Source organism: Benincasa hispida, chromosome 9 (assembly GCF_027475165.1).
Source record: "Benincasa hispida cultivar pf3 chromosome 9, pf3_genome.v1.1, whole genome shotgun sequence".
Classification (NCBI taxonomy): Eukaryota; Viridiplantae; Streptophyta; class Magnoliopsida; order Cucurbitales; family Cucurbitaceae; genus Benincasa; species Benincasa hispida.
This window is the reverse complement of record NC_143486.1, coordinates 72,441,048-72,513,136: the sequence shown is the minus strand read 5'-3', so window position 1 is coordinate 72,513,136 and position 72,089 is coordinate 72,441,048. Positions and strand designations below refer to the sequence as shown.

The window sequence follows — 72,089 nt, the reverse complement described above, 5'->3', positions numbered from 1 at the left end:
TACCAGACATTCCACTAAAGACCAACACCTGAACTCTTCTTACCATAGATATATTTCTGTATCCATCGGATATAATCAATCATGAGTACGATAACCCTTCACGGACACTCATAAGTACAGTTGGGCCAATTTACCATTTTCCCCCTATAGTTACATCTCACTCCTTAAGTACCACTGATTCTTCTAATGAACAATACAACATAGTCTAACTATGTGTGAATACCTCTTAGGCCAAGAGAAAGTGTGTGGCGCCACATCTTCAAGCCCTGGAATCAGCCTTTAAGGGAGCTATCTTTCTACTTGCCCCTACATCGGGGAAGGAGTGAATTCCATCTTGTGTAGCTGAATTTTCAGCTCCCAAATTAGACGAATCCCCAAAGTGGTAGGTTTGAGTCGGCGACCCTGGCCACTTGCACCCATGCAAATAAAAGGACCACCCTCAATGGCAAGAGTTCACAACTCACTCAGGATTGAGATCATGTTACCTATGGTCATCCTAGTGAAGTGAAGTCTCTGTCATGAACGGTGTTATATAAAGAGACGTTAACACTTCGTGTTCCGGTCTTATACAAACTCTTTGTATAGGACGCCCATGCTTGCATGTCCCCTACACGAATGATCAAGATCAGACCATCTATAACAAGTCACAACACTTGTGATCATTCCATAAAGTGGGCCGCATCCGTAGCGTTGCCAGGATAAGGTTTCCCTCCTATATCCATATACTATAGACCATTTTGGTTATCCCTTAAGACATGATCCACTTGTATGTCATCACATACATGCTTAAGTTAAATAAAGATAACCAGGGATTTTAGGTTTATTGGTTTGTGGTAAAGCAAATAAAACATTCAATTGAGAAAAAACAAGAAGTGAAGTGATATTATACATCATAAGCGTTCGTACACACTTTTTACAAACTACAGGACACGAGACTTTAATGCATCAACCCCAACAATATCCCACTTGTCCTAAAGTGAAGAGAGGTGTACAAAAACTAGTACAAAACAATAAACTAGGGCATAAAAGCCTAGTACAAGAAAATCTCCCACTTACTCTAGTCCAGCCGCGGGTGATCCTGTAGACTCATGCTCTAAAGGTGACCCTCAAACACTGTAGCCTTGAGAGCCTTTGTAAACGGGTCAGCAACATTGTGCTCCGAGGCGATCTTCGTGACGATCACGTCCCCTTGATGCACTATCTCGCGGATTAGGTGATACTTTCGCTCTATGTGTTTGTCGTGCCTGTGACTCTTAGGCTTCTTGGAGTTCGTCACTGCCCCATTATTATCACAATAGAGGGTAATGGGCTTAGACATATCTGGAACAACTTCAAGTTCTGTCAAGAACTTCCTGAGCCAAACGACCTCCTTAGCAGCTTCGCAAGCCGCTACGTACTCTGCCTCCATAGTGTAGTCCGTGATGCACCCCTGTTTAGTGCTTCACCACACTACAACTCCTCCATTTAAGAGTAAAGACTGACCCTTAAGTTGACTTGCGAGAGTCCCTATCAGTCTGAAAGTAAAAATCTGTGTATCCAGTAAGGATCAAATCCCTAGATCCATACACGAGCATGTAGTCCCTCGTTCTTTGAAGATGCTTGAGGATGTTTATCACTGTTGTCCAGTGACCGTGGCCTAGATTAGACTGATACCTAGTTGCCTACAGCATAGCACATGTCTAGTCGAGTACATGGCATCGCACATCAAACTGCCAACGGCAGACGCATATGGGACTCGTCTCATCTCCTCACCTCTTGTGGTGTCTTAGGACACATGTCCTTAGACAAAGTGACTTAATGCCTGAACGGCAGTAGGCCCCTCTTGGAGTCCTACATCGAGTATTTGAGTTGCATCTTGTCAATGTACGATGCTTAAGACAGTGTTATGACTTTGTTCTTACGATCCTGAACCCAAAACAAACTGAGCCTCTCCCAAATCTTAACTGTAGTCAGTAGACCTACATCATTCCGAATCAGTAGTATATCGTCCACATACAACACTAAGAAAACTACTAAAGGGTTGACGATCTTCTTATAGACACAAGGTTTATCAATGTTCTGGTCAAAGCCATATGACTTGATCACATTATCAAACCCTATGTTCCAAGATCTAGACGCTTATTTCAGCCCATAAATGGACCGTTTAAGCTTGTAAGATTTCCATTCAGAAAGGCCGTCTTGATGTCCATTTACGAGATCTCATAATTATAATAAGTTGCAATGGACATGAGGATGCAAATCGACTTTAACATGGCAACAGGCAAGAAAGTCTCCTCATAGCCGACTCTTTCTACCTGGGTATAACTCTTTGCCATAAGTCAAGCCTTGAAGGTCTACACCTTCCCATCAGCACCCCATTTGTGCTTGTAGATCCATTTACAACCTATAGGTCCTACCCCATCAGGCTGATCTACAAGATCCCATACGGAGTTGAACTACATCGACTCCATCTCGAGATCCACGGCCTTGACCCATAATTCCGATCTACATCCTCCATTGCTTTCTGATAAGAGAACGAATACTCAACGTCACCATCTGCTACCACAGTTAGGACTTTCATGAAACCCAGATAGAGAACGGGCGGGTTCGCAACCCCCCACTACGTCGAGGTTCCCTCAACTCTTAAGGTGAAACCGACCTACTAGATGAACTACCATCGACAACTCTTGTTGATGAAGCATGCTCTTCAATTGAAGTTTCAGTAGTTTCATTTGAAAGCTCACGCAACACGACTTTACTACGTGGGCTGTGCTCCCTAATATGATCCTCCTCCAGGAAAGTAGCATTCGTGGAAACAAACACTCTATTTTTCGATAGATCATAAAAATAACGCCCTCGTCTACCTTTGGCGTAGCCTACGAAGAGGCATAACCTCGATCGTGGTTTCAAATTTTTGGGATTTTCCTCAAGCAAATGTGCTGGACAACCGCAAATTCGGAAGTGACATAAACTAGCTTTATGCCCGTTCCACAACTCCACAGGTGTTCTCGCAACAATCTTGGAAGGGGACTGTGTTCCAAGAAGGCATTCAGCACTGTGTTCCTTCCACAGTTATGCTTTCTTACGGGACTCGTTTTGATTGTAGTGGAAACATTTTCCCTTTTCAACCGGTGGCGAATGCCTTCTTGGGACGACAAGTTGCGGTTTAACAGGCACCTTCCCTTTCCCCTTACCACCATTGTTCTTCTTCCCCTTTTCAGAGTTAGAAGTAGAAGGTGCAGCCTTCGTTCTTGTGGTCGAACCTCTATGGAGCATCCTTGAATATGAAGTAACATTTGCCTCAGCCTTCATGCTCTCTTTACTTTTCAATAAAGATTCGTAGGTCTGCAACTCGTTGAGGAGAGTTGTAAAGGTGTATTTCACTTTGTTAAGAATCACATTGCTAACAAAGTGCAGGAAGCTTTCCGGCAATGAATGCAAGATTATGCTAACCTGGCTGCCCTCATCGATAGTAGACACATTCAACTCCGCCACAATGAGGTGTGGACCATCATGTTAAGCACATGTTTATGAACAGAGGTGCCTTTTTTCCATGTTGGAATTGAATATGTACTTAAGAGCCTCGTGCTTAAGCTGTTTAAACAGTTGTCCAAACATTCCCTGCAGGGACTTCATGATCTCATGCGCTGAGACTATGGGCTCATGCTTCTTGGCCAAGACGTGATTAAGACTTGCCAAGATATAGGCTCGGGCCTTCTAATTTTCCCATGTCCATCACTCGTATGTCTCCCAAACATTTCGAGCGGCATGCTGAGCTAGAATAGGAGGACAGGCCTCCGTAAGAGCAAACATAAGATCCTCGATGATTAAAATTGTTGTGATCATGTGATTCCATGTTGAAAAATTATCGCCAGTTAGTTTCTCGACGCTAAGCAATGCTAAAGTGGTTGTGGCCATTTTCAAACTTGTTGCTGAAAAACGAACAAAACTTTTATTAGATTTAGCTAAACCACATTTTAACCAATTAATTGTGCAAAATAGTTTCAAGTACCTTAAGTGTAAGACTTTTATTTTTCATGCCCTAGCGAGGCAGGAAAAACGTCACCAGTGGGATGATCATATGCCCTTTCACTTGGGATGAGACTTGCTCAACCATTAGGTAAAACCAACTCTTGGAACTGAGCCGAACAACCACCATCTATTTGGTCTAGAACTGTTAGCCTTTAACAATTTCGCATAAGTGTGATCTCTCGCTTTCGGCATCAGAGTCCTGCCCTAAGATTAAGTAACCTTATCCTCTTACAGGAGATCAAAGAAATGAAATGCGCAAAACTGTCATCCTATAGGGGGACACTCCCAGGATGCCTCGAGGCGATGCACAGAAACTTTATTCAATCTAACGAGGGAGATTGTGGGATATGCTGTCACACTTCCCACTCTCACTTACTATGAACACTATCTCCATCCACTTTGATATTGACCTACCCAAACACCATCCTTTAGGGGGATATTCCTAGGGTGCCACGAGGCCGAGGGTAGATCTCACGGTGTGGACTATATAGGAGAAACGTGAAAGGTTTAAATGAAGCATCATATGCTACAAGTACTTCCCACTAAATGTTCTACCTAGAGGTGCATTAACCTAGATAATCCAGCTACTGATTTTAGTCTAAGTTATCTTTTTAAGTCCACTCATAAACAAATTTTGTCTATGAAATAAACAAGTTCAAGTAGTCACATTTAAACACTTTAATAGACTGACCTTAACTTGCATCCATGCATCAAATCTATCTGATTCACCTTTCCAGGTAGGTTCCATGGTAGGGGTGTTACGTTTCCGTCAACTTCAATACCCCAGCCTAGCCAGAACCCACCTTAGACAAAAGGTCCCTTATAGATAGATTTGCTACACTTTAACCTTTTATTAGTCAATTTAATCCTATTAAACTGATTAGAAGATTAAAGCCTAAGGGTTGCTGATCATATTAGAACCGTGATCTTAGGTCTATGTCATCCAAGTTTTAAACATTTTAAAACCATGAATTAAACATGAGTGAGCATGCATGTCTTTCTTATTGCCTTTAGTTCTAATTTCTTTTTAACCTTTAAAAAGAAACAACTAAAATACATTGCGTATAACTAGGTGTTTATAATGCTTATAGAGAAACCTATGTGTCAAGCTTCATGCAATGTCCGGTCATTACTATACATAACTTTTATATACACGTAATAACCAAGCAAACATGCTTTCCATACACCTTTGTACTATAACAATTATAATAGAAAGATGATGCATGTCAATGCTTTTTATGCATGCATAAATATAACTTTTATATTATATGATGCATGAGCATGCTCTTACATAATTAAATCATGCTTCTCTAAATTATAACATTTACAATAAAGAGATGATGCATGACCAATGCATAACCTAAGATGGGATTTACTATATGTGCATACCATATGACATATAAATAACCATACATCTCATGTAATAAACCAAATATTAATGGACCGGGATGAACCTTTACAAAATCAGAATGAAATAGTTCTATCTATTACATTTTTAATCGAGCAAATCGGTTCACAAGCGAACCGGGTCTTGAACTGCCGGGTGAAGCTCCATCATTTAGTAGACACCGCAGGTAGACGATCGTTTAGCACACACTAGATGATAGCACGAAAAGATAAATGATCGCTTAGACGACAACGAGGCTATGAAGCCTGATTGTCTAGGTGATCGCTTAACGCGACAAAAGGTAAACAATTTACCATGTGATTTGCTTCGCGGTCGTTTAGTCAGGTACTAAGCGATGAAGCTTGCTGAGCTAAACGATCGTCTAGTGCGCGCGCACGTTAAATGATACTCGAGTATCCGATACTCAGTGATCGCCTACCCCATCGTTTACATGACCTGATCAACTCTTGATCGTCTTCTCCCTCAAAGAACAACAATCCTTGCTCCGAACTTCTTCACGAATGACTCAAGACTCCAACTAACTTTGAATTACAGACTCGATAACAATTAATTATGCCAAAAAACGCAGAGGCCTTAAAAATTAACCGAAAATGTAAACGAATTAATCAAACCAAGGTTACATCCCAGAAAACTTCATTAATCTGAACATCCACAAACAATTTAACAATTAACCAGAGAGTTGATATAATGCACCCACCGCGAATGTATATTCAATTATTTGCATCAATGAAATTGGAATATCAGTAACCTGGCTCTAATATCAATTGAAGGAACTCTTAAACAAGAGAATCATTGAGTGGGAGCGGATCTTTCCGATTTTATTGTGACAAAATTACCACAAATACATTTGAACAAACAGATATGCATTGTAACACTAATTACTGGCATGCTTTAATAATTAAATATAAAAGACTGAAAGAAACGTACCAATTGAAGACTTTCTTCAATTAAACTCAATCCAGCGGAAGTGAACTCCTCTACACTTCTTATCACCCAACAAACAGTCGTCTAACACCACCATGGTCGTCTACACCTTTCGGACCAAGAGAAGGTGTGTGGCACCACATCGTTCAAGCCCTGGAATCAGCCCTTATGAGAGTTATCTATCTACTTGCCCTTGCATCGTGGAAGGAGTGAATTCCATCTTTTGTAGCTAAGTTCCCAGGTCCCAAATCAAACGAATCCCTAAAGTGGTAAGTTTGAGTCAGCGACCCTGGCCACTCGCACCCATTCAAATCAAAGGACCGCCCTCAATGGCAGGAGTTCTCAACTCACTCAGGATTGAGGACATGTTACCTATGGTCATCCTAGTGAAGTGAAGTCTCTGTCATGAACGGTATTATATAACGAGACGTTAACACTTCGTGGTCAGGTCTTATACAAACTCTTTGTATAGGATGCCGCCGCTCACATATCCCCTACACGAATGATTAGGATCAGACCATCTATGACGAGTCACAGCACTTGTAACCATTCCACAAAGCGGGCTGCATTTGTAGCATTTCGAGGATAAGGTTTCCCTCCTATATCAATATACTACAGACCATTTTGGTTATCCTTTAAGTCATGATCCACTTGTATGTCACCATATACATGCTTAAGTTACATAAAGATAACTAGGGATTTTAGGTTTATTGGTTTGTGGTAAAGCAAATAAAACATTCAACTGAGCAAAAACAAGAAGTGAAGTAAAATATAATATATTATACATCACAAGCGTTCGTACAAACTATTTACAAATTACAGAACACGAGACTTTAGGGCATCAACCCCAACATTAATAAGATTAGAAACATAAGTTTAATCTTTTAATCGGTTTAATAGGATTAAATTGACTAATAAAAGATTAAATATGTACCAAATCTATCTATAAGGGACCTTTTGTCTAAGGCGGGTTCTGTCTAGACTGGGGTATTTAAGGTGACAGAAACGGAGCACCCCTACCTGGGAACCTACCTAGAAAGGTGAATTTGAATAATTTGATACATGCATGCAAATTCAATGATAGTCTGTTAAAGTGTTTAATGGGACTTGATTCGAACATGTTTAATTATCAAAAGCAAGAGTTGTCTTTTAGCCAATTAAACTCTCACTTAGATAAAATTAGTAGCCGGATTGTCTAAGTTAATGAATCCATAGGTAGAACATTTAGTGAGAGGTACTTGGGGTATATGATACTTCATTTAAACCTCTATACGTTTCTCCCTAATGTTCACACCGTGAGATCTATCCTTAGTCTTGAGGCACCTTGGGAGTGTCCCCTTAAAGAATGGTGTTTAGGTAGGTCAATATCAAGGTGAACGGAGAGAATGTTCATAGTAAGTGGGAGCGGGACGTGTGACAACATATCCCACAGTCTTTCTCATTAGGTTGGATAACGTTTTATGCATCGCCTCGAGGCACCCTAGGAGTGTCCTCCCAAAGGATGGAAGTTTTGCACAACTCTTTATCTGATCTCCTGAAAGGGATAAGGTTGCTTTAGTCTTTTATCCTAATCTGCTTTTTTCCTACGTTGAGCGCATTAGGGCGGGACTCTAGGGCCTAAAATGAGGGGTTACACTTACCAAAATTGTTAAAGGTTAACATATTCTAGACCCAAAAATGGTGACTGTTAGAGTCAGTTACAATAGTTGTTTCTGTCTAATGATTAAGAATGTCTCATCCCAGTGAAGGGGCATTTGATCACCCCACTGACTTTTGTCCTTCCTCACTAGGGCATCATTGCAAATAGATGTCTTTTCACTTAGGGTACAATAAAACTAATTTGCTAAAACCTAAAATTGGTGTTAAAAGTTGTAGTGCAAATAGACTTATTAAGTTTGTTCATATATTTCAATAACTTTAAATTATGGCAACCGCGACGTTAGCTTTATTAGCCGCTAACAAACTAACTAGTGACAACTATGCTAGTTGAAAAAAAAACAATACTTACTATATTAATCATCGATGATCTTTGGTTCGTCCTTACAGAGGAGTGTCCTCTTATTCCAGCTCCTACTACTGCTCGAAACATTCGAGATGCATATGGGCAATTGATGACGGGAAATTAGATGTCAATTACTCGACAACTAAAATTCGGTGGATGCAATATGCGATGCATGTTCTTAAAGTATGCGTGTATTATCATGCGTCGGTGGTCATGCGTTGGAATGACTATGCGTTAACAAATGTATGCGATGACCGTGCGTTCCTGTCACAATTTTTCTTGCGCTCACGCCAAATATAACGTGAATGCAAGTTTCTCGGGTGATCCAAGGTCAAACTCAGGGACTTGTAGCTAGATGAATGCGGCAATGTGCATGCGGCTGTTGAATAAAAGAATGGTGGAGGGGTTTCTATGCTAACACTACTCCTACTCCTAATTAACAGACAACGCAATGAGAATATGCATGAAAGGTAGAGACACGAAAACTATTTACAAGAAGTAAATGGATGGAAAAATAGATAAAATGTGGAAAGGTCTTCACTGTAACACTGAGCTTGACTGCAAGGACAACCTCAGCCGACGCAAGCTATACGATCATGCTACATACACTAAAAGCCTAAATCTAGGACGTATGCGGTTTATATGCATAAGGGTCAAGATGACCACATACAGCCACCATATCCTACTTCCAGGACGCAGCCATTGTCCTCTCCATAGGGTGCATACGCTGTGTAATAACAAACGGAGTTTATTCCTAAGTCTCCATTCTTGCTTATGCAAACCTAATCTAGCCCTCTCGAGCATCGATTCTAACCTAGCTCTCTCGAGTCTTAGGTTCTTTCTTTAGACTCTCTCTCGAGTAGCTCTAAAGGTGTGATGGGCGCATACATAAGACAAGGTAACCACACAAACTTGGCTGACACAAGATCATTCCTATCTCTAGTGAACAATAGCTTACATTGCCTAATGTGACAAACCATTTACCCTCCCAGGCAGTTAGTTGTTGCTGACTTTACTCATAGACAAGCGTTGCGTCCGCCTATAGACAGGCGTTGCTACAGCTTCACACTAAAAAAATAAGGTTTTCTCACACACTCACATAACACACAGCTCTTGGTGGTTTGCTACATGCTTCATATCTCTAATCCACATGACTAAGTATGCGATACTCTAGCAATCTGACTAAGTGATGCAATGAAAGTTGAGGATGCTAAGTAAAGAAGATGGAGATGGAATTGGAGGAAACATAGAAATGCATTGAACACATAATGTATTAATTCCTTAATCACAAAATGTAATACAATGCAATATAAGAAAATAAGAGAAAATGAAAGGACCTGATGGAAGCAATGACTTGCTTCCAGCGGATGTGCGTCAAGGCTGTCGGTGGTGCCATGGAAGGGCAGTGGAGCTGACTCTCCTGAGATCTAGGTCCGATCGATGGCTCCGGTCGTCACTCGGAATGGATGAAGGAGATGAAGAACTCTCAAGCTTTCTTTTCACGCTTTAGTCAGGATCACAAGGAAAACTTTGGACAAGTTGAAATTCTGCTCATCAGCTTTTTTATATAGAGCTTGGATCGCTGACAGCATTAATGGACTGCTCTGATTCTGCCATTCGCGACGCGTTAATCCTTTTCTGAATCTCTGCTGCAAACGGCGTGGTAGGTGAAATGTCAACATCATCTTTTGATTTCCTCGAGATATGCGCTGATGCGTTCATTCCACCAACCTTGCATTGATTCCTCTATTATGCGTTATCGTGTAGCTGCAATCATTCAGTGACCACATTCGCTTAATACTGCAACTTTTACACGATGACTGCAATCGTTTTGCCAATCGCAACTCCTATACGATGGACGCATGCGGCTGATTACCGCAACACCCATGCGTTGATCGAATGTGTTCGCCTTTTCGATGGAGATTTTCTCCGCATGCGGTCGTCTATGCGGTAATCCGGCTTCCACGTTTACGTCCACTTTCTACGTTAGCTACAAACATAGATAATTCAGCGCATAATAACGCATACTAACAGGTTAGCCCAGATTATTAGTGCTGAATGCCGTAAGCTCATTTTCTCATGAATTCCTAACATAATTGCCGCATATTCTGCTTAACAGCCCTCATAATTCTAAATAAAAGGCCTAGGATGACGTGCATTTCTGCATGTCATCAGTGATGGACACAAGCGAACGAGAAGGACCGAGCGTACATCCTGGCCAACATAAACGATGTCTTAGCCAAGAAGCATGAGCCCATGGTCACTACACGTGAGATCATGGAGTCCCTAAAAGGAATGTTCAGAAAACCATCTGGGCAACTCAAACATGACACTCTAAAAAACATCTTCAACTCCAAAACGAAGGAGGGTACATCTGTTCGAGAACACTTTCTGAACATGATGGTCCACTTTAATGTGGCGAAGATGTACAGGACCCGTATTGATGAGGGTAGGCAGGTTAGCATTATTCTGCAAACGTTGCCAGAAAGCTTCTTGCACTTCGTAAGCAATGTTGTTTTAAACAGCGTTGATTACACCCTTACAACTCTCCTTAACGAGTTGCAAACGTTCGAATCCTTGCTGAAAAGCAAAGAGAAGATAGTTAGTGAGGCAAATGTTGCTTCATCATCTAAAAAATTCCACAAAGGTTCAACCTCAAGAACTAAGTTTGCATCTTCTTCTTCCGGCACTAATAAGTGGAAGAAGAAGAAGGGTACTAAGGTGAAGGGGAAGACATCAGCTAACCCACAATCTGCGGCACAATGGGGTAGGAAACCAATGCCGGTTGAAAAAGGAAAATGTTTTCATTGCAACTAGGATGGGCACTGGAAACGAAATTACCCATGTTGGCTAAAAGAAAGGAAGAAGGCTAAGGCTAAGGGGAGACAAGGTAAATGTGATTTACTGGTTCTGGAAACATGTTTAGTGGAGACTGATGATTTTAAAGGAGCACTTAAAAAAGAGACCCTTGAACAGAAGCAAGATCGTTCCAAACCCCATTGTTACAAAACATACACATTTACAATCAAACAGTAATAGTTATGCAAAAACTCTAAATTACAGCATGCTTTCAAAAGGGAAATACTAAAGTTCAAGTGAACTTACCCTTGGAGAACTATTCTTCTCGTTCCTTTGAACTTTGCTGCACGATCATTCACCAAACACGAACGTTAAGCCTCAGTAATCTCCTCAAACAAGAACTAATCTACACTCGTCCCTAGAACAGAAAGAAGACACCATCAGAAGGCTACATTGGTATTCTCGGTGTGAGAATCTAAGACTTGCGGGCTCTGTAGGATTTGGTAGAGGGTAGGAGGAATTATCAAATCGTGTAGATGATCGAGTAGGTGGGAGATAGTTTTAGTCTATCGTATAGACAGAGTACTTGATCGTTTAGAAGACAAGTCACACTATCGTATAGAAAACTCTTGCACGATTGTGTATGCTCTAAAGCTATCGTATAGATATATCTTTTGATTGCACGATTCACAAATTCGTAATGATCGCTCCTTGTAAAAATGAAAACAATTTTCATTTTAACCATCAGTTACCATAACTAATCACAACTTCCCACTAAGTTGGTTATGGGAGAAAAAATCGTAACCAATTATCCTCTAATTGATTTAATTACAAATAAATAATATATTCATAACCTATAGTTTTAATATCACATCTCATGCAATAAATAAATCATAGTTCTTTTTCTCCCTTTTAGCATTTAATAATAATTCCTCCAATCAATGTATCTAATACATTAAGTCAATTATATCTCATACAATTGATATAATTTAATTATATCATATATAATCAAATTTCCTCTTGTTAATTTGAACATTTCAAACTAACCAAAAAACTGATTCTCAACATGAATCCATTGAGCTACCAAAGAAATCTTATGGACCTGTAGCTTGAAGCTCCAACAGTACGTGAATAACTGACTAAACTCTTTAATCACAATATCCACCATCCGTTAACCGTCAGGCATTCCACTAAAGACCGACAACTGCACTCTTTGCACTACAGATATAATTCTATGTTCATTGGATATAACCAATCAACAGTATGATGACCCTTCACAAATAGCTCATAAGTACAATCGAGCCAATTTACTGTTTTTTCCCTGTAATTACATCTAACTCCTTAAGTACCACTGATTCCTCTAATGAACAATACATCAAAGTCCTATTATGAATAAATCCTTCTCGAGCCATGAAAAGGTGTGGCGCCATATTGTTCAAGTCTCGAAATCAGCTCTTAAAGGAGCAATTTATCTACTTACCCCTAAACTGAGGAAGGAGTGAATTTCGTGTTGTATAGCTGAGTTCTCAGCTCCCCAATCAGACGAATCTCCAAAGTGGTAGGTTTAAGTTGGCGATCTGGCCACTCGCACCCATACAAATCAAAGAACTACCCTCATACGTAGGAACTCCCAACACACTCAGGATTAAAGTCATGGTACCTATGGTCATCCTAGTAAAATGAAAGTCTCTGTCATGAATGACGTTATATAAGGAGATTAAATATTTCATGATCTAATCTTATACAAACTATTTAGTATAGAGCATCTTTGCTCGCACATCTAATACATGAATGGTCAAGATTAGACCATTTGTAGTACATTACAACACGTGTAACATCTACAAAGCGAGCCATACTCGCAGTGTCAACAGGATAAGGTTTCCCTCCATTATCCATCTACTACAAACCATTTAGGTTATCACCTAAAGCACGGTCGACTTGTATGTCATTACATACATGCTTAAGTTACAACAATAACTAGGGATCTTAGTTTATTGGTTTGTGGTTAATGTAACAAAATATCTCATATATCAAAAACTGTAGTGAAGAAAATATCTCATATTATTACATCACATAATGTTTGTTCACTTACATGTTTACAAACTACTGGACTCAGCGAGATTTAAGGCATCAACCCCAACAAATTCTGCCTGAATTATAGACTTTGGGGCTAGTAATCATGTTTGTTCTCCTTTTCAGGGGATTAGATCCTGGCAATAGCTTGAGGCTGGAGAGATGATGATGCGAGGAGGCACCAGGTTCGTCATCTCAGTTGTGGCAGTGGGAGTCCTCTAGTTAACTTTATAAAATAGATTTATCATTTTACATGATGTATATGTTGTTTCCAAGTTAAAGAAGAACTTAATTTCTGTAAAGTGTTTGCTTCAATGTAAATCTACCCTCAACTTTTCAATGAATAAAGTGTTTATTCTAAAATATGGTTTTGAGATATGTTCAGCATTACTGGAAAATAATTTGTATGTGCTAAGACCGTTAGCAAAAAATTCTCTCCATAACATAAAGATGTTTAAACCTGTCGTAACTCAAAATAAAATACTTAAACTTTCTCCTAAAGAAAATATCCAACTTTGGCACCTTCGATTAGAGCACATAAATCTCAATAGGATTGAGAGATTGATGAAGAATGGACTTCTAAACGAGTTAGCGAAAAACTCTTTACCTGTGTGCGAGTCATGCCTTGAAGGCAAGATGACTAAAAAACCTTTTACTAGAAAAGGTTATCGAGCCAAAATGCCTCTAGAGTTAGTACATTTAGACCTTTGTGGTCCGATGAATGTGCGAGTCAGGGGAAGTTACAAGTATTTCATCACTTTTACTAATGATTACTCGAGGTACAGGTATGTTTATTTGATGCAACATAAGTCAGAATCCTTTGAAAAGTTCAAAGAGATCAAAGCTGAGGTTGAAAACGCATTAGATAAACGGATTAAAACACTTCAATCTGATCGAGATGGAGAGTTTTTTTATTCTGAGTCCCAGAACTATTTGATAGAACATGGAATTATTTCCCAACTCTCACCATCGGGTACACCTCAGTAGAATGGTGTATCAAAGAGGAGAAAAAGGACCCTATTGGACATGGTTCGGTCGATGATGAGTTATACTTCCTTACCAGACTCGTTTTGGGGTTTTGTAGTAGAAACTACAGCCTATATCCTCAACTGTGTTCCTTCCTATAGTGTTGCCAAAACACCTTTGGAGCTGTGGAACGGGCGTAAAGTTAGTTTGTATCACTTCCGCATTTGAGGTTGCCCAGCACATGTGCTTAAGGCTAATCTTGAGAAATTGGAACCACGTTCAAGGTTGTGCCTATTTGTAGGCTACCTGAAAGGGACGCGAGGGGGTTACTTTTATGATCCTAAAGAAAACAAGGTGTTTGTGTTGACAAACGCTACCTTCTTTGAGGAAGATCATATAAGGGAGCACAGTTCAAGAAGTAAAATTGTATTGAGTGAACTTTCCAAAGATACTACCGAAACTTCAACAAAAGTTGTTGAAGAGCCTGCTACATCAACAAGAGTTATTGATGGAAGTTCATCTAGTAAGTCAAATCCACTTCAAGAGTTGAGGGACCTCGATGTAGTGGGAGGGTTGTGAACCCACCTGTTTGCTATACGAGTTTAACTGAAATTCTAGCTATGGTAGCCGATGGCAAGGTTGAAGATCTGTTGTACTGTAAGAAGGCAATGGAAGTTGTTAACAGAGATGAATGGGTCAAAGACATGGATTTCAAGATAGAGACTATGTACTTCAACTCAGTATGGGATCTTGTAGATCAACCTGATGGGGTTGAACCTATAGGTCACAAATGGATCTACAAGAAGAAACGAGGTGCTGATAGGAAGGTGCAAACCTTCAAGGCTAGACTTGTGGCAAAGGGTTATACCCAGGTGGAGGGAGTTGACTATGAAGAGACTTTTTCACCTGTTTCCATGCTTAAGTCTATGTGCATCCTCCTGTCAATTGCCTCATATTATAACTATGAGATATGGAAAATGGATGTTAAGACTGCCTTTTCGAATGGTAATCTTTAGGAGACCATTTATATGGTGCAACCCGAGGGATTCATAGCCCAAGGTTAGGAGCAAAAGGTTTGCAAAGTGAATTAGTCCATTTATGGACTGAAACACGCATCTCGATCTTGGAACATAAGGTTTGATACTGCAATCAAATCTTATGACTTTGACTAAAACGTTGATGAGCCTTATGTCTACAAGAAAATCATCAACAATTCAGTAGTTTTCCTAGTATTATATGTGAAGGATCTCATATCTAAGAGTTCCATGAGCGTGTTTGGATCACTCCGATCTCACAGTGACTGAAATACAATCATATACATTCCACACAAACAGTTATGCAAATAAACTCTAATTAATGGCTTGCTACGAACAACAAAATAACAAAGGGACAGAGTTCCATACCAGTTGAAGACAAGCTTCACACTCTGGAACTCCAACACAGCGGAAACCCTCCAAGCGATCTACCAACGCCCGGTGGAAACATCGACTGTAGCAGCACGAACAACGCGAACTCACGACCGCAACGGGGATGAAACCACCACTAAAGGGCCCTGGGTATTCTCGGAGTGAAAACTCAAAGGGTGGGCTTTGGTGAATTTGGTAGAGGAAGGAGGAAACACGAATCATGTAGGCGATAAGCAAGTGGAAGGGAAGAAAACGCTATCGCAAAGCAGAAATGCTTTTCGTTTAGGAGGAGCTACACGATCGTGTAGGATTTACTGAACGATCGTTTAGGAAAAGGTACACGATTGTTTAGTAAAACCGACACACTATATGATCGTTTAGAGAAACTATTCGATCGTGTAGGAAATAGTGTGCGGTCGTTTAGCGCGAGGTGGACGATCGTTTAGGCGAAGAAGAGCTATCGTAGTCTCTCAAGCGATTGTTTACTTTCACCAACGCGCACTTCCGAATCCTCTTCCGGCGATCTGACGACGGACGATCAAAATGAAAACCTTTGTCATTTTAATTCATCGGTCACATTAACCGACGCTCCCCACTAAAACACGTCCGAACGTGAAACTTCGCTTAATTATCATATAATTAACCAATTAATTAATTAATAAATATAATCATATTATATTTTTATCCTATAGTTTGATATCACATATCTACTATAGTATTTTCTCCTCTACTTGATATAAATCATATTTATATCTAATTTCCACCAAAATAATGTATCTCATAAATTTAGCCAATTATATTATATATAATTAACCAGTTCAATTATATCATATGTAATCGAACTTCCTCTTGTCAATTTGAACATTTCAATTAACCCAAATACTGGTTCTCGACTTTATCTAAGCTACCCAGGGGACCTAATGGATCTATGGCTTGAAGCTCCAACGGTACGTGAATAGTTGATTAAACTCTTTAGCCATGAGATCCACCATCCGCTAACTGTCAGGCATTCCACTAAAGACCAACAGCTGAACTCTTCTTATCACAGATATATTTCTATGTCCATCGGATATAACCAATCATGTGTACGATGACCCTTCACAGATGCTCGTAAGTACAGTTGGGCCAAATTACCATTTTGCCCCTGTATTTACATCTCACTCCTTAAGTACCATTGATTCCTCTAATGAACAATACAACATAGTCCAACTATGTGTGAACACCTCTAGAGCCAAGAGAAGGTTTGTGGCGCCACATCGTTCAAGCCCCGGAATCAACCCTTAAGGGAGTCATCTATCTACTTACCTTTGCCTTGGGGAAGGAATAAATTCCATCTTGTGTAACTGAGTTCCCAGCTCCCAAATTAGACGAATCCCCAAAATGGTAGGTTTGAATCGACGACCTGGCCACTCGTACCCATATAAATCAAAGGATTACCCTCAGTGGCAAGAGTTCCCAACTCACTCAAGATTGAGGTCATGTTACCTATGATCATCCCAGTGAACTGAAGTCTCTGTCATGAACGGTGTTATATAACGAGATGTTAACACTTTGTGGTTAGGTCTTATACAAACTCTTTGTATATGACACCCCCGCTCGCACGTCCCCAACACGAATTATCAGGATCAAACCATCTGTGAAAAGTCACAACACTTGTGACTGTTCCACAAAGCGGGCCGCGTCCGTAGCGTTACCAAGATATGGTTTCCCTCCTATATCCATATACTACAAACCATTTTGGTTATCACTCAAGACATGATCCACTTGTATGTAACCACATACATGTTTGAGTCATAACTAGGGATTTTACGTTTATTGGTTTGTGGTAAAGCAGATAAAACAAGTAAATGAACAAAATACAAGATGTAAAGTAAATATCATATATTAACAACACAAGCGTTCGTACATACTGTTTACAAACTACAGGACACGAGACTTTAGGGCATCAACCCCAATAATATGTAGACGATATCCTACTTATTGGGAATGATGTAGGTTTACTGACTCCAGTTAAGAACTGGCTAGCGACCCAATTCCAAATGAAAGATTTAGGAGAAACTCACTTTGGTTTTGGGATTCAGATCTTTCAGGATCGAAAGAATAAAGTGCTAGCACTGTCTCAAGCATCATACATTGACAAGATGTTGATCAAGTACTCGATGCAGAATTCCAAGAGGGGACTTTTGCCTTTTCGTCATGGAGTTACATTATCTAAGGAGCAATGTCCTAAGACACCTCAAGAGGTTAAAGAAATGAGACGGGTCCCTTATGCATCTGCTGTTGGCAATTTGATGTATACGATGTTATGTACTAGACCTGACATCTGCTACACTGTGAGGATAGTCAGTAGATATCAGTCTAATCTAGGACAGGGTCATTGGACTGCCGTCAAGAACATCCTCAAGTATCTTCGGAGAACGAGGAACTACATGCTTGTGGATGGATCTAAGGATTTGATCCTTACTAGATACATAAACTCTGATTTTTAGACTGATAAGGATTCTCGTAAATCCACTTCAGGATCAGTGTTCACTCTTAACGGAGGAGTTGTAGTATGGCGAAGCACTAAACAAGGGTTCATCTATGGAAGCCGAGTATGTAGCGGCTTGTGAAGCTGCTAAGGAGGCCATTTGGCTCAGAAAGTTCATGACTGATCTAGAAGTTGTTCCAGACATGTCTAGGCCCATCACCCTTTATTGTGATAATAGTGCTGCTGTGGTGAATTTCAGAGAGCCTAGGAGTCACAAGCGCGACAAGCATATCGAGCGGAAATACCATCTCATTAGAGATATTGTGTATCGAGGAGACGTGATTGTCACGAAGATAGCTTTGGAGCACAATGTTGCTGTTCAGTTTACGAAGGCTCTCACGGCTACAGTATTTGAGGGTTACCTTTAGAGCATGGGTTTACGGGACCATCCGCAGCTGGACTAGGGCAAATGGGAGTATTGTTGTACTGGGCCTTTGTGCCCTAGTTTATTGATTTGTACTTGTAATTTTATTGTACACCCCACTAGCTTTAGGACAAGTGAGAGATTGTTGGGGTTGATGCCCTAAATCTCGTAGGGTCCAGTAGTTTGTAAACACGTGTATGAATAAACATTTGTAATGTAATAATATGAGACATTTTCTTCACTATTGTCAATTAAATATGAGATATTTTATTTGCATTAACCACATACCAATAAACTAAGATCCCTAGTTATCGTTGTAACTTAAGCATGTATATGATGACATACAAGTGGATCGTGCTTTAAGTGATAACCTAAATTGTTTATAGTATATAGATAAAGGAGGGAAACCTTATCTTGTTGACGCTACGAGTGTGACCCGCTTTGTAGAAGTTACAAGTGTTGTAAAGTGCTACAAATGGTCTAATCCTGACCATTCATGTATTAGACATACGAGCGGGATGCTTTATACAAAAGAGTTTGTATAAGACCGAACCAGAAAATGTTTAGTCTCGTTATATAACGCCGTTCATGAGAGAGACTTTCATTTCACTAGGATGACCATAGGTAACATGACATTAATCCTGAGTGAGTTGAGAACTCCTGCCTATGAGAGCGATCATTTGATTTGTATGAGAGCGAGTGACCAGATCGCCGACTCAAACCTACTACTTTGAGGATTCGTCTGATTGGGGAGCTGGGAACTCAGCTACACAAGACAAAATTCACTCCTTCCTAATTTAAGGGTAAGTAGATAAATTGCTCCCTGAAGGGCTGATTTGGAGACTTGAACAATGTAGCGCCACACCTTCTCTTGTCCCTAGAAGGATTTTCTCATAGTAAGACTATGATGTATTGTTCATTAGAGGAATCAGTGGTACTTAAGGAATTAGATGTAATTATAGGGGTAAAACGATAAATTGGCCCGACTGTACTTACGAGCGATCTGTGAAGGGTCATCGTACTATTGATTGGTTATAGACACAAAAATATATCTATAGCGCGAAGAGTGCATTTGTCGGTCTTTAGTGGAATGACTGGCAGTTAACGGATGGTGAATATCGTGATTAAAGAGTTTAGTCAGTTTTTTCATGTACCGTTGGAGCTTCAAGCTACAGGTCCATAAGGTCCCCTTGGTAGCTCAACAAATTCATGTTAAGAATTAGTTTTTGGGTTAGTTTGAAGTGTTCAAATTAACAAGAGGAGATTTGATTATATATGATATAATTAAATTGCATAAATATATGAGATATAATTGACTTAATGTATTAGATACATTATTTGGAGGAATTATTATTAAATGCTATAAGGGAGAAAAAGAACTATGATTTATATATTACATGGGATGTGATATTAAAACTATAGGTTATGAATATATTATTTATTTGTAATAAAATCAAGTATGGGATAATTGGTTATGGTTTTTCTCCCAATAACCAACTTAGTGAGAAGTTGTGATCAGTTGTGGTAATTGATGGATAAAATGAAAATCGTTTTCATTTTTACAAAATGCGATCATTAAGCAACTGAGAATCATACGATAAAAAGAATTAGCTATACGATAGCTTGAGAGCATAAACGATCATGCAGCGAGTTTTCTATATGATAGTCACTTGTTTCTAAACGATCGAGTACTCAGTCTATACGACCTCCCACTTACTCGATTGTCTATACGATCTGTCAAATTCCTCCTACCTTCTACCAAATCCTACAGAGCCCACAACTCCTGGATTTTCATACCGAGAATAGCAAGGTAGCTTGCTGGTAGTGTCTGCTTCCTGTTCGAGGGTTGAGTGAAATTTGTTCTTGTTCGAGGAGATTGCTGAGGCGTGGCGTTCATGTTGGTGAACGATCGTGCAGTAAGATCGAGTGAACGAGAAGAATAATTCTTCAAGGGTAAGTTCTCTTGATCCTCAGTTTTTTCCTTTTGAAGCATGCTATAATTTAGAGTGTTTGCATAACTATTACTGTTTGATTGTAAATGTGTATGTTGTGTCATAATGGGGTTTCGAACGATCTCGCTTTCGCTCACTGGTCTCTTTGATAAGAGTTCCTTCACAAACGACCCCTGCCACCTGGTTGTCGGCTTCCTTCGCATACACATGTTCTATAGGCAGCCATAAGCGTTAAGGACCATATTGGGTAATTTTGAAATTTTGTTTATGGAATGTCTGGGTAGTGTGTATTTGTGGTTATAGTATGTTTAAATAAGGTGTATTTATGGTATTCAAGTTGTTTTTGAAATCGTGTATCTTTGCATTATCGTTTTGGTTGTTTTTATGACGATTTTGTCATGTACTAATTGGTGTTTTTTATTATATAAATTTGCCTAGTTATTTTTTACAATTTTGAAACTTTTTTGCCATTTTTTCAAATGAAACTTTAAAATTTATTATTTTTCTTGTGAGCTCAAAATTTTAACTCCAAAGCGTGCACGAGGTCCGTTGTAACACAAATTTTCCACTCTTTCCTCTCGTTCATTCATCTCGTCCCTCTCATTCACATTGTTCTCCATCATTTTTTCCTTAGATTTTTCTCTTCTTTTGAATTCTTCTTCTTGCTTTTTCTTATAGTTTTTTCCCTCAATTTTGTAATTTTTTTCCTTTGAATTTCTTCCTTCATTTGAATTCAGAAAGAAGAAGAAAAGAAAGCCAGAAGAAGAAAAAGAAAGGCTGAAGAAATAGGAAGAAGAAGAGAAAGGAGAAGCTGACGGACTGAAATTTAAAATTGAAAACGTTATATCTATCTGATGAATAACGAAAGGAAAACACGAGAGGAATGAGTCTAAAACGAGATGAACGAGCGAGAATCTACAATGCGTATGCGAGAGCGTTTTGGGACTAAACCAACCTTTCACATGCGACTGACGTCATCAAAAGTTCAAAATTCGAGTATTTTTTAAAGCGGGATGAAATTTCGAGTGGGCCGCAAAATTTGACCCATGTACCAATTTCCCTTCGATTAACGCAGCAGAGAGGCTTCATATTAGAGGATTCATATTAGAGGATTCAGTTGGATCTTCGAAAAAAGAGTTCACTCCTATTCTTCTACTTCTCTTTCTTGGCCGGAATTTCGGGACTAGATAACGCTGAATGACGAGGCGTAACCTCCATTCCAAACCTATTTGCCAATGAACGAACAGCCATTGTTCAACTCCAATTCTGTAGTCTTTATATATTTTTAGTAATAAAGAGAGCGAAATTTGAAGTTAATCAGTTGGATTCGACTCGATCGAGAGTTGCCGGAGACAATGGGGATTCAACCGGAGACGCCGTCGGGGAATCGTTTGGTCTTTGCTTACTACATCACCGGCCATGGCTTCGGCCACGCCACTCGCGTTATCGAGGTTAGATCCTCCATTATAGAATTTTGATCGAACGTCTTCATTTTTTTAACTGTTGGTTATATGCAATGGAGTTTGGATTTCGGTCTGGCTTGAATTGTTCTTTTCTCGGATTTGTTGTATAGAATCCTGTGAGGTCATTTCTGGCGTCAAAATTCATTAGCTTTGGAATGTCGAGAGATTTCTTCGGTGCTCGATCACATTTTCTTCTCTTGCTCGAAATGCCGTTGCGCGCTAGCTTGTAGTTTAGGGGTCTCGTAGGGGTGCCTGTTTCGAAAACGGATCGAAATAACTAACTGATTAGTCCTAGGCATTATTTTTTTTTCTTCAAAAAAATAAAAAAAAAATTACGAAATACTCATAGTAACCATTGAGCAGATGAAATTAGTAATATTATCGATTAATTTCAATGTGTATTTTCTGTAATGGCATGTAACTTGTCCTGCTGACAGTCTTCTGGAGACAAACTTCACGTAATTTTTGCTGAAAATTTCTTCTGTTTGGATTGATTACGTTCGGTTACGAGCTTGAATTCTCCTTTCCTTGCATTTGTTGTTTAGAAATTCTGTGAGTCCAGTTCTTGAGTCAAATTTCCTTGGTTTTCAAATCTTTGTTTCCCGTAATGTTACTTATCCTGCTGACTTTCTTCTAGAGGAGTTAACGAAAATCTTACTGAAATTTGTTCTGGTTTTCTTCGTGGAAATATTAATATTAGTTATCATACATTGCTTTACTACATTGTTGATCTTCTTCTTCTTCTTTGCTTGAGAACTGTTAATGTTGTTCTGTGCAAAAAGGTTGTTCGGCACCTGATACTTGCTGGCCACGAGGTGCACGTGGTTTCTGCTGCCCCCGAGTTTGTTTTTACTTCTGCAATCCAGTCTCCTAGGTTATTCATTCGAAAGGTAAGTTTGATCAAGGCTTATGCCTGTCTGCTAGTGATTTCTGCTAAGCTGTTCAATCGGGCCTATGTTTCATTTCAGTTTTTAGTTTCGATACCTCTCCAATTATTTATCATTTAAACAATCGAATGGATATATTCTACTAGTGGATATTATGCAGAAGTTCAATTTTAATTTTTCTTTACGTATTGTACCTTCTATTCAGTTTTAATTTGTCTTTACGTATTGTACCTTCTCTTATTTTCTATCTGCAATGGTTGATAGTTGATAGTTCATATTATTGAATACTATATTGTTTTCCATAGCTCCCCTTCATATGATCAATAAACTATTATGCATCGTTACCTCCTCATTGAGACTCATTTCCTTTTCTCGGTCTCTCACTGAAGAGAGTCACTGCACACCTCACGCTTTAAAAAGTATAAGTTGGATACGAGAATATTGGATTACCATAATCCTAGGTATTGATAAATTTGTTAACAGTATACTTTTCATGTCTCTCTTTATTAAATCATTTTTTTTTTATATTTTTGTCAATATATCTGGTCTTTTTTTCTTTTTCGTTTTGTACCAAACATACTACGAAAAATTAAAACTTATGTAATGCATTCTGCTTGGAGACTAACAGTAAATATGGTTTATGTACTCGATCAATTAATAATGATGAACATTTAGATGTAGCTGTTATATTTCAACTAAAAATTGATAGTCTTGTGTTTAACATGTTTTCATGAACTCATAGAAATTGAAATTAAGTGCTTGATTTGTACATTGTTCTTTCTTCTTCTTCTTCTTTTTTTTTCCTATTTTTTTTCCATTTTAAATGAGGTTTCAGTTAAACTCCAACCGCATTCACGTAGAATATCACGGTAAAATTAGTTGCAAACAAACCTTAAGTAATTTGTAGATTTATATATTCTTTTAGGTATTGTTGGACTGTGGGGCTGTCCAGGCAGATGCATTGACAGTAGATCGCTTGGCATCCTTAGAGAAGGTGAGTTACTATCACCATTATCTCTTTTACCTCTTTCCGATTTCTTCTTTGTGTCCACATTGCACTGTATATCTTAATAAGATGATTCTTTCAAATACTGTGAAATTATTTCACTTTTTCTTCTTATTATAAGGGTACAAAGCCCTAATTTAAATAGAATACAGATTTAATGAAATAAGGAAAATATTAATAGAGAAGGAAAGAATCCTACGGAATAACTACAGTAAATAAAACCAAATAAAATAAAATATTTGCATAAATCAACACTCCCCTTCAAACTGGTTTAAAGATGTCTTCCGTTGCCAACTTGTTAATCAATTTGTCGAATTGTAATTTTGGAAGCCCCTTTGTCAGTACATCAACAATTTGCTATGTTGTAGGGAGATAGGTAGTGCATATCACGCTAGTATCAATCTTCTCCTTTTATAAAGTGTTTATCAACCTCTATATATTTTGTTCTATCATGTAGGACTGGGTTGTGTGCTATGGAGATGGTGATCTTATTGTCACAATAAACCCGTATAGGCATTACCTGGATAAACTTCAATTCTTCCAATAATCTTTTTATCCATATACCCTCACAAATGCCATGTGCTAAAGCCCTAAATTCTGCTTCAACACTACTTTTGGCTACCGGTACTACCTGCCCAATCAGCATCAGTATAAATTTCCATATGTAAATGACCATTCTTCTTAAGTAGTATCTCTTTTCCTGGAGTACCTTTCAAATATCTTAGAATTCTGTAGACAACTCCAAAGTGGGTTGGCCCTAGGACATGCATGGACTGGTTCACCATACTGGCAACAAAAGCAATATTTGGACGAGTATGAGATAGATAAATAAGTCTTCCCACGAGTCTCTGGTATTTCCCCTTGTCTTTATCTCTGTATCTTTTGCAACTTGCAATTTTAAGTTTGGCCTAATAGGAGTTTCTGTTGTACGACAACCAAGTAAGCTCGTCTCTTCAAGTAAATCAATGACATATTTTCTTTGATTAACAAGGATACCTTATCTTGACCTAGCAAATTCCATCCCGAGGAAGTATTTCAAGGTTCACAGGTCTTTAATTTTGAATTCATTAGCTAGTTTGCCCTTCAAGTTGTTCATCTCAGTTTCATCATTACATGTGAGAATGATATCATCAACATAAAGTATTAAAACAACCATCTTATCATGACTAGTATGTCTATAGAATATGGTGTGATCTGCTTGACTCTGACAGAACCCATAACCTGTCATTGCTTTCCCAAAACGTCCAAACCACACTTTAGGAGATTGCTTAAGGCCATAGGGGGATTTCTTTAACTTGCACACTCAGTTGATTTCAAGGTTGGCTTCAAAACTTGGTGGTAAGTTCATAAATACCTCCTTTTCAAGCTCACCATTAAGGAAGACATTTTTTACATCAAGCTGATAAAGATGTCAATCAAAATTAACTGCTATAGATAACAACACTCTAATGGAATTGATTTTCGCAACAAGAGCAAATGTTTCATGATAATCAATCCCATGGGTTTGTGTGAAGCCTTTAGCAACCAGCCTCACTTTGTGTCTTTCAACGCTCCTATCGACTTTGCACTTTATAGTGAACACCCATTTACATCCCATTGTTTTCTTATCTTTTGGAAGCTCAACAATTTCCCACGTGCCATTTTCTTCTAGAACACTCATCTCTTCCATAACTGCTAAGTTCCAATTCGGATCATTCAAGGCTTCCTGTATATTCCTTGGCACAAGTAGATTTGTTATCCGAGAGGTGAAAGCTTTCTAATCATAAAAAAAAATATATGGTAAGAGAGGCAGTTTGCAATAGGATATTTATACACCGACAAATACCTTTTCTATGGGCTATCGGAATGTCAAGATCAGATAAGGGATTCTAAGAGGATGAGGAAATGGGAATAGGAGGATTACTTGAATTTTCAGCATCATTTGTCAGGGCATCTGATTGGGTTTGTGGCACGCCGCCTCTTTGATCTTGATTATTTTGATTTAATGCCCTTCTAGAATAAACATGAAGTTCAGGATGCCAATTAACGAGATCTCTTCGACATGTTTCTCCCCCTAAAGTTGAATTTCTCATGTTTGGCATTACGAGACTACTACTTTTTGGGATAGATGATAGCAAGAAGTGGAGATGTATCCCAAAAATTATCTTCTAAGTCGGATATCTCCCGTTGAAGGGAATTTTTGTCAAAAAAAGGCTTGTTTCCAAAAACATCACATCCATACCTTCAATGTATTTTCTAGTGAGTCAAAACACTTATATCTCTTTTTATCATAGGTATATCCAAGGAAAATACATTTAAGGGCTCTAGGATCAAGTTTTGACTAAGAAAAACTAGAGATATGAACATAAGCAATACACCCAAAGACTTTAAGCGGTAAATCAGACCACAAACGTATAGTAGGGAGAAAATCTTTAAAATGATTTAAAGGTGTTTTAAAATCCAAGATTTTAGAAGGCATTCGATTTATAAGGTGGACAGCTGTGAGAACTGCATCACCCTACAAATACTAAGGAACATGCATATAAAACATAATAGCCTGAGTAACATCAAGTAAATGCCTATTTCTCCGTTCAGCAATACCATTTTGTTAGGGAGTATCACAACAGGTGAGCTGATGAGAAATACCCTTTTCCTTAAAGAAATCAATAAAAAATTCATTGAAGTATTCAGTTCCATTATTAGAGTATAGAATGCATAGTTTAGTTTGAAATTGATTTTCAACTATGTTATAAAAACGAACAAAGATAACTTTGACCTGAGACTTTTTTGTAAACAAATATATCCACGTTAATCGAGTGTGATCATCAATAAATGTAATAAACCGACGTTTTCTGCTATGTGTCAAAACTTTTGACGGACCCCAAACATTAATATAGATTAAGTAAAACGGTTTAGAGGCCTTGTAGATTTTGGTAAATATGGGACCCGATGATTTTTAACAAAAATGCAACTTTCACATTGAAAATTTGAACAATCAATTCCTTTAAATAAGTTTGGGAACAAAAACTTCAAATAGAAAAAACTAGGATGTCCTAGTCTAAAATGTCATAACAAATTGATTCCTGAACAGAGGGAGAACTAACACAATTTAAACCCTGAACTTTTTTTATCATTAGTCAGAGACAGAGAGTCATCAAAGTAGTAAAGACCATCAAGTAGACTAGCACGTCCAATCATCTCCCCCGAGTCCTGATCTTGAAACCAACAGTGAGTTGTAGAGAAAATGACATGACAGTTAGTGTCTTTAGAAAGTTTACTCATAGATAATAAGTTACAAGTTAATTTAGGGACATGGAGCAGAGTGTAATGTAATTTTTTCTGTCAAACGAATAGTTTCTTTTCTTGCAATAGAATTGAAACTTACCATCTACAAGTCGAATTTTCTCAGTGCTATACAGAGGGGAATATGAATAAAAAAAAGTGAGATGTACTAGTCATATGGTTTGAAATTGCGGAATTTATGATCCAAGGAGATGAATTAAGACAAGAAAAAGCTCGAGGACAGTAACCTGTTTGTGCCAAGGAAGTATTAGGATTACCCGATGGCAAATTGACCTTTAACAGCTTCAGTAGTTGATCAACTTGCTCTTTACTAAATGGATTGAAGTCGGCGCTATTAGGAATGGGAGGTGCGGATTAATTGTTACTTTGTCACCTGGCTTGTTCTTCCTCTAGTTTGCAGGCTTTCCTTGGATTTCCAACAAGTCTCACGAGTATATAGTGGGGTTTGTAACAATGATCGCACCATATTCGGGGTTTGCTTGGTGGCAGGGAAGCCTTATTGGCTTTGGTTTCAATCATGATAGCAGATGTCTCAATAGAGTCTGTGCTTTTCTTGCCAACATTACACTTCGACGACTTTCCTCCCTGCAAACCTGAAAAAAAAAATAAAAATAAAAATAAAAAACTTCATTGATGGAGGGGAGAGGTTTTCTACTAGTAACTCTACTTCTAACCTCATCAAATTCATCATTGAGGCCAGTGAAATTTGTAAACACGACCGTCCTCCACCATCTTCTTGTAATGTGCTTGATCGTTAGTTGATTCCCATTCATAGCTTTAAAAAAGGTTCAAGTCTTGCCAAATTCTTGTCAGCTTGCGAAAATACTGTGTAATTGTATCTCCTCCTTGTCGGATATCACCTAACTTGAGATTTAACTCTAGTACTCGTGATTGATTGTCAAGGTCTGAATATATTTGGTTGATATTGTCCCATAAGTCCTTTGCTGTAGAGTAACACGTGTAGTTGGAACATATTTCCTCATTCATGGAATTGACCAACCATGTCATGACCATGGAATTTTCAGCATCCCAAGTAGCAAACAACGAATCCGTCTTGGCCAGTGCCTTGTTTTCACCGGTAAGATACCCCATCTTCCCTTGTCCACGAATATACATCCAAATGCTTTGGGACCAACAAAGGAAGTTGTCTCCATATAGAGATGGCAACGGGGTCGGAGGGTGGGGATGCACTCCCCATCCCCGTCCCCGCCCCATTCTCCGTTTTGGGGAGTCGGGGAATCCCCATTCGGGGATTCGGGTCCCTCCAGGGAAAAATCTCTGCCTTTTATTTTATTATTTTTATTAGTTAAAATTAATTAAATTTAATATTTATATTGAAATCGTAAATTTGTATAGGAAATTAGTATTATTGTTACATACAGTTGTTTAAATTAAACATTACATGTTTTTTATTATAAATTAATAAAAAATAAATTTATTATATTAGGTTTTTAAAATTAAAAAAAAAACCAAAACATACTGTTTCAGTAATATATTATTATTATTCTTATATATTAACAATTAAAAAAAATCGGGACGAGGACGGGGATCAGGTTTGGGGTCGGGGATTCCCTCCTTGTCCTTGATCGGTTCGGGGACCCGACCCCGCGGAGAATTTTGGCATCCCTATCTCCATTAAGTCGAATTGTGGTAATTTGGACATTTGGAAGTTGACGATTGTCGGAAACTTTGGCCATTGATGATTTTTCGTCAGACATGTGTGCTATTGGTTCTTAACAAAACCACTAACCAAAAATAGAGTTAAAAAATAAAAATAACTCACAAAAACAACAGCCTCACCAGGAGAGAACAAGAATACTCGCGACATATTAGATCTTGATGGTTGGAAAACCGATTGACAACGGCAAAAGAGGAAAGGCAGTCGTTCGATGGTGCCGGTGAGCAGATCTAAGATGAAATCACGGGAGAAAACACCTCCACTCGCGTCAGATCCAAGATGGTAGGCGAAAACAACGCGGAAATGAGCGAAATCAGTGTCAGATCTGAAGGAGCAAAATTGGCGGTTGACGACAACGAAATCGGCATTGGATTTGAACGAGCGAAATTGGAGACGACGATTGGCGAAGATCTGAAGGAGCGAAATCACGTCAGATCTGAGCGAAATTGACGTTCACAAGTTGACGACGACGGAAAAAGAGCGGATCGATGGCAACAGCTCGTGACGGCGGCCGGGGGGGGGGGGGGGGTGGGTGCTGGGTGCGACAACAGCAGTACTAAAATTAGGGCTAGGTTTTTTTGTTTGAGGCTCTGATACCATCTTATATCACCGGTTGACCCAAAAGCTTAAGTTGATGGGTAGAGGTAAATTTAATTATAATATCTAATATTCCCCCTCACTTGTGGGTTTGAAATATGAAGAAGATCCAATAAGTGGAAATTAATATTAATTGGGGAAGAAATAACGTTTTAGGGGCTTGAACATAGAATCTCCTTGGACCACCTGCTCTGATAACATTTATTTCACTTTTTCTTATTAATACAAGGGTACAAAGTCCTAATTTAAATAGAATACAGATTTAATAAAATAAGGAAAATATTGATAGAGAAGGAAAGAATCCTACCGAATAATTACAGCAAATAAAATAAAATATTTGCATAAATCAACAAATACGAAATAAATTTTTTACAAAATATGACATGTTGTCATCGCCCTTATTAATCTGCCAGCTTATCACGACTACTACTTTGTTCTCTTCTTATCAGGTCGCTGGTTTTTCATTTCTTTTCTTATTGTTTTGCTAAATGTTGTCCATTCCTTTGGCCACTTTTAGTATCACGAGACAGCTGTTGTGCCCCGGTATACCATTTTGAAGACAGAAGCAGAATGGCTGAAGTCAATCAAAGCTGATTTAGTGGTAAATACTTGTGATATATGCATGCTTAAATCATCATGGCCACTTTGACCATTTAATCATGTGGAAGTGATCATGAGATGGAAAATATTGTGGCTCTGGAGCAAAGTGATGCAATATATTAAAGGACAACTTTCATGATTGTGGAATTTAAGTCACGACAAGAATAATTTATTTTAAACTATATTTCAAGAATTGATAATTTTGCTTCTACGAAATGTAAACAGGTTTCTGATGTTGTACCAGTCGCTTGTCGTGCTGCTGCTGATGCTGGGATTCGCTCTGTTTGTGTTACCAACTTCAGGTAACTCATTGACACTAGCGTGTTTACTCTTTACTTGTCATATCACCACTTATTTTTCATGATGTCTTGCATTTATTAACCAAAATGTTTTAAGGCCAATAGTAATTAACTTAAATTTTGCAGTTGGGATTTCATCTATGCAGAGTATATAATGGATGCCGGGCATCACCACCGTTCGATAGTCTGGCAGGTGAACTTTTTTTTAATATTTGAATCATTATTTCAGTATCCCTAAATGGTCCACATTCTTTCTTTTGTCAGAATCAGGGATTTATATTTTTATAGAAACTAAATTCAATGGTATCTAGAAATAATTGGCATTTAGTTTCCTTCACCGTGATGGGGGTTGTTATTATTGTAATTTATTGGACAATTTTGTATTGATAAGACTTTTTGCGCGTTTTAACACCTAGGAAAAATTGAATGTGAAACTTGAAAATCTCGTTAAGTCTGTTCATTTTTTGTATTAATGAATGAAACTGTATTCTGTGATGCTATAATTCTTTATGTCCTTGGCATACACTTTGCAGATAGCAGAGGATTATTCACATTGCCAGTTCCTGATCCGCCTCCCAGGATACTGCCCAAGTATATTTTCAAGACCATTGCTTTTTTCCCCTTCCTGCTACTTTTTATTATTATTTTTTAAAATAATAATATTGGTTCTGTATTCATTTTCTTTTCTTGTTTTCGATATTTTGCCTGCATGCGTCTTGCTTCTGCAGTGCCTGCTTTCCGTGATGTTGTTGATGTACCTCTTGTTGTTAGAAGGTTGCACAAGACACGGCAGGAGGTTTCACATTCTACTAAGCACCTTCACTCGATCATTTTTGTTTCATTTGTGATTCTCTTACTCGAGTTCTTATTCTAGGTGAGGAATGAACTGGGTATTGGAGATGATGTCAAGTTAGTTATCCTTAATTTTGGCGGACAGGTGGGTTGAATTGGTTGATTCTGTTCTTCTATGGTTTGTCAAATATTTATTAAAATCTCTATGTCGGAAGTTTGATCCTTTCTTTTGTTTGCTATGGATGCATGCTTGGACGTATTTCACCAAGTTGTAGTTGTGTAACTTTATTTTTCTTCGGTTGCCTGATTTTGAATTAGTTTTCGGATATTTCACTTAAGACTTATATCTGTTTCATTGTCCTTCTGTCAGCCTGCAGGCTGGAAGTTGAAAGAGGAATATTTACCCTCTGGTTGGCTTTGCCTGGTATCCTTCCTCATAGCGTCTCATTTGGTTCAATGGTGTGCATAAGTTGCTATAATGCAGTCATTTTTGTACTTAAATTGTCTTTTTTTCGGGGGTCAGGTTTGCGGTGCTTCAGACACTGAAGAGGTTCCACCAAATTTCATTAAGCTCGCAAAAGATGCGTATACACCAGATCTGATAGCTGCTTCTGATTGCATGCTTGGTGTGTAAAATATAATTCTGAAAGTGGCTGAGCTTAATCAGATGGATAAAAGCACATTAGATTATGTTCCTTTTTTTTCAGGAAAAATTGGTTACGGAACCGTTAGTGAAGCATTGGCATACAAAGTACCTTTTGTCTTTGTACGAAGAGATTATTTTAACGAAGAACCATTCTTAAGGAGTATGCTTGAGGTGCTATTCTGTAGTTTGTCTTCAATGATTCTCTCCTTGTAGTTTTTCCTCTTTCCCAACAAATTAGTTAATAAGTCCTATTGGTCACTGTTCCGTAAACAGTATTATCAAAGTGGGGTTGAGATGATAAGGAGGGATTTACTCACTGGTCAATGGAAACCTTATCTTGAGCGTGCTATTAGTTTGAAACCTTGCTATGTGGGAGGCGTCAATGGTGGTGAGGTATGGCTCTTCAAGTTCTATGATTTTTTTTTCTTAATGGTAAAAAATCGTTGTACTTGCATCTCTATAGTTTGAGGGACATGATGTCGCATGATTTAGAACTAGCAATTTTCTTGACATGATCAATCAATCTATCTTATGCCTTATCGTATTTTTAATAGGTTCACCGACTTCAGATTTGTACTTTCTCATTATTAACTTGTTCCCTTTGGGTGTTACTAAGATATGAGGATATCTTAGATTTCCAATTAAGGCCATGGCACTAATGGCCATGTTAAGTGAGATTTCCACCCCTTTTTTCCCCTCAAACTATCACACTTCCAGATCTATAGGCCTTCTCCGTTGGGAAGTGGAGATGAGATCCTTAAGGTTGAGCCATAGTTGAGGATCTCATGAAAGAAATGAAATGCTCTTATGAGGATGCTGATGATATTTGACTAGGCAGCTAATATACCTACTCATATTTTTAATTGTACAACTATAATGGTCGTTATCATTTTTACAGTTTACTATTTAGAATGTCATTTAATATGGAACCTGTTTTGACCTTTTGACCTTTCGACCTTCCCTAGTACCTAAACTTTTTGGTTCTTCATGTGATTCTTTGAGATCCCAACATCAATGAAATTGATGTTTTTAGTTTGCACCTCTTATTCTCTTTGCAGTTCATTGTTCATTTCTTCAAAATCTGTAGGTTGCAGCCCATATTTTGCAAGAGACAGCTGGCGGGAAAAATTATAAATCGGACAAGGTCAAGAAACTCTTTACCTTACTGTGAAATATGGGGGTAAAAATGACATTGATCATATACTTTTGTTATTATAGAATTAAGCATTTTTGTAATTTGGCAATTACCAAGACACCAACTTTATCGTGCGTTTTATATTGGACAAGTAGTTTATATCTATGATTCCATTAATTTGAAAAGAGCTAAAGTGATTTTCTGTGTTTTGTTTTTAATCACATCAGAAATTTCACTTTAGCTTTTTGAAAATGTAGTTTAGTGGGGCAAGAAGATTGCAAGATGCCATAATTCTAGGATATCAACTCCAAAGAGCTCGCGGTCGAGATCTTTTTATTCCAGAATGGTATGCGAATGCGGAAAACGAATTTGCCCTTTCGATAGGATCACCAACTTGCCGAGTGGATGAGAGAAGCTCGCCAATTGACTAGTGAGAAACTTGTTGCATCTGAAGAGTTTAATAACTTGGAAGAACAATTTATATGTATATAATTTGACGTCTCTCCATTTGTTCTTTTAGTTCCATCGAGGATTTTGAGGTGCTTCATGGTGACGTTCAAGGTTTTCCCGACTCATTGAACTTCTTAAAAAGTTTGGTAGAATTAGATTCTTTGAATGTCAATGAAAACATTGAGATACGGCGGGAACAGAAGGCTGCTGCAGGACTATTTAATTGGGAGGTTGTGTTCATAAACTAGAATATTCCTTTAATTTTATCTCACTACTATTTCATAATGCTCAAGCATCTCAGTCGATAATGATAATGATTTTAATTAGGAGGTTTACGCTCTTGATTTGCTGCATTTTCAACTTCTAAGTAATATTTAGGATTCAGGGTTTTTGTTTAATTTACATGTATTACAGCCTCAAGCAGAATAACTTGTCAAATGCAATGGTTTAGTACTTAGCTATTGCTATTTCATTGGTGATGGTGATTCCAAAATAACTTTCAAACACCGTTGTCTCATGGTCTTAACATTACCTTTAACCCTTCATTTTTTTGGGTGGACGGGGGGTGGTTGGTCACTACAGGAAGACATTTTTGTAGCAAGAGCACCTGGAAGGTTGGATGTCATGGGGGGCATCGCTGATTACTCTGGAAGCCTCGTCTTGCAGGTAACATCAGTCTTTGATCTTGTAGCCTTTTGAATAATAAGCAAAAATTGGGACTAGTAATTAGAGTAGACAAGATGCTATAATGATTCTTTTTCAAGATTGTGAGCTCCCTTCCTTGCAGAATAGAGCAACTAGAGAACAAATATTTTGTTGGCTTGACTTTTTTGTTTCATTTTCCCCCATTGTTCTCCCATTTAATATAATATTTAACTTTGTCTTATAATTATTAATATCAGCCGTCAAATGTTCACCCATTTTTCCGGATGATCTCCTCTACTACTGTTTCTCTTACAATCCCTTGCAATTCAAGCACGCACTTACACATCACCTTAGTGTTACATGTGTGCCGCTTTTTATTATGGGAAAGTTGGTCTTTGAGTAAACAATGTTGTTAGTGAAAAAAAGTAACGTTCAATGTGCATTTAGAGATTCAAAGTTTCAAGAGTAAATTGTTGTAATTATATATGTTGTCATCTAATCATTGGTCTTTATGCTATATTTATTCTTTAGGGATTATGAAGCTGATACGTACCTTGATTGATTGTCACTATAACAAAATTTTCACATTCCAATTTCCAATTTACTATTACTTTTTATTTTGTATCTACGTAAACAAATTTTCTGGCTTCATTGGAAGAGAATTTACATACGACATGTTATGAGACTTTCTTTCATCTTTTTCTGTAGTTGCTTTTGTACATTATTGTCCAATGACATGTTTTCTCATTCTTTCCGGCGTTTTTGGTCTCCCTCCTGCCTATCCAGATGCCTATAAGGGAAGCCTGTCACGTTGCAGTGCAAAAAAACCATCCTAGTAAACATAGGCTTTGGAAGCATGTACAAGCTCGACAAGATTCCAGTGTACAAGGCCACCAGACACCGGTTCTTCAAATAGTATGTGTCATCTTCTGTGAAGTCCCTCTTTGCACAACACACTTCATAGTAACTTTCTTCTTTTCTTGTTTATCGTTGCATGTGCACTATTTTATATCTTTTTATCAAATTCCCTGTTATGAGATAGTTGGCTCTAGTATTTTCTGAAAGAAGTGTCTAATAGAATATACTTACTATCTTGGTAATCTTGTGGGTGAGATGAAAAAGAATGCAAGAGTTTTCAGAAACATATGAATCAAATTCAGACCGTTTGAGGTTTACTTTCTTCGTAATTGTATGTTATACAAATCAGGTATCTTATGGGTCTGAATTGAGCAATCGTGCCCCAACGTTTGATATGAATCTATCCGATTTCATTGATGGAGGGAAGCCAATTTCATATGAGAATGCAAGAAAATACTTTGGTAAGGATCCAGCACAAAAGTGGGCAGCATATGTTGCAGGGACAATCTTGGTTTTAATGAGAGAGTTGGGTGTACGATTTGAAGACAGTATCAGTATGCTGGTACCTCTCTCTTTTATATTGCAGCCAGATATTTAAGTGCAAATATGTAGGTCTCAGTCTTGATTTCTCCTGGATGATAAACTTTAGCAATCATCATTACATGAAAATACCTGGTTAAAGCATTTTGATTGTGTGAGTTTTAAACCATACGTGGATTCATCAATGCATCTTCATCAAAACTCTATTTGATGGTCATAATGTTGCATGTCATAAAATTAAAAAGCAACTATCATTAACTCAAGACGTGATGGTCTATCGAATGAACGTTTCTTTCAGGAACACGCCGATGCACATGCACCATCTATAATTTCACGTTGTACTTCATTAATATTGATATTTAGCTATTATGTTCATTTCATTTTGTTGTTTGTAGCTATTTGGATCAGTCAGCTATTTGCTGATGCACATGCACCATCTATAATCTCACGTATTTTACTAATATTGATATTTAGCTATTACGTAATTTTCGTGACTGCTGTGGTTGTAATGTCTACCCCACAAAATACAACGTGAAGTTATGTTGCGCCATGGAACTTGGAAGATATATGCATTCACTATTTTCTTCAAGCATAAAGGGCTTTCGTAATTGCTTTTCGTAATTGGCTAACTTTCATCTTGAGCATGTGAAACTGTGGTAATTCTCATAGTTTCACTGTATCGTTGCTTCTTTAGTCATGTATATCTTGTCGATCTACAATTTCCACGCATGGACTATAAACATTTCAAACGCAACAGGTTTCCTCAGCAGTGCCAGAAGGTAAAGGTGTATCTTCATCTGCCTCCGTGGAAGTTGCCTCATTATCTGCTATAGCTGCAGCTCATGGTAATTTAACTGGACATATCTGCATCAAATGGCAAAGGGTTTTGTTGTTGTTTTGCGGTTTAGTGCCTGGCCATGGATTTCAATAAGCAATGTTAGTAAAACTGCTTTTGGATTAGGATTAGGTGTTAACCCGATATTAGTGTCTTCTAACCTAATGGAAGAGATCGAATGCCTCGAGTTCTTAACCTTTAACTCTCATGTAATTTTTAAATTAATCCATGTGCACTTTAGGCATGTCTTTATCATCGGTTGATGATGTTACTTCACAATTCTAGACTCAATACATTAACTATTTCCATATTTGTTGCGTGCGAGTGATGCCCGACATTTTTATTAACTTGGTTTAATTTTACTAGCATATTTTCTCGAGCAATTAATATCACTCAATTTATTGAGCCTCTTTTATTGGAGAAATCAATTGAACGAATATCTGTCGTACAGGATTGAGTATCGGTTCAAGAGATATAGCTCTACTTTGCCAAAAGGTTTGAACCCAATGATCCAATCTTTAGCCAAATCTTCAATGCTACATTGTACCTAACCTCTTAGTTGAATGTTGAATCACGTACTAGGTGGAGAATTGCATTGTGGGAGCACCATGTGGTGTTATGGACCAGATGACTTCAGCATGTGGAGAAGCCAACAAACTACTAGCAATGGTGTGCCAGGTACATATAATCATTTAAGGGCTTCCTGCTATGATGCAGTTTTCCTTTTCAGTGAGATCATAAAAGTTCGCGCGTTATTCTCAGCCTGCTGAGGTACTTGGACTTGTTGAGATACCAAGCCATATTCGATTTTGGGGCCTTGATTCAGGAATACGCCACAGGTATCATTCAAATTCTCTCATCTCTGTTCAATGGAGGATGCACTTCGGTGTTTTCTTGCTTATAAGAATTTTGGCCATAAGTGACTTGTACATTTGTCATTTTTAGAAAGAGCTTTGATTTTTTATTTCTTTCACTTCATAATCCCGCTTTCTAGCAAAGAAAAAGCTTGTCGCGTTGCTAAGTTTACAAAGTATTCATTCATCATATTTGTTTTACCATAGAATCAAATTAAATCAAATCCCTCAAGTTGAAGTGCATCAAACGCACTAAGAGTTAAGACCTATGTGACAAGCTTACTCTTCTTGTTGGAAGTTCTAAAAACTTACCAACATAAGTGAATTGATACCGAGCTGTGAGTTGTGACTGATTTGCATCATTATAAACCCCAATAAAGTTTTTCAATTTCATGCAAATAACTCGTCATCCATGTGATGCAGCAAATTATCCACGTCCTTTTATAATTAACACGAAGCCTTGTTTGCACAAGACTAACATGAAGCATTATTCTACATTGTTTCTGTGGCAGTGTTGGCGGTGCAGACTATGGTTCTGTAAGGATAGGAGCATTTATGGGTAGAGAGATCATCAAGTATACAGCATCTTCTATGTTGCCAGTGTCATCTTTCGTCGCCAATGGTGTAAATAATTATGATTCCGAGGGTAATAGTGTCGAGTTGCTTCAAGCTGAATCTTCATTGGACTACTTGTGTAACCTTCCGCCTCACAGGTAATAGATGACCTGCTTAACCTTTTTCATTGAACTAGAATGTTCGATTGGTGAGACGCTCCTTAATTACATTCTCCTGGAAATGAACTCTAATACCAATCCATATCTATTATGCTATAGCCATTATATAAGACATGATGAAAGATAATTTCCCTCTTCTTGATAGGAAACTGTTATTATAGACCAAAATAGGAGAGCAGAACAGCTAGAGAGAACCTGTCCAAAACTAGACCAGAATAGGAGAGCAAAACAGCCAAAAGGCTGGGATAGAGAGAATGTCTGTCCAAAAATTAGAAGAGCCTTCAATTGTTAATAATTATAAAAAGATTGTAATGTAGTTAAAGCAGGAGAATTTCATATGGTTAGAGCACTATCCAGAAGTAGACTATATATTATTACCAAAAGTAAAGAATATAATCATTTGATCTTCAAATGTCCTTTGATCGTCTCCTTCCATTGTCTCCTTCCATGTAATCAATCATGTATGACGTGCATTCTAACTAGTCTTCTATCAACGTTAGGTATGAAGCTATTTATGCTAAGTTGCTTCCTGAATCCATTACTGGGAAGGCTTATGTAGAGGAATTTGTCAATCACAACGATCCAGTCACAGTGATTGATGAGAAGCGTAACTATGCAGTTAAAGCTTCTGCAAGACACCCTGTATATGAGAACTTTCGTGTCAAGGTCTGGAATTATAATTTTTAGCATGAGTTGCGTTGCGATATCAACTCCTAAAGAAAAAGCTACGTAACCTTTCGCTTCTGTGAACAGGCATTCAAAGCATTGCTTACTTCCGCAACTTCTGATGAGCAAGTTACGTCCCTTGGAGAGTTGCTATATCAGGTTTGTTTACGTATGTAATTGGTAGAATTATTTACAAGCTTACATTTACATCTTAGGATGATGACTTTTTGTAATGGTAAAAAATACACCTTTTAATCAATTAATAGCATTTTAAAAAATTCATATAAAATTTTAAGATCTAGGGAAATACTGAGTTAGTGATATCTTCCAAGGGTGCTTATATTGAAGAAGTGTTAAACTCATCATTCATTCGCATAAAGTTATTGTTTTGTTGGGGTTATGACGAAGAAGAAAAAAAGGTTGGAAAAGGTGGATTTAATGTTATTATGATGCAGTGCCATTACAGTTACAGCGAATGTGGACTAGGGGCAGATGGGACAGATAGGCTTGTACATTTGGTACAACAAGCCCAGCATTCTAAGTCTTGTGGATCTGAAGATGGGACCTTGTATGGAGCAAAGATTACTGGTGGAGGCTGTGGCGGAACAGTTTGTGCCATAGGGAGAAACACCTTACGCACCAACCAACAGATCATCGAGGTAACCATTTTTTTTCCCTTGATAACACCTTTTCTTTTCTTATTTTTCTCTCTTCAACGAGTTCAACTATATGGGTGTTGAAACTCGAATTTCTAATAAGTTATTAGAGACCAACTAAATATAGTTTAGTTGGTTAAGGCATACACCTTCAAGCCTTTGACTAAAAAATCAAAGGTTCAATTCCTCACTTCGACTAAAAAATCTAAAGTTCAATTCCTCACTTCACATGTTAACTAATTGAGATGCTCAGAATCGATATTTTTGCTTTTTTATATCGCTTATTAAAGATTAGTCTTGGTCTATTGGTAAACAGATGTAACCCAACTTTCCTCGAGCCCTTTTTTTTATCACTTATTATTAAAAAAAACAAAAATCACACTACTTTTGGAAAAAGAAAACATGAAAAATTTGAAAATTTTTAAATATATGTTTTTTTTTTAAGGAAACTAAAATGGTTTAAATATGCCAATATCATCTTATGACTCTTTTTTAAAGCAAACATAACAACCAAATACAACCACCATAAATTACCACACCTAAAGCCTCTAACCAAACAGAGAAAAACACTCTGGAAAACCATCTTTTAGATCCATGAACACTTGCAGTATCATATTATGATTTTTCAATTATACAAATTAATATACTTTATTTATTTTTATAAATTTAATTTGTCAAATTGTACGAAGGGATTTTGAAAATTGAATATGTTTTAAAAAAAAATTATTTTATTTTTATTTTTTGTCTTCCAAATGTACCCTAATATAAATACATGGGTTGGGTTGGATTGAGAGTATTTTTTGGACCAACCCCAAAATTCAGGTTAGTTTGATTGGCTACTCAAATGACACAAATAAAGTTTTCAACCCAACCCAACCCTTAAAAATCGAGTTGGGTTGGGTTGTCGGGTTATAATTTATTTTTTTATTTTTAATGAAAAATATGTAAATTTATATACAACACATATCTCATAAAATTAAGATTCTAAATATCAAATATTTATGATATTTATTGTAAACTTTAAACAAAGACAAATACCATAACAATTTTAAAAGAAAAATATTAAAAATTCAAAAATTAATCAATACAACAAAATCAAACTTTAAACAAAGAAAAATATTATATATATATATATATATATATATATTTCGGATTGGGTTGGGTCAATCCAAATTTTTTTTAGCCAACCCACAACCATATCCAACCCAATAAAAATAGAAAAAGTTCAATTCAACCCAACCCAAGAACAAAACTAACCTAACCCAACCCTTACATTTTGAGTTGGGTAGTCCGAGTTGTTCGAGTTGTCGAGTTATTTGAACACACCTAAAGAAGATAATCTTATTTTAGAAAACAGAATACAACTGATAACTGTTTTTCAGAGGCCGAATAACATTTGATGTTTAAACAATTTTGACAACTTTATAGGCAAATGTAACTTGTTTTGAAAGCAATGGAGGGTGCTAAGTTAAGTGCTTTGTGCAGCTAGTCTAAACCCAATAAATAATAAGTGAACATGTTATGTTACAAGTCATCAAATTCTTAATGAATCCTTAAAACTGACTGTATCATATGGATTATTGGTTGATCCCAGATTCAGCAAAGGTATAAAGACGCAACGGGTTACTTGCCCTTTATTTTCGAAGGTTCTTCTCCTGGTGCAGGAAAGTTTGGGCATTTGAGAATAAGAAGACGCAATTCTTTACATTATTCTACTTTCAGTAAAAGATCATAAATCCAACCATTGGTTCTGACAGAAAAAACGTCACCTTTTATGTTATTTATATTCATAATACTTTACGCAACAATGTTTTCATGAATAAGTTTGGTTGATTTATTTGTATAATTTTTTAAGTCCCTTAAATCATCACCTGTATCAAGTCGCTTCTTAAATCTTAAAATCATCACTTGTATCAAGTGGCTTAAATCCATACTACAGTTTTATCTACTAAAACTAGACCAACTTATTTAAACTAGAAATGATTTGATGTTTATAAATAGTAGATTTGTAACTATTTCAGCTTTTAAAAATCTTAAACTACTTGAATTTCAAATATGGTTTTAAGGACTAGAAAACAGAAGCATGATGGTTAATCTGCTCTTAAATTTTGTCCGAAATAAAAGTGGGTTAGGTAGTTGAATTGAAATTGTAATTTGAAGGGTGCATACATTTAATTTCATAGAACTAAAAACAAAAAACCAACTTACCAACCAGGGCCTACGTATTTTATCTCTGAAAAAATTGAAGAGTTAAAATATTATTGAAGTTGAGCGCAAGAATGACTCATTTGATCAAATGCCGTGCAAATTTTATTATTTTAAAACAATCATTTGGAATTCTATCATTTGAAATTCATGCCAAGATACTTAAGCCTTGCAAACACCATTTGATTTTCTTGTTTAGGAAGATTGTGTGTTTTCTCACAATTTCTTTGTCCATTAAATATTTGAATTCTCAGTCATATTAGTTATCAAACGAAGCTTAAATAAGTTACTTTGATCATTATTTGGATCCCATTTTGTTTTTAATTTTTTATTGTTGAAAATTAAGTTTGTTTACACCCTATATTATATAATGATTAACATCTTTCTCAAGTACAATGGTTTAACTTTTAGCCAAATTCTAAAAACAAAAACAAGTTTTAAAAGATATTTTTTTTTTAATTTCAAAATTTGGCTAGGTATTTTAATACATTAATAAATGGAGATAACAAGATAACAAAGGAAGAATTTTAGAAGTAGAAATAGTGTTCACGTAATTTTCAAAAACAAAAAGGTAAAATCTAAATGATTATCAAATGGGGCCTTGATTTTTTATTTTAAAATTAATGTTTATAAACATGACTTCCACCAAACTAATATGTTTCTTTATATATTGTCTACTTTTTATGGATGTTTTCAAAATCCAAGCCAAGTTCTTAAAACTATATATAAAAAAACAGTTTAAAATTTTGTTTTTATTTTTTGAATTTACTTAAAACTTCAAATATAGGAAATGAAACCCAAAGTAAACAAATTGTGAAGTAACAAGTACAATTGTAAACAATGGCTATCAAATAGATTTTCGGTTTTTGAAAAATTTAACTTGCAAACACTACTTTTATTTTCAAAATCTAAATCAGATTTTAAAAACTAAAAAAATGATTAATAATTTTACTTTTATTTTCAAAATCTAAATCAAAATTTAAAAACTAAAAAAAAAAAATGATTAAAAATTTTAATTTTATTTTTGAAATTGAGCTTAAAATTCAAATTTATTTTCATATTATGTAAAAAGTTGATAAAAAAAAAAAAGTTAATGATTATGGAACGAAATTTTAATGGTGTGATTTTGTTTATTAAGCTTAACCTAATAACACTTTTTCTCACTTCTACAGTGGGTTCAATGTCAGCAAATATTTTTAAATTTAATGTCTAGATTTAGACTTAACTTTGATCTCTATTTCAATTTAATAAAATTTGTTTGATCCGCATGTTTTCAATATTTTGTCTGATCCTTATACGGTATTTATTTATTTATCCTTAAATTAAATGTTAATGTACCATATTTGGCCACTTAAAACTTCTATGCTATTTAAATTTAAAAGATAAAAAGACTTGGATAGAATAACGATTCTGGTCCCTCAACTTTTCGTATTTTTTAAATTTGTAAAAATGAAATAATTTAATCGAAATAAAAGTTTGGAGAGGAAAAGGTTTTATTTTAAATGAAAGTAAAGAATGATTGAATGAGGGGCGTGTATGAATGACAAGTAGAAGGAGATTATAAATCGGCAAAAAAACATGTTTGGAAATATTACTACCTGGAGACTGGACAATCCTTCTCCATCAGCGGCCAGACATTTTTATGGTGTCGTCTGCTGCTCAAATTCTTCCATAAATTCATTGACCATCTTGATGTAAGCTTCCAAATGATCTCGCTTCCACTCCTTCCAATTTGCAGCAATATATATATATATATTAAGGACAATTGCAAATACAACAATCAGATTCGTAGTATTTATAGATATAGTATAATGAAAGAGAATTTGCAAATAAAATTCCCTTAAATTTTTGCAGTGAAAGAAAAATGGTTTATTCATTGAACTAACCAAAATCTTCCAAGGAAATTAAAATCAAATTGAGAAATCTTGATCCGTACAACGGATTCAAGATGCAAACATAAGGATAGCCTTGAATCTAAATTTGGAGCATCTTTCATAATCTAACTCATAGAATGAGGCAAGGAATTAGGAAATGTGAAAGGAGAAAAAAAATAATAACGAAACTTAATTAATTTAACTTCTTATGTTGGCATACGATTAAATTAGGGTCCATTGCAAATAAAACAATTATGCTCAAAGTATTGGCAGATGTAATACAATACAAAAGAATTTGCAAATATAACAAAATTTAGATCCAACATTCGTAGTATATCATAGCGATATAGTCTATCAATATGATAGGAGTCTACCACCAATATATTTTGTTATATTTGTAATTCTTAACAAATGTTGTCTTACACTTAATTATTAGCCCTAAAAGTGCTACCTATTGCAATTACCCGTATTTATGATGCACAAATATTATAACATGTTGCAGAAATGGAGCTAGAAAGGATAGTGTTTTTACCTCAAAATCCCAATCTCCGTACAAGTCTGGATCCTTTTCGTTGCCCCAAACATAAGCATAAACTAATAGCTTCTCCAAACTGTCCTGCAAAAAGTCATCAGCAGCCTAAAAAACAATTCTGAAAGCAGAGGGAAAAAAAGATAATCTACATTATCATAAATAATTAAGTTCTCATTTGGTAACGATTTCATTTTTTGTTTATAAACTATATTTGTTTACTCCTAATTTTTCAATTATTGTTCTCATATTGGTTAAAGAAACACTTAAATTCCTAATCAAATTCTAAAAACAAAAACAAGTTTTTGAAAACTACTTTTTCTTTTTAGTTTCCAAAACATAACTTGGTTTTTTAATATATTAGTAGAAAATAGATAACAAAATATAGAAATTTGTGGGTGGAAGTAGAATTTATAAGCTTATTTTTATAAAATAAATGGTAATTAAACAGGGCCTAAGTGATAAAAAGTTAAACTCCTCATAAGAAATATTGCAAGTGGACTAGAATAGCAATATGATGTCAATGTTTATTAAGTTTATCATCAACTTCCGAGTGTATTAGTATTTCATAACTACTAATATGCATGTATAACAAGTTGAAAACGAATACCAGAAGTTAGTATTTTATTGTAGGTCGTACTTGATTGTAAAGGTACAAAGTACTTGACTAATACACAGTCGATCACCAAAATGAGTCAAATATTTTACCATTGAAGAGACTTCAACTGTAATCCTCTTGTATTCAACATCCTCAAATGCATCTAAAATATCCATTTCAGAGTTTTTGATGCCTGAAAGAATCTGCAGCGTAAAGGATAGTTCAACATGAAAACATAAAACGACATGGAAAAAAATTTAGGATCATTACTAGTCACCCATGGCTACACAAGGATGGAATTACAAACCTTGCCAGATACTTTCTTGCTATCAACAGGTATGATCGCTGGATAAACTCGTCCTTTAATGCTTAATCTTTGACTGGAAATTCTCAAACAAATTACAGAGTTCAATCATATCATGAACTTGGGAATACAAGCAAGCAATAGAAGAATATTTTTAACCGTTCCTTGTGAAAATGCTAATCGTATAAACTAAGAATCAAAACCTTGTAAAATAGAACAAGCAATAGATCTTGTGCAATAACAGTTTGTAATAGTTATTTGGAGATCATCATCTGTAAACTTCTAAAGAGAAGAATTAAACAGAGAAAGAACATAAATTCAAGTAAATCATAAAATGGATAGAATGAATCAAATTCTCCTTCTAGGAAACCAACATGATTAGACTATCATTAATGCACACATTTAGCTTCAAATTTATCCGAAGGGAAGAAAATAACCAAAATGATATGCAAATCATATAGTCAGAGTGTAAAAGAATATTTCTAATGTAATCCTTTCTTATTGTAATGCTAACATTAACTGAAAAACAAAACCTAGAAATCACAAGTACAGAATTCGTTAAGAATACTTAACAGAAGATCAACATCCACAGACCACGGACTTTTGTAATGACAGATTTAAGCAAAGAAACAGCATCAATCCGAACCGAAAAAATAATTGTGCAACCAAATTCTCCTTAGAAAAGTATCACAAACTAGCTTGCTTTGAATTTATCAAAAGAGGTGATAATAACAGCGAATTGGTAATCATAAGAGCCAAGAGTAGAAAATTTTTCTACTGTAATCCTTCCCCGTCATGATGCTAATATCGACTAAGAAACAAGACCTAGAAAATCATAAGAAGCACAACAGACTGCTAACAATACTTGATAGAAGATCAACATTTACAAGTTTCTATAAAGACAAATTAAACAAAGAAACAGTATCAATTCGAGAAAGATTGATAGACCGAATAAAATTTTCCTTTCGAAACCAGCACGAATTAGCAATCATAAATGCGACTTTTGCGACAAATTTATCGAACGAGAAGGAAATAACAGCACGATTTGCACATCAAAGAGCTAAGAGTAGAAGAATATTTCTTGTTATAATCCTTTTTCTCACCATAACGCTAATGTCAACTGAGCAACAAAACCTAGATAATTCAAAACAAGCATAACAGTTGGGCAAACAATATATATTAGAAAATCAACATCCACGTACTTAACTAAATACAAATTAAACAGAGAAACAGCAGAAATCCAAATAAATCAAAAGATTGATAGAGCGAAACAGAATCAGAATAATCAACAGGAATGAGGCTATGATCGATGCGAACTTTACTTCGAGTTCATCCAAAATGGAAGAAACTAAGAGTGAGGATATGAAAAATAAAGAGGTAAGAGTAAAGGATGAAAGTACAGACTAGCCATTGAGAACGGCATCAGAAGACTGAGGAGTACGCTTCAAGAGGATACGAAGGACTTCATCGGCCATGAGAGAGCCGTAGACGAAGACTGAGTGAAGATTCTGCTGCGGATGAAGAGGTGCGAGAGAAGCCAGAGATGCTGAACCCATTTCCCACTCAAATTGCTTCTGTAATCTGTGTGAAAATGTAATTCTTGTCGACTACAACCAACTGAAGCCACCTATCTATATATAAGGAAAATTTTTACCTACTCAATTTTTGATCTAAAATGTCAAATGATCTATTTTAAAAAAATAATATCAATTGACCTTCTGCTTACGTTATCACGGGATGAGATTACAAAAATGTCCCTCAATTCTATACAAGTGCGCTCAAACTCAACTGTCGTCCCACTCCGCTCAAAATTATCATGCAAGTGCCATTCAACCTCATTCTACAAAACCATCGTCCATCTACTGCCATAATCGAAGTTCTCTACTGTCGTAATTGAAGTTCTGTACTGGGTTAGTGAATTTAATTTTTGTCTTCCATGTTGTGTTGCGTTTATTTAGGTTGGTTTCGTTTGATCGGTCGTCACGTTCATAAGTGGTTTCGTTTGAGCGAGATGGGCTAGAGCGAGATGGGCGAGAGCAAGATTAGAGAGAGTGTGATTAACGAAATTAGCGAGATTAGTGAGATTTTAACAGTATGTTTTGTTAGTGATTTTTTCGTACGAACTTGTTAACTGATAAATTGAATATTCATACAATGCAAGAGTAATTTCAGATGTCAAAATCTTTGAAAATTCATGAAGTTGATAGGTTTTCCGGGCAAGTAACTTGCCTGGCCCACGTAGCCAATGCCAACAAGATTGTAAAGCAGAAGCTTACCGGAAGGCAGTTAGAGATGTTCAAGAAAACAGTTTTTGGTCCCTTTCTAGACATTGAACTTGTATTCAACAACCCACTAATCCACCATATGTTATTGAGAGAACTGAAGAAGCCAGGAATTGACTCAATTAGTTTCTTTGTCAGAGGAAAGATCATCACATTTTCGAATGACGACTTTTTATTGATCACTGGTTTATGGCGGTCTCATACGCGAGTTAGACGGAGTGAGGAGTCCTCACAAGAACTTTTTACGAGGTACTTTTGTAATCGATCGACCTCAGACGCATTCCACTTGAATTTGCTTGAAGAAGAATACAAAAAATTGGCATTTGAAAATGACGACGATGCTGTGAAAATTACCGTAGTATATTACATAGAGGTTGCAATGATGGATAAAAACAAGCAAAAGAATGTTGTAGATCGTATTCTATTTGATGATTTGAAGATATAGACTACTACAACAATCTTGATTGGGGTACAATTATTTGGCAGAGGACACTCGACGCCTTGAAGACCACACTTAACGACAAGGTTGGTTTATACAAGGAGAGGGTGAGGGAAAATAAAAATTATATTGTGAAGTACTCACTCCGTGGATTTCCCCAAGCATTCCAGGTAGATGTTCCTTAACTTAACTTTATCTTTGGTTTAACATTAACATAGTTATAAATTTGAGTTGTTTGGATTTAGGTGTGGACGTACGAGATCCTTTCGTCAATAGCAGGAATATTGTCACTCGAAAGAGCAAGGTAGCCATTCCTCGTATATTACGGTGGTCATGCTCCCACTCGGTGCCATTCAAAGCACTCGAGAGAGACATTTTTTAGTCTCAAAATGTAAGTGTAATCTATTAGCCGCAGTATGTTTATTCGATAGTTAAATGTACACTAACCATCTTACTGGGTTCCTTAATGCAGACAAAAGTCAAAAAGGGTCTTGTCATGTCTGATGCTGAGAAGGAGTTTTAGGACACCCCAATTGATAGACGGGTCGTAAGACAAGCACACTCTGACACCGAGAGTTCAGGGAGCTCTAGTAGTTCAAATAGTGGCAGTAGTTCAGATAATAATAGTTCAGAAGGTGGGGAAGGTGAACAGTAGGGTAATTCAGAAGGTGGAGTGAGGGATGACAAATTTAATGGGGACCAAAACATCCATCAGCCTACTTACACCCCTAGTAAGGATATGTTTCATGATGTGCTGGTGGGTGACGTACGTCCTGAGCCTGAGAAGGAGTGTTCTGTCCCGGAGGTTTCAGGCCATAAGGAGGGAGGCAATGTTGATCCTGGTGTATATGTGTACCTACGGCGCATTGACAGCTCAATATCGAGCTTGGATGCCCGTGTATCGAACCTAGAGACGGACACGAGAGACATGAAAGTACAATTGTCAACTATTTTGTCTCTATTACAATCTATGAAAAGTTCCACAGTGTTTGAAGCGACGAGGTATCCTACTCCACAGACAGGCCATGATGCCACTATGTCCCCCATCCCACTGTACATAGGTCACCTACCCCGCCTCCACCTAAGTCACCTATACCACCTCCACCTAAGTCACCTACCCCACCTCCACCTAAGTCACCGATCTCACCTCTACCTCTCAATTCATCTGTATAGCTTGATATCACGACCTTCTCTAACACCCTACATCTCGATTTACAGGTATGATCATTATGTGATTCAAAAATTTCTTTCATCATATTTGTTATTCAACATGTTTAGCATTTTGTTATATTTTTGTAGGTTATGGTCGAGAGTAGAAAAATAACAAGTAAGAGGAAGGTCGTTGATAAGTACACACCTCCCGTTGAACCAAAAAAGAAAATAACAAAAGAGAAGGAAATTAAGGTTCAACTTCCTTTGGGTCGTCCAAATATTAAGTACCCTCTCTCCCTGAGGTACCTACGATACAGTTTAAAGCGACAATCCAATACTCCTTGGAGCATGAGGTTCCAGTGGCTATATTGAAGGAAATGATGAACTGGATTGCCGATAAGAATACGGACAACGAGGTTCGAGAAAATGCAGTTCGACCATTCTCCAAAACCTTTTTCCAGGAGTTGACTGAACCAAGTTCATGGGTTGAGTGTGACGTAAGTTTACGATCCTTGTCCTTTTTACCAAGTACATACAGTTATAAACCCTCTCCTAAAGTATATCTTGTTCTTGATGCAGACTCTAAATATCCTATTTGAGTTCATGAAAGATAAATTCTATAGGCAACCAGACATGTGTATGGCTCGCTTCACCATCCTACCAATTGGAATAACGGTAACCATTTACTACACTTTTGAATAGGAATACGTTGGTTGACTATTATGTGTTTTAATGTTCTTTTCGTTGTGTAGAGTCACCTAAATTCTCGAGATGAGGTCTACAAACATATTAAGAACAAGTCAACCTTGGATGTTGCTATAGCATGGGTGGATGAGACGTTACCGGATTATGTCATGGGTAAATTTGATGTCAAGTGGCCAGATGTGGACTTCGTATACACGGCAACAAACATTGATCAGCATTGGATGTTGATAGCATTCGATCTTAATAGAGGCCGGTTGTTCGTATTTTATTCACTATCGTCCATGACATCGAAGAAGAAGTTGGAGTCTTTGCTTGAACCATTGACTTACACCCTACCATCGCTTCTTCACTACTGTGATTTGAAACGTTGGAAGCCGGACATCGAAACGTCTCATTGGAAGATATCCCGACCAACCTCTATGAATACACAGCACGGGTCGTTAGATTATGGAATATTTGTTGTAAAATTCTTAGAACATTTAGTGATTGGTAGTGCCCCATATGTAATAACTTAGGATAAGATGACTGACTATAGGATGCAATTGCAATATCAATTGTGGACGAAGACTCCATATTATTGACGTACAGGTATATTATGTATATTATGTATATTATTGGTGTAATTTTACTAACATGTTATTTAAATTGTTAATGTAAAACTACCATGAATATAAAATATTTATTCATGAATAGCCAACAAGTTAAATTAAACTTATAAAAGGGAAAGCGAGATAAGCGAGACATGTTAGTAAAAATTACAGATTACATTTAAATTAAACTTATAAAAGGGAGAACTGAATTATACGATCGCTTACAGATTACAACACGATCACTTACCAACTACTACACGATCACAGGGCCCCGCTACACAATCACTTAGAAGAAGTAAATGATAATCATTAATTACACTTATAAAAGGGAGAGCGAGATACGCGAGATTGAGATACGCGAGATGGGATTACAAAATACTCCACAATTGCTTACAGATTACAACACGATCGCTTACAGATTACAACACGATCACTTAGAAGAAGTAAATGATAATCATTAATTACACTTATAAAAGGGAGAGCGAGATACACAAGATGGGCTTACAAAATACTCCATGATCGCTTACAAACCCCTACACGATCGCTTTAATTTATTACACGATCGCGTACAGATTACAACACGATCGCTTACAGATTACAACACGATCTCTTACAGATTACAACACGATCGCTTAATTTTGATTCGGAAACTTCTTTTTAAAAAATCTATTTTAGGCTCTAAAGTTTAAACATGAAAATTATAATTTAAGTCAACTAACTTTCAAAAATATTTATTTTAAATTTTAAATTCTTAATTTTTTTAAAAAATATTTATTTTAAATTTTAAATTCTTAATTTTTTACGCTTACAGATTACAACACGATCGCTTACCAACTACTACACGATCATTAATTACACTTATAAAAGGGAGAGCGAGATGAGCAAAAGCGAGATGGGTGAGAGCGAGATTAGTGAGAGCGAGATGGGCGAGAGCGAGATATGCGAGAGCGAGACGTTTCTAGAATGGTTCACAAATAGACAACAATTTAATTACACTTACAAAAGGGAGAGCGAGATATCTGAAGAGATTCATGAATAGACAAACTCTAGTAATCAAACTTATAAGCGAGACATTTTAAAAGGGATTACAAGTGATAGCAAGATTAGCGATGGCGAGATTAGCGAGAGCGAGACATTTCCCAAATGATTCACGAATAGCCAACAATTTAATTAATATTTGAAGAGATTTGTGAATAGACAAGTGACACATAGAAAATTACAGTTTTGAGGATTAAAGTAGCACATAGAATGTTACAGTTTTGAGGATTCGTGAATAGACAAGTGGCACATAGACAATTACATAAACAAGTGGCACATAGACAATTACAAAGACAAGTGGCACATAGACAATTACAAAGACAAGTGGCACATAGACAATTACAAAGACAAGTGGCACATAGACAATTACAATCGACCAACATTTGAATAATTTGTATTAGAATCAATAGGTCGCCCGGATGTCAGCAGTTCACTGCAGTTTTGTCGATTATGCCCGTAGTTTCCACACCTACCACATTTTATTTGTTTGCATTGTTCTCCTCTTAATGGTATTCTTTGTACTCTTCGTCGTCCGACCTGTACTACTCTTCTAGGAGGTGCAATATGCTTTTCCACATATCCCAGAGGTCTCTTCCATTTAGATATATGACCAAGTGGATTTACAGGCTCTGCATAAGCAGCCATGAAGGAGTCAACGCTATAGAATGGACTGCATAAACCATGGATGGGGATGTTTCATTCTCGCGTAGTCACAATCGCATGCAAGCATGGGATACCGAGTGAGTCAAATTCCTTGCATGTGCATTCCTTCGTATGGAGGTTCACAATACCATCCAATCGATTGTCCCGCACACGGATCCTATAACAATCAATCGGCTCAACTCGATATCGTCTGCCTTTGTCACACTCAGTTTCTAATCGGTTTTCACAGTAGTTCGAGTGTGACGTCGTTCGAGATGCTCAATAATTTCTCCGTTCATAAAACCATGACTGGATGAGGCCTCGAATGTGTTCCAACAAGCACATTATAAGCAGCTGTCGATATTCTTTGGTCAATGAATTGAAACAATCTGCACTATTGGACGTCATGTTATCGTATCTTCATTCTGTTTGGTAAACACGCGTCCACCTTTCAAGACCAATATCCTCCAAATATTTCGATACTACACCATTTCGGAAAGTACGTAGTTGGTCACACTAGAACTCTGACATGCGAAATGCCCTTGCTGCATCCTTGAACATCCCAACAATCGTGTTGTTCTTAAAGTTGGAAAGAATATTATTTTCTAGGTGGTAGATGCACAATCCATGAAATGTTGTGGGAAAAACTACACGAATGGCATTGCCAATAGATACCACTCAATCGGACACAAACACCAAATTAGGGGGTTCTCCAATGGCACACTTCAAGTTCAACATAAACCACTTCCAAGCTCGATCAGTTTCATTGTCCACTATGGCATATGCTAGTGGGTAAACTTGATTGTTGCCATCCATGGAGATGCTGACCAACGTATTTTCCTTTCAGATGCGATCCATCAACAATTATCACAGGCCGACAACTTGAAAAACCTCTAATACAAGGTTCTAATGCCATAAACATGTACTTGAAATGAACATCATTTTCAAGTTCGATTTCAAACCTTGTATCTGGATTCTCCATCTTTAACGCTTCACCATATGCATGTAAAACAGAGTACGACTCTTATGGAGTACCCCTGGCGAGAGCATAAGCGGTTTCCCTTTCACGCCACGTCTTATTGTAACTTATGTTTACGTCGTACTTTTTCCTCATATCCTCGACGATGTGACGAGGTTTATAAACATGTCCTATGCCTGTAAACTTGTCTTTGATTAGTTCACAAACTACCGTAGCCGTTGTTTGTCTATGGTCATGATTTAAAATTCCAATAGAATATGTGTGCAACCGCATATACTTCGTGATCTTAAATATGTCACACCCTGGAATTTTAACTGCACGAAGGCTCCACTTACAATTATCCTCTATACATTTAACAATAAACAAATACTTAGTTGACTTCCTTACCTTATATTCAAAATTATTGTTTATGCACAAAATAGACAATCTCATTTTTAAATCACTCTTACTAAAAAAAATTTGACCAACTTCAATATCGGTCTCGGATGAAAAGTTGCCAGGCATAATCAATTTCCTTCTACGATATGAAGACATGGAATTCAATCCTGTTGATCTCTCAATAACAGCCACTGTAGGTCTATGCACCTCTGAAGGACCACAGTCCATAGAATTTAATCCTACTGATCATTCATTATCGAGCACGAAAGAATCACACTCTTCTGAAGGACCACAATTCATAAAATTCAAGCCTGCTGATCTCTCATTACCAGGCACAGGTCTGTTACATTGAGTTTCTCTTTCCAAGTCCACTGCACGAATGTTGTCATGTATTGATAATGTTGATGGTTGAGTGTTCATAGACGATGGAAATCACCCTCTTCTCGGTTAAGCTCATATGATGCCTTGTATTGTCTATCTACACCTATACCATCATCACTCATATTCACATTTTCGTCGCGGTATGATTTTAGTGTTACATATAGCTGAACTGTAGAAAAATCGTCTCGACAAAGAAAGAAGTAAACATCACCATCATTCTATATATACTGTGGAGGGGCTTCAAAGTCAAGCTTATATTTAACTCTCATAACAACATCAAACTCTGAGCAACTTACATTTGCAATCCTGTAAATGTGAGCTTTAAGTTCTTTATACTTCAAGGTAATAGGCACAACAATTCCTGTTAGCTCGCCTCCAACATATAAATTTTGGTTCTCATCCCAATGACCTTGATGCGTTATTTTATGAGGTAGAATTATGGATGAAATGCATTGAGCAATCAAGTTTTCTCAGTGGAATCCAAGTATAAACTCCACTGAGTTTCCTGGTAAGTCCATGGTCAAACTCAGGGACTTAGGAAAACAATTTGCGGTGGTAATTTTCAAGAAATTTTACGGTAACTGGTAACTCAAATAGTTGTTTGGTTTATTGTTTACGATAATAAAATAAACAAATGCGGCGGAGATTCGAAAAGAGTTGATAAAATGGAAGATGCGATGAGTATGTGGTGAACGGGTTGAGAAGGGTTTCGGCTAACACTTCCTAGGATGCATTCATGCTATGCGATCATACAACACACATACAATAGTAAACCATCTCTCGATGCGAATGCTACGGCTTCTAATGCTAGAATGCATGCCATATATGTGATAAGTCTATAGGACCTACATATAAGCCTCTATTCTTATTTATGCGATGACAAAATGACCACACACAAATAAGGCGACCACATAAGATCATACCTATCTCTAGAGTGCATGCGATGCAGGTTGACAAATAGAGCTTATCTCTAAGTCCCAATTTCTTGTTTATGCAGATCTAATCTTGTTCTTTCGAGTCTAGATTCTAACCTAGCTCTCTCAAGTCTTAGGTTCTTTCTTTAGATTTTCTCTCGAGTAGCTCTAAAGGGGTGTTGGGCACAGCATAAAAAAGGATAATCACATGCGATGAAGATCCTAGGTCATGTTAGCTTAGTTCTTCTTAACCCATTCGATAAGTTTAGCTACTCATGCGTGCTAAGAGAGTGAACAGATATAGAATAAGAACTTCCATTGTATAAATGTAAAGTTGAAATACAAAATAACAATGCAAGAAGAGAATAAAGAGCTTGGTAGCAATCTCTTGCTTCCCAGGCTTTTACATGTCTTTTCTACTCTTGTTCAAAAGATAGTCTCGCTCTCATGAGAGTCGGCCCGCTCTCTGCTTTCTACGCCTCCGGGCTCTCTCTTGAGTTGCCCTGAGCAATCTTCCGGCGTCTCTTCTCTTCTTTTGCTCTGCCATAAAAGGAAAACTATGGACAAGGCTATTCTAACTATGGAGAAAATTATCTAAGTATCCGAACTCCTTTTCTGAAGGTTGCCTTTGGTATTTATAGAGCCTTCAGGGTGAAAAGCAGCTTCTCTCTTATGATTGCACGGATGGGATGGCTTTAATCCTCTGACTGATGCGCTGAATATTTGCCACTGAAAAGCTGAGTGTATTTGTTATCGTTAGTGGCTTGTCAACTTAATTCAGATTCGACCGTCATCAGCTTTTTGTCCCATCGTGATTAATTATACCTTTCACCCAGATGCGCCCATCAAGTTGCGTCGGCTCTATGTGGCAATCCTTCTTGAGCAGATGTTTGTGAACACAAATCACCGCAAAGCCTTGCAGTAATGCTGCGCTCGACCGTTGATTTCTTGTGATCGTACTTTTCGCCTTGCGTCAACGCATATTTTGCATAAAAACACAAAAGTTAATTGTTTCTATGCGATGGACGCATGCGACCGCAATGTTATGAACTTAATGCTTTTTTGACGCAATCTAACATATTTTATCAACACAAGCCAGCATTGTTTATGAACTTAGCACTATAATAACGTGTATTTCTACTCGTTATCACACCCCCAAATTTAAACAATGCTTGTCCTCAAGCATAAGCTAAAGATTTCCTTTAGAAAGTCGACCGCAAATCTCTTTTCCTAGATTTCTCAAAGATACTTCATTCAAATTCTATACACCAAAATTTCCTTGATTCTTATTCAAGTCTCTTCGTAAAATATTTCTAAAACCTAGGGATCGCAAGTTTAACCTTCAAAAGGACTTTACTAAATTTCGGGACATCGCATGATTTATTTCAAAAAGAAAACTTTTCTACCAGGGTGTCAAATGATTTTTATCCTTACATATTTCTTGACGTTATTATTTTTTTCTGACCTTGCGCTGATTCAAGTGTCTTGCCTTCGTTTTGGCTTGCCCCCACGTGTGTCATGCAGACATCCAACTACGAGCAATGCGCTCTTTCTCAAACTAAACTCATACCTACGTGGCAGCGGAGTTGCAGTCATTTATTTATGCATTAATCCTGGCGACTTACTTTCTTTTTGGCTTGCCTCCACGTGTGTCATGCGGACATCCAACTACGGGTAAGTGCCCTTCACAACTTAACTCTTATCAACATGGGTTTCCTCATTACGTTGACAGTGGAGTTGTTATTCTTAAATAATTTTTTTTAAAAAAATAAAGCTAAAAATAGTGAGGTCGAAAAATAAATACCTCACCCTTAAATTTAAAATGCGGCAATGTCCCCATTGCCAAAAGATTGAAAAAAGTCTTGAAAGAAGTCATGCGATATTCTTAGGAAGTTTGGTAAAGGGAGTTTGAAAGAAAGCTAGCAAACCACTAACTTCTAGAAATGTTTCATGAGATGACTATCCTAAAATTAAGCTGACCCTAGTGTATATGAAAAAAATATAAGCATGTTTTTCATCATTGAAATCATAATTGGCAAAGAGAAAGTATGTGGCGACTTACTAAATTTATCAATGTTAAATGATTGCGGTAATCAAAGAGGATGCGGTGATAAAACTTTCAAAATTAAAGTGCGATTCGATAGTGCAGAATTTGGAATAAAGTTAAAGAAGAATACAACCCCCAAATTTGCGTTGTCGCCCACATTGTTTGTTGATTCCTACTTTGCGGTGATCTATCTTCTTTGGATTGCGGTGACGGAATAAGATAAGTTGCTTCTTCGTGCAGCGTCTCCGCAATCGTTCACCTTGATCGTTGCAAGAAAAACATTGAGAGGTTCAAATGATTTTAAACAAAACAAAAGCTTTTACCGCAATCGTTTAGCACAATTGCATATTTATTTATTTTTTATTTTTTTTATTTTTTTCAGATAAAGAAAAGTGTAGATAGATAAACAATAACAAAGTGATTGCAATAATAGATAATAACGAGTATGATGAACATTCATGAAGTATTGATGCAAGAAAAAGGATATTCAAAAGAGTTGCATCCCTGATGAGTTTGAGTTATGTAGTAACTCAGGGACTACTTGTTCTAAGCTAGTCTTTTCACGTCCACGGTGGCTTTTCCCTCTTTTCTTTGTCCTTTGGGTTCTTAACTGCCTTAATCTGGATTTTTTCCTATGAATGTTCATTACGATCTCCCTCTTGTGCACGCCAATTTGAGCGCGACCGATCGAAAGGAAAGGTCGTCCCAATATGATGGGCGCATCTTCATTTGCTTTGTAATCTAAAATGAGGCAGTCTGCCGACAAGATGAATTTATCAATTGAGATTGCGTCATTTTTCAGCTCTCCTTCAGGAAGTATTCGGGATCTGTCCGCAAGTAAAAGAGTCTTTGTCGTGGGTGTGAGTGTGCCAATACTCAATCGTTTGAAGATTGATAATGGCATTACGTTTATACTTACCCCAAGATCGCATATTGCTTGGCCACTGTAGACCCCTCCAATGGAGCATGGTATCGTGAAGATTCCCGGGTCGCACATTTTTTGTGGGATCATAGCATTTTGTGATATTGCCACTATTGTGATCTTGTCTTCATAATTTGTTTTTTTCTCAATCTTTGTGGAGCTGGTGGTAGTTGGACTTTTTCTGTCTCATGTTCTGAAGGCTTGAGAATGGATGCAACTTCGGGGTTCATTTTCTTGGGCTTTTTCGAATTATAAGTCAACGGGTCATCTGTTGTCACTGCATTCAAGTTGGTTGCGATGGGTTCCTCCCTTACTTCCGCAATCATTTTATCGCTTAGCACGAAGACTGCTAAGCATTTCTCCTTTTTGGTACCCCCAGCATTGCGAGGAAGCTCAGTTGAGCTAGGCAACGCTTCTTGCGGTCTATTTTTCAGCTCACCCACAATTTGTTCCAACTGAAGTTCGAGAATTCGAATGGATGTTGCTTGATTCTGAAGCACTGATTTATTTTTCTCAATGTACTACTTCAACAAGCTCTCTAAGGACGAAGATTGCGGTGTTTGCGAGCTGCTAACTTGGCTATGCATTGGACCATTGTTTTGCAGGAAAAATCTGGGTGGCCCTCTTTTTTGCGCCACTGGTTGGAAGTTTTGTTGCTAATTTTTCCACGCAAAATTTGGGTGGTTTCTCCACCCGGTTATATGTATCGGAATAGGGATTATTCTTTATGAAGCATACTGACTGCGGGTTAACTGGACATTCCTCCATCGAATGAGCGTCTCTGCAAATGACACAACTTGCGGTCGTTTGAGCAAGGGGTTGGCCATTATATTGTTCGCGTTTACGGCCCTTTCTTCCAGTTGTTCTGCCATTCTTGGTGTTCTGTCTTGTTGTTGGAAGTTTTCTCTTAGTCTGCATTGAAATGTTCTCTCAATCTCCGGGTCGTAATTCGCCAGAGATTGAAAGCTACAAAGAAATTAGAAAAATCACCGTTAGCACACTGATTTACAAAGTCCCCGGCAACGGAGCCAAAAACTTGATGCGTTATTTTATGAGGTGGAATTATGGATGAAATGCGGTGATGGAAATGCATTGAGCAATTAAGCTTTCTCAGCAGAATCCAAGTATAAACTCCATTGAGTTTCCTGGTAAGTTCAGGGTCAAACTCAGGGACTTGGGAAAACAGTTTTGCAGTAGTAATTTTCAAGAAACTTTGCGGTAACCAGTAACTCAAATAGTTGTTTCGTTTGTTGTTTGCGGTAATAAAAATAAACAAATGCGGCGGAGTTTCGAAAAGAGTTGATAAAACGAAAGATACGATGAGTATGAGGTGATCGGGTTGAGAAGGGTTTCGACTAACACTTCCTAAGATGCGTTCATGCTATGCGATCATGCAACACACATACAATAGTAAACCATGTCTCGATGCGAATGTTATGGCTTCTAATGCTAGAACGCATACAATATACGCGATAAGTCTATAGGACCTACACATAAGCCTCTATTCTTATTTATGCGATGACAAAATGACACACACACAAATAAAGCGACCACATAATATCATACCTATCTCTAGGGTGCATGCGATGCAGGTTGACAAACAGAGCTTATCTCTAACTCCCTATCTCTTGTTTATGTAGATCTAATCTTGCTCTCTCAAGCCTAGATTCTAACCTAGCTCTTGATGACTTGCAGAAATTCATGTCATCTTAGGTCTCTTACTTAGAATTATGAAGGTAGTTAGGCAGAATATGCGTCAATCATGTTAGGAATTCATGAGAAAAAGAGTTTGCGTCGATCAACATGTTGAATCTCAGCTAACCCGTTATTTTGCGTTATTATACGTTCAATGTTCTATTTTGGTAGCTAACGTAGGAAATGAACGCAAACGCGGAAACCAAACCACCACATAGATGACGACATGCGGAGAAACACTCAATCGCAAAGGCAAACACATCGATCAACGCATGGATGTTATGATAATAAGCTGTATGCGTCCATCGCATATGAGTTGCGCTCGTCAAGTGATTGCGGTCATCATGTAGAGTTGCAGTATTAAGCGAATGCGGCCATTAAATTATTGCGGCTACGCGACAATGCATTCTAATGGGATCAACGTAAGGTAGGTGGAATGAATGCATCAAGCATCTACCTCGAGAAAATCCAAAGTTGATGCTGACATTTCACCTACCACGTCGTTGGTGGCAGAGGTTCAAAAAAGACTAACGCACCCAACGTCAGACTCAAAACAGTCCAATTAATGGTGTCGGCGACCCAAGCTCTATAAATAGAAGCCGATGAGCTGAAATTCAGGTAATCTAGGGACTTTCCCCGCGATCCAGACAAACGTGTGAGAAGATGGCTGAGAGTTCTTCATCTTCTTCATCCATTTTGAGTGACGAACAGAGCCTTCGATCGGAGCTAGATCTCGAGAGAGTCAGCTTCTCTGCCCATCCATGGCACCACCGGCAGTCTTGATGCACATTCGTTGGGAGCAAATATTTGCTTTCAGTCGGTCATTTCCTTTTCCTTTCTTTTCTCATATTGTATTATATGACATCTTGGAATTAAGAAATTAATACAATATGTTTTCAATGCATTTCTCTGTTCCTTCAACTCCATCTCCATCTTCTTTGCTTAGTATCTTTACTTTCATTGCAACACTTAGTGGGACTGCTTGAGTATTGCATACTTAATCATGTGGATTACGGATATGAAGCATGTAGCAACCCACCGAGAGGTGTGCGTTGTGCAAGTGTGTGAGTAATCTTATTTGCTTAGTGTGAAGCTGCTACAATGCCTGTCTATAGGCTAATGCATTGCTTGTCTATGAGTAAAGTCAGTAACAATCAACTATCCGGAGGGTAAGTGGTTGGACGCATTAAGCAAGGCATGCATTGTTCACTAGAGATAGGAGTAATCTTGCGTGAACCAAGTTCATGCGTTTGTCTTGTTTTATGTTGTGCCCAACACCCCTTTAGAGCTACTCGAGAGAGAGTCTAAAGAAAGAATCTAATGACTCGAGAGAGCTAGGTTAGAATCTAGACTCGAGAGAGCAAGATTAGATCGGCATAAGCAAGAGATAGGTACTTAGAGATAAACTCTGTTTGTCAACATGCATCGCATGCACCCTAGAGATAGGTATGATGATATATGGTCGCCTTGTTTGTGTATCATCGCATAAACAAGAATTAGAGGCTTATGTGTAGGCCCTATAGACACCTTTGCACGTACATCGCATGCGTTCTAGCATTAGAAGCTGTAGCATTCACACCGAGAGGTGGTTTACTATTGTATGTGTGTTGCATGATCGCATGGCTTGCGTTGACTAAGGTTGTCCTTGCGGTCACTCTTAAGGGTTGCAATGAAAACATCTCCGCATTTTATCTATTTTCTCACACATTTATTTCATGTCAAGGTTTGTCGTATCTCTACCTTTCATGTATATTCTCATTCCGTTGTCTGTTAGATAGGAGTAGAAGTAGGATTAAATTAGCAACATCCCCTTCATTCTTTTATTCAAACCACCACATGCACATCACCACATACATATAGCTACAAGTCCCTGTGTTCGACCTCAGATTACCCGAGAAACTTGCATTCATATTATACTTGGCATGAACGTAAGAAAACTTGTGGCAGGATGCATGGTCATCGCATACATTCATTAACGCATTATCAGTCCAACGCATGACCATCGACGCATGACTATCAACACATATCTTAGGAACATGCATCGCATACCGCGTCCATGGGATTTTAGTTGTCAAGTAAAATTGACTTCTAATTTCTCGCCATCAAGTTTTTGGTGCCGTTACCGGGGACTTGGCAGCTAAATGTTTGTTAAATTTTGTGTCTCTGTGAGCAAAATTTTTATCTTGGGAGTATTGCAGCTTGTGCTACCAGGTTGCAAATATTGAAGTATAGGCGATGCGTTGAAAGCTAATATTGACCCTAAGGTAGAAGGGCAATCGATCGCAAAAGTGCTTAAGGTAATTCTAAGCACATGATGGCCGCATGCGCCCAACAATTGCCAGAAGTTCCAATGGCCAGGGCAACTTGACCCAAGCAGTTGAGAACCATCTCCTACATGGAAGACTCTTTGCGGCAACAACACTCCTACTTTTCCAGGGACGTTTTCTACTCTATCTTTAACTTGCTTTCTTAGTATAGGTTATTTTTATTTTCATTGTTATTTTGGATATATGGCTGCTTCCTTGGTTATGGTACGTTTGCTCTTGTATGTGCAACAATAAGCCTCCTCGGTTCGTAGTTCAATATTCACCCTTCAATGTATGGCTTCAATCGCGTGGATTCCAACGCATTAGTGCTTGCGTTGTTCCGCCTAAGGTATTTTCTGGTTATCTTGTATGTCTTATCCTTTTGAAATTCTCTTTTTCCCGATTGCATTGTTTTACGATGTTTTTATGATGGTACGTATAGTTCACCGCATCTTCTAACTAATCAACGCAAGGCATTCTTTACTTTTATTAGATTCTTCAAATTTTGAAAGGCTTAAGTTTTATTTTGCGCAAACCTGTGTTCAAACATTTATTATCACATTCTTGTAATTTTGTTTTTAGTTTTGCGGTGAGAATGCTACCAACCTTTAAGTTTGGAGGTGGCAGCGGTCTCGAAGAATTGCGTTTATTATATTATGATCATTTGAAAAAAAATGCAAAAAAAAAAAAATTGAAGTGAGATTTTGAGACTAATAACTTCACTGTCAACGCAATGGGGAAACCCATGTTGATAAGAGTTAAGCTATGAAAGGCACCTGTTCGAAGTTAGATGTCCGCATGACACATGTGGGGGCAAGCTAAAACGAAGGCAAGTCGCTAGGATCAACGCATAAGTGCAACTCCTCTGTCTGGCGCAAGCCAAAACAAACGAGACAAGAGTTGAGTTGAATATAGAACGCAACCGAAGTTGGATGCCCGCATGACACACGTGGAGGTAAGCCAAAGCAAAGGGCGTAACCAGGTCCAACGCCGCATTTGAATAAGTCATTGCAAAGTTTTGAAGTATTTTTTAATGAACGCATTCTTAAAAGCTAAACACAAAATTGCGGTGAATGAATAAAAGTTTTTGAGCAAAGGCTTGTCGGATCTAAACTTAGACAAGATCTTTTTAAAAAAGCGGCCAAAATGGAGGAGAGCATTGTGATGATGGTCAAAGGTGTGTGTAAATTATATTCTGAGAAGCTGGGCATCACAAAGGAAAACATGAAGGTGAGTTAGAATTTCTTGAGTATAACGCATGCTTGAGAACAAGCATGATTTTAAGTTTGGGGGTGTGATGACATGCAGAAATGCATGTCATCTTAGGCCTCTTATTTAGAATTATGAACGTTGTTAGGCAAAACATGCGTCAATCATGTTATGAATTCACGAGAAAAAGAGTTTGCGTGATCAGCATGTTGAATCTCAGCTAACCCATTATTTTGCGTTATTATGCGTTCAATGTTATATTTTTGTAACTAATGCAGGAAATGAACGCAAACGCGGAAACCAGACAACCGCATGCGAAAAAACACTCCATTGCAGAGGCAAACGCATCGATCAACTCATGGATGTTGCAGTAATAAGCCGTATGCGTCCATCGCATGGGAGTTGTGCTCGTCAAGCAATTGCAGTCATCATGTAGAGTTGCGGTATTAAACGAATTCGGCCATTGAATGATTACAACTACACGACAACACATTCTAATGGAATCAACACAAGGTAGGTGGAATGAACGCATCAACGCATTTACCTCGAAAAAATCCAAAGTTAATGCTGACATTTCACCTACCATGCCGTTGGTGACAGAGGTTCAGAAAGGACTAACGCGCCGAACGTCAGACTCAAAGTAGTTCAATTAATGATGTCGGCGACCCAAGCTCTATAAATAGAAGCCGATAAGCTGAAATTCAGCTAATCCGGGGGAGGATCCTTGTGATCCGGGGACTTTCCCCGCGATCCAGACAAACGCATGAGAAAATGGTTGAGAGTTCTTCACCTCCTTCATCCATTCCGAGTGACGACCGAAGCCTTCGACCGAAGCTAGATCTTGAGAGAGTCAGCTCCTCCGCCCATCCACGGCACCACCGGTAGTCTTGACGCACATCCGCTGGGAGCAAATCTTTGCTTCCAGCTGGTCATTTCTTTTCCTTTCTTTTCTCATATTGTATTGTATGACATCTTGGAATTAAGAAATTAATACAATTTATTTTCAATGCATTTCTCTGTTCCTTCGACTCCATCTCCATCTTCTTTACTTAGCATCTTTACTTTCATTGCAACACATAGTGGGACTGTTTGGGTATTGCATACTTAGTCATGTGGATTAGGGATATGAAGCATGTAGCAACCCACCGAGAGGTGTGCATTGCGCGAGTGTGTGAGTAATTTTATTTGTTTAGTGTGAAGCTGCTGTAACGCCTGTCTATAGGCTAACGCATTGATTGTCTATGAGTAAAGTCAGCAACAATCAACTGCCCGGGAAGGTAAGTGGTTGGATTCATTAAGCAAGGCATGCATTGTTCACTAGAGATAGGAGTAATCTTGCGTCAACCAAGTTCATGCGTTTGTCTTGTTTTATGTTGGACCCAACACCTCTTTAGAGCTACTCGAGAGAGAGTCTAAATAAAGAACCTAATGACTCGAGAGAGTTAGGATAGAATCTAGACTCGAGAGAGCAAGATTAGATCAGCATAAGCAAGAGATAGGGACTTAGAGATAAGCTTTGCTTGTCAACATGCATCGCATGCACCCTAAAGATAGGTATGATGATATGTGGTCGCCTTGTTTATGTATCATCGCATAAACAAGAATTAGAGGCTTATGTGTAGGCCCTATAGGCACCTTTGCACGTACATTGCATGTGTTCTAGCATTAGAAGTCGTAGCATCTGCACCAAGAGGTGGTTTACTATTGTATGTGTGTTACATGATCGCATGGCTTGCGTTGACTAAGGTTGTCCTTGCGGTCACTCTTAAGGGTTGCAATGAAAACATCTCCGCATTTTATCTATTTTCCCACACATTTATTTCATGTCAAGGTTTTTTGTATCTCTACCTTTCATGCATATTCTCATTGCGTTGTCTGTTGGATAGGAGTAGGAATAGGATTAACTTAGCAACATCCCCTCCATTCTTTTATTCAAACCACCGCATGCACATCACTGCATACATATAGCTACAAGTCCCTGTGTTCGACCTCGGATTACCCGAGAAACTTGCGTTCATGTTATACTTGGCATGAACGCAAGAAAACTTATGGCAGGATGCATGGTCATCGCATACATTTATTAACGCATTATCAGTCCAACGCATGACCATCATGCATGACTATCAACGCATATCTTAGAAACATGCATCGCATACCGCGTCCACAAGATTTTGGTTGTCGAGTAAAATTAGCTTCTAATTTCCCACCACCAGCTCTCTCAAGTCTCAGGTTCTTTCTTTAGACTCTCTCTCGAGTAGCTCTAAAAGGGTGTTGGGCACAACATAAAACAAGATAATCGCATGCGATGAAGATCCTAGGTCATGTTAGCTTAGTTCTTCTCAATCCATTCAATAAGTTTAGCTACTCATGCATGCTAAGAGAGTGAACAAATATAGAATAAGAACTTCTATTGTATAAATGTAAAGTTGAAATACAAAATAACAATGCAAGAAAAGAATAAAGAGTTTGGTAGCAATCTTTTGCTTCCCAGGCTTTTACAATGTCTTTTCTACTCTTGTTCAAAAGATAGTCTCGCTCTTGCGAGAGTCGGCCCACTCGCTACTTTCTACGCCTCCGGGTTCTCTCTCAAGTTGCCCTGAGCGATCTTCCAGCGTCTCTTCCCTTTTCTTGCCCCGCCTTAAAAGGAAAACTATGGACAAGGCTATTCTAACTATGGAGAAAATTATCTAAGTATCTGAACTCATTTTCTGAAGGTTGCCTTCAGGGTGAAAGGCGGCTTCTCTCTTATGATTGCACAGATGGGATGACTTTAATCCTCTGACTGATGTGCCAAATATTTGTCACCAAAAAGCTGAGTGTACTTGTTATCGTTAGCGGCTTGTCAACTTAATTTGGATTTGACCGTCATCAGCTTTCTGTCCCATCGTGATTAATTATGCCTTTCACCCAGATGTGCCCACTAAGTTGCGCCGACTCTATGCGGCAATCCTTCTTGAGCAGATGTTTGCGAACACAAATCACCGCAAAGCCTTGCGGTAATGTTGTGCTCGACCGTTGATTTCTTGTGATCGCGTTTTTCGCCTTCCGTCAACGCATATTCTGTATAAAAACACAAAAGTTAATTGTTTCTATGCAATGGACGCATGCGACCGCAATGTTATGAACTTAATACTTTTTGGATGCAATCTAACATATTTTATCAACACAAGCCAGCATTGTTTAAGAACTTAGCACTGTAATAATGTACATTTCTGCCCATTATCAGACCTCCGTATCGAATTAGTACACACTTTTGTGTCATCCTACAAAGTAAGAGAACATTTTTTATTAAGCAGATAGTAATAGACATGGATCTCTCTCGCTGTCGCTCCCACGTGCTTTCGCTCTCGTGCCTCTCGCTGTCGCTCAATGTCGCTCTCTCCACCTTTCTCTTTGTCCTTCTTTCTCACACCTCTTTCGTTATGCTATTTTATAATGTCTATTTACATACCTGTTTTGAGACCACGTTTTTACGAACACCAATGAGACCAAGTTTGAGAAAAATCTATTCCATTCTGAAAAACCCGTTCTGAAAACTCTGTTTGGTTCCGAAAAACTCCGCTATGAAAAACCTCGTTCAATAAATCTCCGTTCAACAAAATAACAGTTCAAAGATTTTAAAGAATACACCATTTTGCTGTGTGTTAGCGATTTTGAGTTGTAGACAGATTTCATGAAAATTGTCAAGTCAATCGTACAGTGACAAACAATCACATCACCATGGAAGATAAACAAACAACGAGGGCGGGATGGTTATCAGAGACAATTAATGTAATCTCATCCCGTGATGACGTAAGCAGAGAGTCAATTGACATTATTTTTTAAAAATGAGTCATTTGACATTTTGGACCCAAAAATTAGGTCATCCTTACAAATTTCCCCTATATATAATCCACCGATTTTAACTTTTTTTTTTCTTAATTACAAATTTAGTTCATAAACGTTAAAAATTATCTAATATGTTTTGGAGCTTTTGATTTTACATCTATGAACTTATCAACTTTCAATTTTGTATCTCGTATTATACGTATTAAATGTTTTAACATTCATAAACTACTAAACGATAGATTGAAAGTTTATAGTCCTACTAGACATAAAATTTAATTTTATAAATAATATAGGATATTAGTTAATTTCTAAAAGTTTTTAATATATTCAAGACTTATTAGACCAAAATAAAATTAAAGTTTAGAAACATACTAGACATTTTTAAAGTTGGTTAATCTTTTAGAAATAAAATGAAAGTTCAAAGACTTAGACACATTTTGATTTTCAAGACAATTACTAAGGGGTTGTTTGGGGCCAACATGAGATGGTATATCCCCACATCCTATATCATCCTATATCATCTCATTGTTTGGAGATCCATTATCTTATCTGTTTGCATTCAAGTTTTTATTCCTTTTTAGCAATGATTAGGCACATAGCCTAGGTAGGCTGCATATAATCTCACGTTCCTCTCTCTTTTACCTAGAAAAAAAATTAATTGACATATGGTAATTTTTTTTTATTAATCATAATAGATGAGCGTAGCCCGGATGTACCAAATTTTTAATTTCTCTTTAAGAAATGATTAGGTGTAACTAATCACATGTTCCTTTTCTTTAACCCACAAAAAAAAAACATTTAAAAAAACATAAATGGTCACATTAAAATTTTGTATTAAGTACAACAACGACTGCAATAGGTGCAGCTTGGCTACACCCAAGTCTTTTAATCAACATGCATTTATAATGAATATTTAAAATATGATTCGTTTTTTATATTTCCATTTATTTATTTAGTAATTATTTTAATTTAATAGTTTTTCCTTATTCAATCGATGCTAGGTTTCTCTATGAAAGGAAAGAGAAAGTTGTCAGTGTCATTGAATAAATAATAAAAAATGGAAAATTAGCTTCTCCTTTGCAGCCTTCCCAATTGCTGGTTCGGTAGCATCTACAATTCTCTCAAAAAATTATCGGTAAGTAAATTTTTGTCGGGATTGGTATCCTAAATCTCCTTGTAATCTTATAGTTTGTAAACTTTATATAGGCATATTATTGTTAATAAAATAAGTGTTATTTTATCAGCATATACTCAATCCAATAAACTAAAATCTGAGGTTATTTCATGTAATTTAAACAAGTATGTAGAGACATACAAGATCTTGTTTAAATAAGAACCTAAATGGTCTGTAGTAGATGGATAAGACTGGGTACCTTATCCCAGTGACACTACGAATACAACCCGCTTTGTAAGTGTTATAAGTGTTGTAAAGTGCTACAAATGATCTGATCCTAATCATTCATGTGGAGACATGTGAGCGGAGGTATCCTATACAAAGAGTTTGTATAAGATCGGACCACGAAATTATTAGTCTCTTTATATAACACCGTTAATAATAGAGATTTACATTTCACTAGGATGACCATAGGTGACATGACTTGAATCCTGAGTGAGTTGTGAACTCCTGCTCATGAAAGCGATCCTTTGATTTGTATGGGTGAGCTAGATTACCAACTCAATAAGCCTACCATTTTGGGGATTCGTGTGACTGGGGAGTTGGGAACACAACTACACGAGACGGAATTCACTCATTCTCTGATGCAGGGGTAAGTAGATAAATTTATCCCTTAAGGGTTGATTCTGGGGCTTGAATATAATGACCACATCCTCTCCTGACTCGAGAAGAACTTTGTCATAGTTGGACTATGACTTATTGTTCATTAGAGGGATTAGTGGTACTTAAGGAGTTAGATATAACTACAGGGGCAAAAGAGTAATTTTGGTCAAACTGTACTTACGAGCAATTTGTGAAGGATCATCGCACTATTGATTGGTTATATCCAATAGACACAGAAATTTATCTGTAATGCGAAAAGTGCAACTGTCGGTCTTTAGTAGAATGGCTGGCAATTAACGGATGTTGGGTAATTTAATTAAAGAGTTTAATTAATTATCCAAGTAACGTTGGAGCTTCAATCTACAGGTCCATAAGGTCCCCTCTATAGCTCAACAGGGATTTAATTGAGAATTAATTTTGAATTAATTTGAAGTGTTTAAATTAATTGAGCGAAATAATTATATATGATATGATTAATTAAATTAATTATATATGTGATATAATTAATATAATGTATTTGATACATTATAATATAAGGTAATATGAGAGAAATTTGAATATGATTCAAATACTAATGATATGAATGAGATCATGTAGTTAAATTTAATATAAATATGATTTATATTTAATACCATAAATAAGTTGAGAGAAATTAAATATTTTAATATGATTCAAATATTAATTATATGAATGAGATTCATATAAGTGAATTTAATATAAATGGATTTATATTAAATGTCATGTATGGTTGAGAGAAAATATATCTATAGGTTATATAGTATTTGATACAATATGTAACTATAGATTATGTGTTATATGGGATATAACATATAGTTTATATACATATAATAAGATTGTTATTATATGTATAATTATTATTAATTTAATTTTACTAAATTAATATTAATTAATTAAAAACTCCTTTCCCTAATTTCTGTCAGCCAAGTACGTGATGAGAGGGGTCGGAGAGATGGATTGTGCTGGATTCATCTTCCTCCATTAAACATTAAGAGAATAGTTCTTTCTAAAAAAAAGAACGTAAAGAGAAGAAAATTTCTTCTCCTCCCTCTCCTCATCTCTATCTCTTTCCCTTTTCCAAAATCCTAAGGTAGAGTCCACACCTCCTGCCATTTTCAAACCCTAAGGAGAATACAAGAGGCTCCGTTTGGTGGTGTCCCTTTTGGAAGAAGATCTTCGTTCGAGGAATTCTTGAAGAATCGTTCTTCAAAGGTAAGGCTTCTAAAACCTAATTTTATAGCATGCAGTAATTTATGTAAATGCATATCTTGTTCTTAATTTACTATAAAACTTACATTCAATAAAAAATAGGAACTAGGACGATCTTGCTTCTGCTCAAGGATCCCTTTTCAGAAAGTTCCTTCAATTGGTATTAGTGTCAGGTTGCTGGTTTACTAATCCTAATTTCTATTCTTTTTTATTGAGTCATTTTTACAGTGATGGTGGGTTTTACATATTCTACATTCTGTTTAAAGTTCATGTGATGAATGGTTTTGAATGTGGTTTTGTTGATGGATGTTTCAGGATAGGATTCTCTATTTTAAAACTTTATTCGTTTACAAATTTGGTTTGTAAATGCCCCTGTTTTAGGCCTTTTTTTTTTTTTTTTTTTTTTTGCTATAGAGTCTGTAATTCATTAGTTTGAGTCGCTCATGCTGTTCTCGGAGAGCTTCAAAGAAGTTTTTCAAAGCATTGCTTTGATGAAGAAGACAAAGCAGTTCTACAAGATCGTGTAGCTGTGTAGCTTTTGCTAAATGATCGTGTAGCTAATGCTACAAGATCGTGTAGATTTTGCTACATGGTCGTGTAGCATTTGCTACAAGATCGCACAAGTTTGCTACACGATCACTACAGATAGTTCGCTGAAGAGAGGTTCGGTTCGAGCGGTTCAAGGCCTGGTTCACCTGTTTCTAACCAAATGACTCTTGCTCATGTAATAGTTAGCCTTTAAATTTCTTTTAGGTGTCTTATCCCGGTCCATTAACTGTTTGTATTAAATATACATATGATGTATGTTTTATCTTATATATCATATTATATGTCATATAGAATCAAACCCCACCATAGGTTATACATTTAATTTCATGCATCATTTATATTATAAGTGTTATAATATATGTATATACATGATTAATTTTATAGCATGCTCATATATCATATAATATAAGTGTTATACTACATGCTTGCATGCATAGATAACATAGCCATGCATAAGTTTATTATAATCGTTATAATATATAGTTTGAATGTATGCATGTAATGTATGTTATTTAATTTCATTACTTTGTTATATATAAGTGTTATGTATATGTAGTAATGAAATGAATATTGCATGATGCATGACATTACTTTAGGTAATCTTATAAACGTTATAATTTTATAAAGTATGTCAATCAATGCAATGTAGGTTTTAATTTGTTTCATTTACTTTATAAGAGTTATAAATAAATTAAATTAGAAATTAAAATCAACAACTATCAATAATAACTGCTATCAGTGATAACTTTCAATTTGAGAAAATCGAGAAGAAGCGAACAAAATGGTTGTTGGACATGGGTTTTTTATTCTTTTACCATTTTTTATTCTATATATGCAATTATTTTTATCTTTGTACTACATATTCCATTATTTTAGGCTTGAATTCCATTTATGCAACTAGTCCTTTAAAATATAATGTGTTCTTTTTTAATAAATAAATAGTCAAACGATACTTTTTTTTATCGGCAACAGAACAAGATAGTTTATAAACTTTTTCTTCTTTTCGAGATTCACTTTTTAATCTCTACTCTCAATATTAAAAAGGTTTCTTTCATTTTTTTAACATAATTTTTATATTCACATTTCGTCCCATATACTTTCGTTTATTTTCATGTTATTTTTACATTCACATTACTCGTATAGGTTTTTAAAATTAATTTTAGAGTTCAAGCTAGAGGATTATTTGTGGTCACTTGTTTGGATATATGAACTCACCAAGTAAGTTTTAAAATATTCTTAGACTTTAAGTTTTGATACTTTCATATCTATATAATATAATATAATATTCTTATTATTAATACTTTTGTAGAGTTAATTCAAAATTAATATGGATAAATATTATAAAAGAAAAACAACAATACCAGGCTGTAAAGGCATCATCTTCAAAGAAGAAAAATGTTTTGAATTCTAATCAATCTTATACAGAAATAAATCTATACATGCACTCTAAGATATTATGAGTGCAATGAATTTAGTCAAAATTTGTAAAAAAAAAAAATATTATATAAAACGAGAGAATCTGATTTGGATTCATTGTTGAGTATGGTTTCTTATTTCTGTCATAGTCATGATATTGAAGTCCTTAAAATGGATGACTGTTGAAGTTTTCTATGTCATCTTATGCAACTTCAAGAGATGAATAATCATTTTACTAAAACAAAAACTAAATTGCTTCTCTATATGACACGTCTAAATTTGAGTAATTCATTTGTTTCTTTTGATAGAAAAAAAACTTAGCTTGCTCAAATTTACCTAAGAGACTTTTTAGCTATTGAACTCTCTATGTTTGAGGATCAACTTCAAAATTATATTATTGATATGCATTCAAATATTGAGTTTGTTGAGCTAAAAAGCATATATGATCTTGCAGTAAAAATGGTCATGATGAATAAAGACAAGGTCTTTAAAATTAGTGTTGATTGCATAATTGAATGGGAGGTCAATGAATGAATAATTGTCTTATAGCCAACATTGAAAATGATTTATTTAATAAGTTAGATACTAAAGTTATCATAGATCGATTTCAAAACGTGAAAAATTCGTAGTAGTGCCCTATATAGAATTTCTAGCTCCGCCACCGGTTCTAAGAACTATTTTCTACCAAAAAAGAATGATGTTATTACGAACATCCTAAAATGTTCGTTGCTTTTCTTAAAAGGAACAATTATATTTGTTCTAAAACAGATTATTCTATAAAATGCACAATTACAAGTGTAATTAGGGAGCGATCTGATGTGTAGTCTACACAACATACTTCAACAAGTGATAATATTCCTTACTTCTCCTAATCACATTTGGTTCAGTCAAATATAGAACAATATTACAATGTCCAAAGTTCAAGATCATGAATCCGACAGTATCATTACTGTCATAGATGACAAAAACATGGCATCGATTTGCAAAGTCCTAGTAGTAAGGTCAAAGACTAATGATCTAAGCATGGTAGTAACCGTTGTTAACC

General features: G+C 36.9%; 4 protein-coding genes and 1 long non-coding RNA gene across 11 annotated transcripts in view; 2 read left to right on the top strand and 3 right to left on the bottom strand.

Moving 5' to 3' along the window:
* The first annotated feature begins 21,554 nt into the window (after positions 1-21,554).
* LOC120085507 (L-arabinokinase-like) lies at positions 21,555-40,925 on the top strand. 5 transcript variants are annotated; one of them, XM_039041514.2, is made up of 28 exons: positions 21,555-21,886; positions 22,681-22,788; positions 23,711-23,779; positions 29,866-29,949; positions 30,174-30,250; positions 30,374-30,440; positions 30,781-30,838; positions 30,976-31,043; positions 31,122-31,184; positions 31,410-31,463; positions 31,563-31,665; positions 31,747-31,856; positions 31,959-32,078; positions 32,773-32,829; positions 33,078-33,250; positions 33,341-33,500; positions 33,853-33,936; positions 34,702-34,830; positions 35,123-35,335; positions 36,071-36,158; positions 36,600-36,643; positions 36,731-36,826; positions 36,911-36,987; positions 37,515-37,715; positions 38,237-38,402; positions 38,490-38,561; positions 38,858-39,061; positions 40,653-40,925. In XM_039041514.2, the coding sequence occupies exons 1-28, from the start codon at positions 21,791-21,793 to the stop codon at positions 40,791-40,793; spliced, it is 2,982 nt and encodes a 993-aa protein (XP_038897442.2). In that variant the 5' UTR covers positions 21,555-21,790; the 3' UTR covers positions 40,794-40,925. The 5 variants fall into 5 exon arrangements, 4 of the variants coding, with proteins under 4 accessions (XP_038897442.2, XP_090173968.1, XP_090173970.1 ...); XR_016532125.1 differs by having other exon boundaries at positions 21,649-21,886; positions 38,869-39,061; XM_090317842.1 differs by lacking the exon at positions 35,123-35,335 and having other exon boundaries at positions 21,649-21,886.
* Positions 27,481-27,884, bottom strand: LOC150034055 (uncharacterized). Its single transcript, XR_016532127.1, has 2 exons — positions 27,748-27,884; positions 27,481-27,666 (listed from the first exon to the last, which is right to left on the bottom strand). It is a non-coding gene; the product is annotated as an uncharacterized LOC150034055 (long non-coding RNA).
* Positions 40,403-46,205, bottom strand: LOC120085508 (AIG2-like protein D). 2 transcript variants are annotated; one of them, XR_016532126.1, is made up of 6 exons: positions 45,973-46,190; positions 44,572-44,644; positions 44,375-44,467; positions 43,670-43,748; positions 42,862-42,987; positions 40,403-40,713 (listed from the first exon to the last, which is right to left on the bottom strand). XR_016532126.1 is itself a non-coding variant. In XM_039041519.2 (6 exons), the coding sequence occupies exons 1-5, from the start codon at positions 46,122-46,124 to the stop codon at positions 42,904-42,906; spliced, it is 486 nt and encodes a 161-aa protein (XP_038897447.1). In that variant the 5' UTR covers positions 46,125-46,205; the 3' UTR covers positions 40,403-40,713; positions 42,862-42,903. The 2 variants fall into 2 exon arrangements, 1 of the variants encoding a protein (XP_038897447.1); XM_039041519.2 differs by having other exon boundaries at positions 43,670-43,753; positions 45,973-46,205.
* A 535-nt stretch (positions 46,206-46,740) lies between these two features.
* On the top strand, positions 46,741-47,295 carry LOC120084856 (uncharacterized). Its single transcript, XM_039040670.1, has one exon. It carries the CDS (start codon positions 46,741-46,743, stop codon positions 47,293-47,295), a length of 555 nt encoding a protein of 184 aa, XP_038896598.1.
* A 24,584-nt stretch (positions 47,296-71,879) lies between these two features.
* LOC120084920 (ChaC-like family protein) overlaps positions 71,880-72,089 on the bottom strand; it is a 3,053-nt gene continuing 2,843 nt past the window's right edge. For both annotated transcript variants that reach the window (XM_039040728.2, XM_039040729.2), the window contains exon 9: positions 71,880-72,089. This exon is cut by the window's right edge and continues 226 nt beyond it. The gene's annotated coding sequence lies outside the window, so the exon portion shown is untranslated.

What these genes read in the sequence shown, in the direction of transcription:
- LOC120084856 (XM_039040670.1), top strand. Translation starts at nt 46,741, where the DNA reads ATGTCAAAATCTTTGAAAATTCATGAAGTTGATAGGTTTTCCGGGCAA.
- LOC120085508 (XM_039041519.2), bottom strand. Translation starts at nt 46,124, where the DNA reads ATGGGTTCAGCATCTCTGGCTTCTCTCGCACCTCTTCATCCGCAGCAG. An exon ending in CAGTTGAAGTCTCTTCAATG is followed by an intron (nt 43,754 to 44,374) that starts GTAAAATATTTG and finishes GACTTTTTGCAG; the next exon opens with GACAGTTTGGAGAAGCTATT. An exon ending in ACGGAGATTGGGATTTTGAG is followed by an intron (nt 42,988 to 43,669) that starts GTAAAAACACTA and finishes GCAAATTGGAAG; the next exon opens with GAGTGGAAGCGAGATCATTT.
- LOC120085507 (XM_039041514.2), top strand. Translation starts at nt 21,791, where the DNA reads ATGGGGATTCAACCGGAGACGCCGTCGGGGAATCGTTTGGTCTTTGCT. An exon ending in CTAGGTTATTCATTCGAAAG is followed by an intron (nt 22,789 to 23,710) that starts GTAAGTTTGATC and finishes ATATTCTTTTAG; the next exon opens with GTATTGTTGGACTGTGGGGC. An exon ending in AGACACCGGTTCTTCAAATA is followed by an intron (nt 34,831 to 35,122) that starts GTATGTGTCATC and finishes TATACAAATCAG; the next exon opens with GTATCTTATGGGTCTGAATT.